This window comes from Scaptodrosophila lebanonensis, unplaced genomic scaffold (assembly GCF_003285725.1).
Source record: "Scaptodrosophila lebanonensis strain 11010-0011.00,11010-0021.00 unplaced genomic scaffold, SlebRS2 tig00000101-arrow-pilon, whole genome shotgun sequence".
Taxonomy (NCBI): Eukaryota; Metazoa; Arthropoda; class Insecta; order Diptera; family Drosophilidae; genus Scaptodrosophila; species Scaptodrosophila lebanonensis.
In genome coordinates, this window is record NW_022060569.1 from 3,438,086 (window position 1) to 3,510,174 (window position 72,089).

The 72,089-nt window shown below is 38.5% G+C and overlaps 2 protein-coding genes across 3 annotated transcripts in view; one reads left to right on the plus strand and one right to left on the minus strand.

Moving 5' to 3' along the window:
* The first annotated feature begins 5,108 nt into the window (after positions 1-5,108).
* On the plus strand, positions 5,109-48,325 carry LOC115628108 (proline-, glutamic acid- and leucine-rich protein 1). 2 transcript variants are annotated; one of them, XM_030524089.1, is made up of 8 exons: positions 5,361-5,376; positions 5,821-6,042; positions 37,668-38,187; positions 38,248-38,430; positions 38,490-38,594; positions 47,095-47,239; positions 47,306-47,440; positions 47,498-48,324. In XM_030524089.1, exons 3-8 carry the CDS (start codon positions 37,685-37,687, stop codon positions 48,218-48,220), a joined length of 1,794 nt encoding a protein of 597 aa, XP_030379949.1. In that variant the 5' UTR covers positions 5,361-5,376; positions 5,821-6,042; positions 37,668-37,684; the 3' UTR covers positions 48,221-48,324. The 2 variants fall into 2 exon arrangements, with proteins under 2 accessions (XP_030379948.1, XP_030379949.1); XM_030524088.1 differs by lacking the exon at positions 5,821-6,042 and having other exon boundaries at positions 5,109-5,376; positions 47,498-48,325.
* A 21,301-nt stretch (positions 48,326-69,626) lies between these two features.
* Positions 69,627-72,089, minus strand: part of LOC115628094 (V-type proton ATPase subunit F 1) — a 2,601-nt gene continuing 138 nt past the window's right edge. The window contains exons 2-4 of the mRNA XM_030524071.1: positions 71,933-72,014; positions 69,847-70,052; positions 69,627-69,789 (exon numbers count right to left, since the gene is read on the minus strand). Coding sequence (XP_030379931.1) covers positions 69,757-69,789; positions 69,847-70,052; positions 71,933-72,014 — 321 coding nt within the window. The 3' untranslated portion in view covers positions 69,627-69,756. The remainder of the gene's footprint in view (positions 69,790-69,846; positions 70,053-71,932; positions 72,015-72,089) is intronic.

Here is a 72,089-nt window from a genome sequence, read left to right on the forward strand (position 1 = left end):
ATGCGTTCGTGCAAGGCTTGCCTGGCCATCCCTCGATATTAAGAGGACATTAAGGCTTGTAAAGCTGAGAAGGACAGAAATCTCTATGGTGATGGTGGCCCTCACGGGCCACTGTCCGATTGTCAGACATGCATCAAGACTGAACATTCCGATCAACGACTTCCATATCGGCCATATCGGACAACTATATCCTATAGCTCCCATTGGAACGTTTGGGTCAAATTTAAAGAACATTGTTATTTTCGTTGTTAAACATTTTTATTTTATTTTAATAACAATAAAATTAATATTTTGAGGAAACGGGGCGTGGTTTCTTCTCAGTACGCCCACATAAAGTTAATAATTTGTTTAATTATATTAATATGTATAAAAAAACAAAAACAAAAAAACTTAAATAATAATAATTACATGTTATTATATATTTATGTCATCTAATAGATCAATTGCACATTAACAATGGTAGTTTTCTTTGGCCAGAAAGAAATGGATCTGAGCTTAGAATCAGTCTATTTATTAAATCCGTATTTGTTGCAATGCGCGAGATCTTTCGAGTGTGCTGCCTTCTGAACATTTTAATGTCCTTATTTTTTGACTCTGCAGCTTCTTCAGATAACTCCCCGATTGGCAAAAGTGCATAATTTATAACATCCGGAGAATGAACCAAAACTTTGTGTAGTGAAGGTGGTAGATAGTACCAGGGATATAAATTTATAAGCTCTTTAGCAGTGTCAAGTGCAAATTCGCCAAATTTGTTTACATTAATCTTGTAACCAGATGCCATACATTGCAGCAATGTTACACGACGGGTTATAACATTTTCATTAATTCCTGTTATTTCGGCTGCCATCTTCGGGTTATTGAAAAATACTCTGGCCGTATTGCCATCATTTGAAGTGCCACTTCCTCCACTTCTGGGTTTGTCCACTAAAAGACCCATTTTTATACGAAAATCTTTTTGTATTTTGGATTTCCTGTGCGACAGGACTTCTTTGCCCTCTATGGTACTAATTCGCCAACTTTTTATGTCTAGTCTGTATGAGACATGCAAAAAATATTCAAAAAATCGAATATATGAATGTAGTGGCGATAATCCAAACTCAAAACGTGCTTCATGAACCTTCTTTGTCAAGCACTTTTCCAAATTGTTCATCTCTGTCGGTTTCGCTTCACATATATAGCACTTAGAAGATGATGTGTTACTAAGAGAACTACAGATTTTGCCATCCACCATAGTTAACTGCAAACAGTCATAAAAATTATGAGACAAACAACAGGGCTGCTTGCCAAGGCTATTTTCAAGCTAATGAAGTGGTGCTCCAGCTCCAGTGGTTCTTAAAGAAGTTCCGGAAGAGGATAAGGAAACTCTAGTCAAGTTTGATGATGGCAGTAACATCACAAAAACTCTAGGACTGTCGTGGGATCCTGCAACGGACTTCTTCATGTTCACCTTTTTGCCAACATTGTCGGCTATTGCCAGATTTTATGATCCGCTTGGTCTTATTGGACTTAAATACCCCTGCAGGCGCTTTGGAGAGAAAAACTCGATTGGGATGAAAGTCTTTCAGCATCATTGACTACATCTTGGCATAATCTTATTGCAGATTTTGAGCTCACAAAGCAGCTGAAATTTCCAAGGCTTGCACTTTCTCCTGGTGGATCCATTGAAGTGCATGGTTTTAGTGACGCCAGCATAGATGCCTATGGAGCTTGTGCCTACATCGTTTCGACAACGCAAAGGCAATCTCGTGCAGAGCTGCTGTGTTCCAGATCTCGTGTGGCACCACTCAAATCGTTGACAGTGCCACGACTAGAGTTGTGCGGAGCCGTTCTGCTGCCACAACTCATAAACGAAATATCTCGCCTGGAGCTATTCGACTGCAAATTGTATTGTTGGTCTGATTCTGCCGTAGCACTATCTTGGATACGCAGCGAGCCATCCAGGTTTCATATTTTTGTTTCCAATCGCATCGCAACTATTCAAGATTTGACCGCTGGCATGGAATGACGATATACTTGTATTCCAACCGATTTGAATCCGGCGGACATACTTTCACGTGGAGCTTTACCCAGCGAATTAGTCCAGTCGAACTTATGGCTCCATGGTCCCGCATTTCTGACGAAAGGCAAATCCTCGTGGCCACAATCCTGCAATACCGTCTCGTCGCTGCCTGAGCAGTGCTCCAAAGTGCTTGTAAGCACCAGACTGTGCGAAAACATTGCACAGCAATGCAAATATGTCAACCCATTTGGAAAACTGCAGCGCGTTTATACAAGTTCCTGCATCGTGTTCGAATTCCTGGGCTATCGGTGGACTGCATCCGTCATGGAACACTGCTGTTAATGCGCTCAATTCAAATGTCCTCTCTTTGGGACGAATACAAGGCCTTGCAGGCCGGGCACGCTTCAAAATCGTCAAGTTCCTGTATTTCCCTATCACCGTTTCTTGACAGCTTTGGATCGATGCGCGTTGGTGGCCGGTTAAGCAATTCTGCGCTCAACTTCAATTCCCAGCATCCAATTATACTTCCAAGACGGCATCCAGTCACGCGTTCGGTTATTATGCACTACCATGTCCGTAACTTGCATTCTGGACCTCGTGCATTGCTGGCCTCAATTCGGCTGCAGTATTGGCCAATTGGAGGTCGAAAAATAGTCTGCAGCGTAGTCAACAAATGCACTATTTGTTTCCGAGCCAAGCCTCGTCTTGTGGAGCATGTTATGGCTGACCTGCCAAAGGATCGAGTTGGATTTTTGTGGGCCGTTTTACTATAAAAGTGAGATCCGAAATAAGGCATCAATAAAATGCTATATTTGCATTTTCATATGCTTCGCCACTAAAGCTGTACATTTGGAGCTGGTGAAAAATTTAACAACCGGAGCTTTTCTAAATGCATTACAACGGTTTATTTTGACGCGCTGTCGACCTACGAGGATCTGGTCTGACAACGCTACAAATTTCGTTGGTGCACGGAACGAGATGGCTGAGCTGAAGCGTCTTTTTGAATACAGCGACCACCTGCGTGCTGTGCAAGAATTTTGTCTTGCTGACTGTATTGATTGGCGTTTCATTCCGCCACGCTCACCTCACTTTGGTGGTCTATGGGAGGCGGCTGTGAAGACTGCAAAACATCACTTTTACGGATCCGTTGGACCATCGCGGCTCGAATTCGATGAGCTGCGCACGCTCATGTGCCATATCGGGGCAATCATTAATTCTCGCCCATTGTTATCCCTTTCAGAGCATCCAGCAGATCTTGATGTCTAGACTCCGGATCATTTCCTTGGTGCTGCTCCACTGTCAACCTACATTGCGCCAGATCTGACGAAGCTCAAATTTAATCGGCTGGATCGGTGGCAACGTGTGACGTATTACCAGCAGATATTCTGGGCTCGCTGGCGTGAAGTATATTTAACGCTTCTTCAACAGCGCTCCAAATGGCGAATGTCACAGCCTGGACTTTCCATCGACGATGTCATTTGGTCAAGGACGAGAATTTGCCATTAGCACAAGTGGTCAGCCTCATCAAGGGCGCAGATGGCGTTGCGAGGGTTGCAGAATTGAAGACTGCCACTGGAACCATTCGACGAGCCGTTCGCAAACTATGCCCGCTGCCGAAGCAGGACGTTGTTGAAGACCCTGGTTCTCCAACGAGGGTAGTATGTTTGGTCATGCAGCCGCCACATAGTTTTTAGTTATTCTCGCTAACTCTGAAAACTCTGTTTGTTTTCGCTATCGCATCTGGTACGGAGAAGCCTAGCTTTCCGTCTATCAGCCTAAACTTATAAATCGCATAAAAGCATAAAAATCGTATGCGGCGATCGCTACCTACAGCCAAATAAACATTGGGAACTCTTTTTAAATTGAACAATTTCGTTTTGCTTATTCTTGCAATATTTTCGCCAACATCATTTCGCATATTTTGAATCATAAAAAAGCTTATGATTATACACATACCCTGGTGTCCATTTGGATAGACCGGCGTAAACACATTGAAGCGAAGAAAAATCAACTGAAATTAAAAGCTTATTGTAAAGGCATATCACTTAGTTTTAAATAGTCATAGAGAATTATAATTGAAATTAACGCATTAGTCTTAAGAGAAAAATTGTTGTACACTGCAGCTGTCTGCGAGCAGCATAATTGCAATGCCACTCTCTTGTTTGTCCCTACCTCGGCGGCCTTTTTCATGTAGCGCGCTACAATTAAACACTTGCAATATTGAATTCGAACTGTGCGAACACATTCTTTAAGCCAATAAATCACGTAGAAAAACACAAGTCTTTCTTTGTACGTACATAATTTGTGAACCTTTCGTTTTTGCCATACCGGCAAGTTACCGGCTTAAAGCCGTACACTTATAATATACATTAGCTTATAAACGTCCGTTCACCATTGAAACTGGAGTAAAAAGTACTCTTGTACAATGCAGTTCACAAACCAATTTGGACAAACATACATACATATGTACATATGGCACCGAGTTATGGGGAGCCATACCCGACTGCGGAGAAGAAACATCCCCACCCAGCCCAATTAAATAAATATACATATGTATTAGATTAAGATTTGCGTACTTATTAGTCCCTAAAAGAGATGACTGGATAAAAAAAACAACAGTAAAAAATTTTTTTCTGGTAGACACAACTTTCTTGCCATGACCAGATTTGACTAATTGACTCCTCCAGACGGCCGAATTATTATGCTATGTTAATTATGTTAGGTAAATTACAGCGATGTGTCACTGCATACAGCAATAGTAATTGGTTAACAATTTTGCGTTATGTGAAAAGCGATAATAATTAATGTAGGATTACGTGGAACACCTATTATAAAAAATGCGTTTTAATTCCGCAAGGATCTTTTTTGTGACGAAAATTCTTTGCAAAAAATCATTTTAAGTATTGTGGTCCTTCTACATTAGGCCTGCCCCTTTTAAAAATTTGTCACAGTTGATACTTGTGATAAATCACATTTAATTTTTGCTGATCTTATTTAGGAATGCACTTCTCTACAAAAATTTATATCGCCGATTTTTTGACTTATCGATACAGATAAACAATTGCTTTGTGCACGTGTTTTGTGTTTACATATATGTTAAAGGATATACGCAAAAAACTATATTGAAATGGAAAACGTAACATTAAAAAATAAATCTGGAAGGGTTTTTTATAAAAGTCGCAGTCTACTGAATGTGGACTTATTGCTTTCCAAGGTATCAACCCGTGCTGTTGGTCTACGTGTTATTATTACCTTTATTGGTCAGTGTTCTACTAATCTACTGGATAAAAAATGCATTGTTTGGACTTCTCTAATACTAAAAGCTTGTAACAAAAAAGAAATATTTCTATACGGTGATATGATTTATAATGCATTGGGTGAGTTTGTAACCTCGCAAGTATATTTGTTTTTTTGTTTTGGTTTTAAGTTACCACGATGCCCTTGGGTATTGTGGAATTATTTGGCCGCCCACTTATTGGTAAAGTGGAAATTGCCACGCTTGGAAATTGTGGTGCGTTGCTTCAACTTATAGTTTCACTTTTATTTCATTAATGAAGTTTATTAGCGAATTATATTCATGAACGGGTTCTTCCTTAAAGAAAGTGTGCACATTGTTGTATCTGGCTAGCGATGGGAATCGTTGACGATTTGTGTTATGTTTTGGGCATTCAAAAATAATGTGTGATGCGTTGTCGGGAACTCCGCAGCTGTTACATGAGTTATCGTCGATAACATGCATTTTAGCGAGTGTTTCATTGTCGAAAGAGTAACCGCTAAGCAGTCTGTTAACTAATTTTACACTATTTGCTTTCAACTTGCAGTTCTTGTCCTGAAACCATGGTTTACTAAGAGTAGTCGGAAACAGCGTGCAGTAGCCTCGTTCCTTCTCAGCAACGAAACTAGCGAACTCCTGTTCCCAGTCATTGTGTATTGATCTGTACATTGTACGCACAGCGTCTTTTAGACTCTATTTTATTACCATGAAGGTGCCCTCTTTGCCGCCATGTCCACTGCGCTGTTTTGAGGAATACCCACGTGTCCCGGTATGTAGTGGATCTCCAGTGCCAAAATCCTGGAACAATTGTTAATTTTCTTTTTAATGTTGTTGGCTATGGAAATGTTTGGAGATTGCTTTATTAGGGTTTGTACGCTGCCACGGCTGTCTGTTAAGATTGCCACCCTGGGAATGCTCAGAAGGATGGCATGGTCAACCGCCTTCTCTATTGCAATCAGATCTGAAGAGAGAGATGAGAGAATTTTATCAGTGAAAAAGCTGTCCACATGCCCTGACTCCTCGTGTAGGAAGGCCGAACTGGAATGACTCGCGGAGACGGAACCGTCAGTAAAGAACAGTTTAAATCCTCTGCTTCTCAGACTTGAGGCTTTCTCGTTGAAAATCAGATGCATGCTTGATTGATCGATGGAGTGTTTGTTCCTCGCTGCGCCCTTCAGAAAATCGGTGTCTCCTTTAATTTTGTGGCAAATGAGAGGGAGCGGATTGACTACTTGAATGTGGTCAAAAATGGTGGCAAACTGTCTAGGAGGATATACCTCGCGTAACTGGTATTTACCGTACTGGCGCATGACAGCGTTTCGCATATTGGCAGGTTGAAGGCAAACGCCTTGGCCAGCTCTTTGGCTGTAAGAAATTTATACCTAAATTCGGGAGGCATCTCAGCTGCTAAGTGATATATAATAGGAACGGGCGTGCATTTTATTAGTCCTAGAGCCTTCCTGAGGTGCATATTAGTATGCCTTTGGACCTTGGCTAGGGCAGACTTGGATAAGTTGCTGAAAGAAGAGCACGAGTATTCCAGTCTGCTTCTAATAAAAGCCTTGGGCAATAGAACTCCCTGCTTAGGGCTGACGCCAAATTGGCAGCCACTGAAAAGCTTAAGGAAGGCACTGTTGGCATCCGAAATGGCCTGGTCTATGTGGGCGCCAGCCGAGTTATTTGCAGAGATGGTTCTGCCTAAGTATCTAATTTGTTCTACTTCCTTAATAAGGGTGCCTTGGTGTGACAAATTGAGTTGACTTCTGCGAGCGCTGAAATGTATTACTTTTGATTTGACTGCGTTAAAGGACAAATTGAGCCCACTACATTCCCTCTCAAATTTTTCCACTCTGTCCTTTAGAGTTAATACGGTGGAAGCAAATCAGGAAGAAGTCGTCGGTATATTGAAAGAGCAGGCAATTAGAGTTGTTAATGTTGTGCAATTTGGCTGTATACAAGTATATTTGTTTAAATATAAATAAACATGATTTTTCTTAAAGTTGTATTTGTGAATGTTTCCAACATTTCCTAGATCATGTGTAAAAATACGTCTTGTGTGTATATACATATGTACAAGTACTAGGTGGGGTGAAAAGTAACCTCCTTGGGAATGAAAAAAAATTTTTTTTTAATTTTTTTTTTTAGTTTATTCAATATAGACTCTTTTTAGGGCTATACACTTAATCCAGCGATTTTCCAATTTTTTTATCCCATCGGAAATGTAGTTTTCCGGAAGGTCTGCAAAATACCCCTCTGTAGCGTCAATGATCTCTTCGCGCGAGCTGAATTTTTTATTTATCAGCCATCTTTTGAGATTTGGGAATAGATAGTAATCAGAGGGAGCCAAATCGGGTGAATAAGGTGCATGAGGAACCACTTGGAGTCCTAAATCGGTTATTTTTGCCATGGTTGCTATGCTTTTGTGTGTCGGTGCATTGTCTTGCAAAAATACAATTTTTTTACGCATCATGTGAGGCCGTTTCGCAGCGATTTTGGCCTTTAATCGCTCCAATAATGAGCAGTAATACTCGCTGTTTATTGTTTTCCCTTTTTCGAGATAGTCCACGAAAATTATGCCACGACAATCCCAGAAAACTGACGCCATGATCTTTCCGATCCATTGAGCCTCCTTCGGCCGCTTCGGAACACTCGTGCCGGCTTCAGTCCATTGCCGGGCACTCATTCTGCTTTCTGGTGCATAGTAATGGATAAAGGTTTCATCAACTGTCACCAATCGACTCCAAAAGTCCACCCGATTCCGCTCCAGCATCACCAAACACTCTTTCGAAGTGTGCTCACGTTCATACTTTTGGTCTGAAGTCAGCTTGCGCGGCACCCAACGGCAGGATAGCTTTTTTATATGCAGAACCTCTCCCAAAAAATGGCGGGTTCACTCAGTGCCACAAGGGTGGCCTCTGCTAGCTCACGCACTTTAACTTTCCGGTCAGCCAACACCATTTCATGTATTTTTTGGACATTTTCCTGAGTAACCGCATCGGAGGGCCTGCTACTAGGCACTTCATCAGTAGTGCAGTTTCGGCCACCACGAAACTCTCGAAACCAATATTTTACAGTATAGTCTGAAGGAGCATAAGCCCCATAATATTTGTCCAACTTTTCTTTCGTTTCCTTTGCTGTTTTCTGTCTCAAAAAATAATGCTTTATCAGAGAACGAAAATCGTTTTTTTCCATGGTCGCCATTTTGCCAAAAGCATCAAAAATTATCAGCTGTAAACAAAAAACTAAGGGCTCCATCGAGCTGAATTTTACTAGAGATACCTAAATATGAATGGACTATAAGGCCCCATAATCATTTTATCGATAGTAGCGCATTTTGGTGGTCAAGGAGGTTACTTTTCACCCCACCTAGTATGTATATGATTTTACCGTGGAATATTATTATTATTATTTCCTAGTGCAACAAGAAATAAATTCTTATAAATTAATGCACTAGTCACTAGAAACATACAATTTTCATTAAACAAATTTAAGACGGTTTGATTAACCTGCTTAACCTATTTTATAAAATTGAAGTTAAATCTAATAGACTATATTATGTTGCTCTGTTGGAATATAAATACATACATATGAACGTTGGAGCACTATTGCTAAATTGTGCTTAAGTTCCACGCAGGGTTGCGACACTATGTACATACATACATATGTATGTATGTAAGTACATTCGTTATCAGCATGACAAAACGCGTCGATATAGCGATGTACGTCGGACTGTCTGTATGAAAAAGGATCTCAGAAAGTAGAAGAGCTAGAAAACAAAACTGGATATCCATATCCAGTTCAAGAAAGATGTTTGTGTTATTTTTATACCCTGTACCCAAAGGGTGAAAGAGTATAGTAGTTTTGTGGGAATGTATGTAACACACAGAGAAGGCGTGCCTTTAAGTATATACAGCGAAACCTCTCTTGGCCGGACACCCACCGTCGGCCAACTTTTGTCCGGCCAAGGGAAGTCCGCTTAGAGGATATGTATATGATAGCGATAAATAAAGGCCAGTAATTTCTAGAAATAAAAGCTGTACAATTTGGCAAAGTTATTTGGTCATCTTATGCAACTGCACAACATTTAAATGAGCATACGCACATATGTATATGCATATGTACTAATAATTATTTCTTCTACTCTTTAATGAAAAGTTACAAAAATACAACGCAGTTTATTCTGTATTCTTTCTCAGAGTAAATACATAAATCAAGTTTAAAGTTAATCGGATTTCTAATTTTCTAAAACCACTTCTTGGTGCTCACCTACACTTTAACAGCTTTTTAACGCTTCCCATTTGGGATATGCATTGATTGCACATACCTACATACCCATATACATGCATACATATGTACATTTTATTTTTTGATGCAGGGGCTATCTATCCTCATATGAATGTACATACATATCTATATGTACATACAACTATATGTAAGTGTATGCATTCAATTGTACAGTTCAACACTTATCCATATGTGTTTGTGAATATGAATATTGTGAGTGTAAAATATTCGTAAAATTCGTAAAATATTAATTTAATTTATGCAAATGTGGTTAACATCAACCTTGTTAATTTTTGGCTATGCGCTCCAAATCCCTAGCTTTTTTCAACAATAAAATACATGTATGTACAGGATGCGCCATCTTTTATGTCGGCATGTAAACATTGAATATCTTTGAAAATAAACAACCGCTTTTCAAGTATGAGATATTTTTATTTCATTAGGTTCTGTATAATTTCTTGAACTGAGGTTTTCAACACTGGTCTACTCAAGTCAATCGGTTCACTAATGACAAAGTTATTCAATATTTACATACTGACATAAAAGATGGCGCACCCTGTACATAACACAATGTTTTAAGATAGACTTTGTGAAAAAACTAGAGTATTAGAGTATTTTCTAACTTTAAATTATATAACGGTCGTGTTTTTTTTATTTTTATACCCTGTACCCAAAGGGTACAAGGGTATATTAGTTTTGTGCGAGTGCACATGGAACACACAGAAGGAGGCTTGGTAGACCCCACAAAGTATATATATTCTTGATCAGCATGACAAGCCGAGTCGATATAGCCATGTCCGTCTGTCCGTCTGTCTGTCTGTCTGTATGAACGCAAGGATCTCCGAAAGTATAAGAGCTAGAATAACCAAACTTGGAAAACAGATTCTCCTGAGACCGAGAAAGGACGAGTTTGTTCATTTTTTCTGATCCACCCCCCCACTCCCCCCCTATTACCGATTTTCTATAACTCCCGTAATTCTTTTGAACTAAAATTTGGTAGTCATATTAGGTTAGTAAATATATATCTGTATACCAAGTTTCATTATGATAGAATGATCGGAAAGAAAGTTATAGCCATATAACCAGGCCCAATGCACACATACATACATATGTACAAGTACACAAACACGCATAAGGCACGATTCTGATGTAAATGTAAATGTATGTATGCATGCATGGAATATTTTATATTTAATTTAGTTAATTAATTAAATTAATTTAGTTAATTAATTAAATTAAATTAATTAATTAATTTAATTACTTTTTTGTGGGGTGGTACAGGGTATTTAAGAGTTGAGCCTGCTCGACTTTAGCATTCCTTTCTTGTTATTTATATCGCATTTTCACGTTCGTGTCTTTTCGTGCTTTATTGAGTCAAGACGAACACGCACGTAATTGGAATATGCAGCGATGTGCGTCAAACAATAAAAAGCATCGACTTTGTCCATCTCTGTTTGTGACTGTTTGAGTGTGTCACTGTGTGTGTTTATGTGATGTCCCCAACTGTTAGATATTTTGCGTTCTTTGGTATTTATTGTTGCTGCATCTGGCAAGTAAGAAACATATTTATATACATATTTCAAAAATCGTTGAATGTCAATTTGTAGATATAGGTTTATTGATTATTCATTCAATAATAATTCAAGCCAATTCCAAGATCAAAACCGAGTATGCAGTTTTATTTGTATTCTTTTATTGATTTTAGAAACCACGTTTTAAGTCGATCGGGTGAAAAATGTGGAGCTCGTTTTCCCCCCTTTGGAGCTCGAATTTTCCAAAATCCCTTCTTAGTGCACACCTACACTATAATAGGATACTTGAGCCTGGATTTCAGCTTCCTAGCTTTTACCGTTTGGGCTGTGGAATGTTGACGCGGTTTCCTTTTGTGGCCCAAGAAAGCTCCAATAATTTAGTATCCAAGAAAAAATGTAAAAAACTGAGTATGCAGTTTTATTTGTATTCTTTTATTGAAACCACGTTTTAGGTCAATCGGTTGAAAAATGTGGATTTTTTTTTAACAAACTTTAGAGCTCGTTTTCCCCCCTTTGGAGCTCGAATTTTTAAAAATCCCTTCTTAGTGCACTTCAGAGAACTGCAATGAGTACTACATTTTCGGTCATACACGAGTATTTACACATACCCGGTATGATTATTTCATTTGGGTATAGTGACAAGCAATGACTGGTTGCGAACGAGCCCTCAACGAACACTCAGTTCGAATCAAAACTGCAAAAATTCAGAAGTGAGCGGTTATGACCGAAACTTTTTGCATGAATGCAAGCAATGACCGGTTGTGAACGAACGCTCACCAACCAGTCAGTTCGACTCACAACTGCAAAGACTCAGAATGAGCGGCGGTGACCGAAACTTTTTGCCTGCGTGCAAGAAATGATCGAACGTCGTATTTACAATCATGCCCGCATGACCGAAATGACCAATGATATCGACGGGTGCACTTGCATTTTCTATTTTTTTTCGGCTATTAGTTCAATAGTAACTCCATATACAAGTATGTATATGCATATTAATTAAAGAAGCCAACAAAACTATTAGCGAAAAGAAATACCTTCCATTTTATTTAAATTAAAAAAAGTTATGCTATTTTAATTTACATTAATTTTCTTTTTTTTAAAGATATTGGAGTGCCTTTTTTTAAGAAATAAAACCATGTTAAAAATCATAATATAAAAATATATATATACTAGCAGGTATTGCCCGTCTTAACCCGGCTCAATATAATGTTTCCAATTGTATTTATTTTGTTTGCATAACCTACCCATATGTTTTCACCTTATAAGTTACCAGTAGGAAGGCATTTAAGGTATTTAAATGAACATTTTCTGTTCGTGACAAAAAATTATTCAGTAGTCCGTTACATTTTTGTTCTTGCCAAACTATTTCGTTAAACGAACATGGCCCCTATAACTAATATTTTTTAAAGCTCGTTTTCCCCCCTTTGGAGCTAGAATTTTCCAAAAGCCTTTCTTAGTGTGCTCCTACACTATGATGGATACTATGAAAGGATACTTGAGTCCAAATTTCATCTTTTACCGTTTGGGCTGTGCGTTGATCACCAATTAGTCAGGACAAACTGTTTTATATATAGAGATAACGCAACGTTTTAAGATAGACTATGTGCAAAAAAGGGGAATAATTTTAAGGGTATATCCTAATTTTAAATTCACACATTTTTAATGCACAAACTCGGAATATGAAAAACGGCACTCGTGTCAATGCCGTGCAGCGATGAGCCACGATCAAAAAGCACTGACAATTCTCATCTCAATTTGCTAGAGTAAAACTTTCGATAGTTGAAGCCACCGATACCATCAAAATATCGAAGTTTGAATGCAATAAGCAGAATATTTAAATAATAAAATCTAATTATTTATTGAGATCAATAAGAACAAATCATATACATACATACATACATCTGCCCGCAATGCGAAGCAGAATGTGCGTAGCTTCGTTATTCGGTTTCTGCTTTACTATCGCTTACGCAGTCGTTGCCTAGCGACGGTAACTGTAAACTTTTGGCGTTTTGCCAATAATTCAAGCTCCAACAAAAAATTTTAAAAACCGAGTATGCAGTTTTCTTTGTATTCTTTTATTGATTTCAGAAACCAAGTTTTATGTCGATCGTCTAAAAATGCGGATTTTTCAAACAAACTTTGGAGCTCGTTTTCCCCCTTTGGAGCTCGAATTTTCCAAAATCCCTTCTTAGTGCGCATCTACACCATGATAGGATGCTTGAGCCCAAATTTCAGCATCCTAGCTTTTACCGTGTGGGCTGTGGGCTGTTGACGCGGTTTCAAAAAAATAAAACAAACTTGCACAGCGTACACACATAAGGCATCTTTGTGCAAAATTTGGTGTCTCTAGCTCTTATAGTCTCTGAGATCCAAGTGTTCACACGGACAGACGGACAGACAGGGCTAGAACGACTCGTAATACCCGCGCAATACTCGAGACATACTCGGGTAAAACCAGCGCAATACTCGAGTATAGCTCGCGCAATACCCAAACAATACTCGACCAATAACGGCACTATACTCGTTCGATCAAACGCTCATTCTGCAAAGTCTGGTTTGATTCGATCAGGACCCATTCATCTTAATCGAAGTGACCGATCCTGAACTGTTTGAAAGCAAACCAATCAAGGCCGGTACTCCTTGGAACCGACCACAATAAGCAGAGTGACCGAGTCTGGTGTGCTCGAAAACAAACGAATCAATGATCTGATTTGATTGAATTTTCAGCAAGGGTGGTCGAACATACTATGAAAGGATACTTGAGTCCAAATTTCAGCTTCCTAGCTCTTGGCTGTGCGTTGATCACCAATCAGTCAGTCAGTCAGGACAAACTGTTTTATATATATAGGTAACAACAAACTAAAGCAAAAATTGCATTTAACAAGTAGAGAAGCTAACGTCGGGTGTCCCGACTTTGAAACACTCTGTACATATGTATGTTTAGAATAATTATAGAAATAAAAAAAATTAAGAAAATTAAAATAAAAGTGTTGATCGATTTTACTTCTCTCGGTATTCGAACTCACGTAAGGGGTGTTTAATTGCACATTTACATAAAAATTGCGTCTATGCTATATAACTTCCAGTTAAATCGATCTGTCATAATGAAACTTGGCATACGGACACATACAGCTAGTTGTCAACAGCTGTACAATTAACAAATTAACAACGATGGTACCGGTTGAGGATTTCAACATTTTTCTCCATTTTTTTAAGTGCTCCATAAATTGTGCACATAATCTGTATGTGAGACCCATGAACTTAAAAACAAACCACAGTTGAATTTAATTTTCCAACTCAAATATTTGTAATGAGCGATTTCCTGTCCATACCTCGGGTTTGACTGGGACAACTAATTAACAACGACTAGAATTGAAGGGAATTTTCGACTCTCATAATAACTACAGTTGATCTAACGGTACCTAATCACCACTCATCTCCTCTTTAACTATTCCTTTTGAATTATTAATTTCAATTTTTAAGTTGAGTTGTGTGATTTTGCCGTGCCAGCTAATTAGCAACGATTATAAAAAAGGTTAACATTTTTGCATTTTCGGTATATTTTTATACAAATCAAGTAAGTTTTTGTAGATTTTAGTTATGAGAACGCATTTTAATCAAATTTGGCCAATAGAAAACATAATCAATCATGCGAAAAGGTAAAATATGTACCCCGGCCTTGCGTAAGGCAATTGGTGAGCTTGTGTTGTAATACACAACACATGAAAGGGTTCATGTAAAGCAAAGTTAAATCTACAAATAGGCAATCCAAGGGTACACAAAATTCACGAGTAAATCTTAAGAGAACTGCCAAGTCTACGAGGCTAAGAAGGAAAGGGGAGTCTATATCACCAGAAAGAAGTTTGTGAAGGAGGGTGACTCCTGAACTGTGCTGGTCCCAATTTAGACTCCGAAGAGCAAACAGTAAGAGCAGATTCAATCATCATTTGTTGTTCATTATATTGTGGGCTCCACACGCCAGAGCAATATTCCGTGATAAGGCGAACCAAGGTACAATGTACAATGATTTCGTAGTGTACGGATCGTCAAACTGTTTCGACCAACGTTTTGCAAAAGCTTGAAGTCTTCTTGCTTTCGTGACAATAACTGAAATATGGCTGTTAAAACATAATTTATTATCAACAAGTAGAGAAGCTAAAGTCGGGTGTCCCGACTTTGAAATACTCTGTACATATGTTTAGAATAATTATAGAAATTTAAAAAAATTAAGAAATTAAAACAAAAATTTGATCGATTTTACCTCTACCGGTATTCGAACTCACGTAAAGGGTGTATAATTGCACATTTACATAGCAATTGCGTCTATGTGAGTGTATGCATGTCTATTCGTGTCTGTGTGAGCATGTTTGCAGTCAATCAAAGCACCAACATAAACACCAGTTGCTGACAGCGCTTGGGTAGCAATTATATTTATGGTTATAACTTCCTGTTAAATCCGTCTATCATAATGAAACTTGGCATACGGACACATAATCACTAACTGGGGGTATTTGGAAAATTTTAGTTCGAGATTCCAAGAATTACGGGAATTACGATTTGCATGGGAGAGGGGGAGGGAGGGAAATTCCAAAATACATATTTACTGTGTATTCACATAAAGCATCTTAGACTAAAATTTGGTGTTCCTAGGTCCTATAGTCTCCGAGATATAGGTGATTATACGAACGGCGTTACGGAAAAAACCCCATAGAAGGAAGTGGGTGGGAAATTAAAAAAAAATATTAAAAAAAATAAAATAAAAAGAATTAAAAAAACGTATAGCGTACACACATAAGGCATCTTTGTGCAAAATTTGGTGTCTAGCTCTTATAGTCTCTGAGATCTAGGTGACCATACGGACGGACAGACAGGCAGGGCTAGGTCGACTCGTCTAGTCATGCTGATCAAAAATATATATAGTTTGTGGCCTGTTAAATTTTTCAGCTCGTGCAAACCTAATATACTATACTCTTGTAATAGTGATGTAAATCTGATATGAACATCGATGTTTTACATGGGAAACGAAAATCCCAATGACAAACATCGATGCAGCGATGTATCGAAAAACTTAACATCGATACATCGATTTTTCATAAAAATTTGTATTGTTCTGTGCATATTACAAGTATATGTCCCCGAAACTATTGTACCCTTTGGTTACGGGGCTTAAAAATAACCTAGGATCATATCTTTGCATTAATTTTAAAAACTTTTAATTCAAAAATATGTCATATTATTAAGTCTAATATTTAAAATGCATAATGCTAAAGAAATGCTAAGACACCAATCCAAAGTAAGGTGTTATTCCCAACATGTATTCACATCATGTAAAGTACGTACGTACATACACAGAAGGTTATTAGAACACCACAAATGCAATTCATTTAGGTCAGCTTGAAGATTCAGATGTGATGATAGGTCAGAGTACGACATGAAAATTTTATCGTCAATACTGTCCAAATTTCTATAAATACAAAACCGAACTTGGTATGTAGACTCTCCTAATATCCAGACAACACGAGTTAATTATCAGAGGTGCCACAGAAAATTCTTGTGGTTTCGGCTACAGTTGTTTTTGAAAACTCCCAAAAAACACGTCGGTGTCACAGAAATTCAAAAGATTTCATTTTTGCAAACTTCCCCTCCAAGCCAGCAACAGCTAACTGTCGACGCTCACATTTGACGCAGATTAATTTTGTATAGATCCTGTAAGGCACTGAGCTGCCAGCAACAGCTGACTGTCGACGAGTTCATTTGACCGACTAATTGTGTTTACATTCTGTAACGTACTACATTAAGTAGAAAACAAATATGCCATTTGCATTAATATTAGCCCGCGAGCATTTGCGGAAACGCCAATTAATTGTTGGAAAAATACAACACAAATGTTTAAGAAGCGCATCTGACCCCACAAAATAATGTTGCTTATTATAAATTAAATTTTTTTAACATCATTTGGAATTTTGCGCAAGTACTTCCATAAATTTGATGAAAATTGCGACCTGTGGTGGCGATCTATGTATTGCAAAAATTAGCATTTGAACTTGTCCAATCGGCGACACACAATTTTCGCCAAGTTTGTTTAATTAATACACAGTTATGTGGTACTTATTTGAAATAACAATTGCGTCAATTATATATTTCATTTTTAACTTTCGTTTGACTCACAATTTTAGACTTAACTCAACAAATTGTGATGTTCGAAAAATGTAATTTTCTGTTGGGCCAATGGTGCATCTCTATTGAGCGGCTGTTTTGGATGCTGTGTGTGAATGCTGGTGTTTTAAGTAAACATTTAGTAATTTGCTAATTTACTTGGTATCAATGTGCCTATAAGCCCTAGGCAGTTCAAGTTTGTTTTTTTTATTCTGATACACCCCTCCACTCCCCCGCTATTTGTATTTTTCCTTATAACTTCCGTAATTCTTGAAATTTCGAAAAATGTTTTTGTTAGTGTTTTTAATTAAAACTCCTAGCAAAGCAAACAAGATTTGAAACATCCCAAAAAGAAACATCTCTGTGGCACCGAGAATTGGTTTTGAGGCGAAACTTGGGTGGAAGAGATTTCTGTGGCACCCCTGTATATATAAGTTATTTTTCACAATGTTTATTTATTGAAAAAAATATAGTTTTTATTTCGGTCAATTAAGACCTTTCGTTTCGTGAATTATGTTAAGACTAAATTTACAAACTTAAGCTTAGCCCTAAGCTAGGTGTGTGCTAGCTGTGGCAGCAAGTGGCAGCGCAGTGATGACCGGTTGCGACGGCGTTGTTGTTGACGGCAGCAAGCGTGAGCGTAGCGATGACCGGCAATGCAAGCGAGCTTTGGCCTGGCCTGTGCAGGAAACAATGCGATTTTATGTTGCAATATTATTTGGCACGATGACCCGTGTTGGTTTCAAAATTTTCGTTCTTAACTTCTCCCCCTTTAATTGGCACTTGTCCTCACGATCCCTTAGAAGTATGGGGTATTGTTAAATTGGGAGTTTCACAATCTGGGATATTCCAGGATTGCTAGTGAGTTACATGGCGGTCTCCACGCTTGTTGGTGCTGTGGTTGGACCTAGTTAGAGTACCACCTTCTTATTCTTACGCCGAATGAAATGCAGAGCAGATGCCACCAATATGGATATGGCGAACAGGGTGGTGAACGTTATTCTGCTGGCCGAGGTGTGTGATCGGAGTGTTGCTCCGTACTGTTGATGTGAAGCCCCCTAGGGCTTCTAGCGACAGGATTCATAGCCGCTCCATCCCTGTTGGCGTTATTTGCATTAAGGGTAGAATCGGCTTAGTTATAGTGGTCTCCACGTTGCTTATTTCTTTCTGGTTTATTTGAATTGTTGAGTTACAGAAGTTGATAAGGTACTCTCTCCTATACAGAACATTGTCAATACTGTCCACATTTCGAACGCTACATAAACAAAACTTTTCACGCGGATTCTATTTACATCTATCGGTATCTAGCTTCATTTTAAATTTAATCGAAATCGATCAATTTATAGAAAAGTTATTAGCCAAATAATTTCAGTCCAGTACTATGCCTACAAATTGCAGCATCAAGTTCGCTCTTCTTCCTTTTGCTTCCGCTAGGGACGCATATAACTTAGTGCCGGAAGTTTGTCTGGGTACAGGGTATTTCACTGTCGGGATTGCTCGACTGTAGCGTTTTTAATCAATACTCAAAATGACCATAAACTTCTACAACCATGTTAAAAGCAAAACAATTCGTGTGTTTTTTTGAATTTCTATAGAGTTTCATTACAACTCGGCTTGTGGTTTTTAATATAATTGGCGAAGGCTTTTATTTTTTCCGATATCAACATAGTGTTATGTTCATCTACGATTTTTACATTAATTTTCTGCAATATATACTGCTTAAATGCGTTTTTTGAGTCTATGTTGGTGCTCTAAATGTCAATAATTTCTACGCGCCCAAACAGTAGTTTTGTTGCAATGGAAGCGATTTTTTCGAAAACGGGCAAAGGAGACTTAATAATTATGAATCTGTGTACTTTTGTTAAGACATTGACATTGTTAGCTCCACGCTCTGACGCGCTCTGCGAAAGTAATACTCCACAAAACACAATTACTTTGGTATACATTGCTGCTAAATAAACACACACAAAATACTGGATAACATGAGCACACATACAATGACGCCACGATATGGATTAGAAATTGATTCTACAAGGTGCGTTCGAAAGTAAACAGGACTGTTGGCGCTATCTATATGTCGACTGGTGCGTTAGAATCTCCTATCTTTATCGATTTTCCAGTGACATGACATTTCATGGATTGGAAGTGCAGTTATTGAATTTTAAGTGTCAGTATGTTTGTGTTATCGGTGCGAAAATGAGCTTCGAACAAAGAGCCAACATTAAATTTTGTTTTTAAATTGGTAAAACTTTTACCGAAACGAATTGATGGAACAAGTTTATGGTCGTGAGGACATAAATGACGATCAACATGTCGAAACTGTGCGTGAATTCATCAAAAATCAGCCAAAATCATCATTGAAATTGATGGAAATGGAATTGAACATCTCCAAAACATCGAATTATTGCATTTTTACCGAACATTTGGGCTTACGAAGGGTGTGTGCACGGTTTGTTCCGCACAAATTGACTGACGACCAACAATTGCTCTCATCGATCGACGCTTGTGACCGATTATTCGCCGTATTTACCTGAAATGGCACCGTGCGACTTCTACCTTTTCGGAAAAATGCATTGCCCATGAAAGGAAAGCGTTATGCAGACGTAGAGGCCATTCAAAAGGCTTGCACCGACATACTGGCGGCCATACCGGCCAACGAGCTAAAACACTCGTTCGACATGGTTTTGGATCGTGCAAAAAGCTGTATTGAAGCAGAAGGAGACTATTTTGAATAAAATAAATTGATTTTGCCGAAAAAACCATTTCGATTTTATGCCGCTGTGGGACCATAGTGCATAGTATGGCATATTTTATGTTGATAATTTCTTCCTTAATTACAAGTATTCTGACTTGATTGGTAATTTATGGCTATCTCGCTGCTCAAATAACATCTTTTTTTATTGCGTTAGCAAATTGGTTACTCAATTCTGTCATGTTATTGATTCTTTTTATACTCTGTACATGAAATGTACAAGAGTAAAATAGGTTTGCGCGAGCTGAAAAATGTAACAGGCAGAAGGAGGCGTGGCAGACCCCACAAAGTATATATATTCTTGATCAGCATGACGAGACGAGTCGATCTATGTCTGTCCGTATCAACACCTGGATCTCAGAGACTATAAGAGCTAGAGACACAAAAGTTTTTTTTATTTTTGTGATTTACCCCCCACTTTCCCCTATGGGGGTTTTCCTGATTTTCCATTCGTATAATCGCCTATATCACAGACACTATAAGAACTAGGGACACCAAATTTTAGTCCCAGGTGTCCTATGTGAATACGCAGAAAATGTGTATTTTGGAATTTCCCTCCCTCCCCCCTCTCCTACGCAATCACTGATTTTCCACAATTCGGAAAATGCCTACAGTTAGTAATTATGAGTCCGTATGCCGAGTTTAATATTGACAGGCCGATTTAAAAGGAAGTTATAGCCATATATTTATAATTATTCTTCAGATATGTACAGAGTATTTCAAAGTCGGGACTTCCGACTTTAGCTTCTCTACTTGTTTATTATGGTATTCTAAGTCCTAAGCCTGTTTTATCTGTAATTGCTTTATGTTATCTAGTCTGGACTCTTCGTATTGTTTGGGTCCATAGTCAACACTACCAAAAAATATTTCGAAGGGTTTTTTCTTGGTTACATAGCGAACTGTAGAATTGTATTCATAAACGCTTCTGTCTTATAGTTCCTGAAAGGTTGGATGTACCTTATCCTTGTTAAGGCAGGGTGGAATGAAAACGGTCCACCTGTCCTTTGACCGAGCTCTTATATGGTGGGGCTTTGAATCTCTCAATACCAAATTGGTCCCGAACCATGAATGTTATAGCTGCCGAATTGAGACCTCAAAGAAGAAATGGAGGTCATGCAGAGGAGTGCGAATGTCCTCTACTGCTTTAGACTTTATTATTTTGCCATGAGACAGTTCAGAAAATGTATCTATTGCAGTTAACACAAGATTTTTTTCTGTGATGTAAATGTTAAAGTGTGTCCTAGGAGCTTAGGTATTGAAGTTTCCTTTAACTCTGGGTTCGTTGGCTACCTGTCGTATTTGAATTTTTCCCATATCTTCAGAAGTTGTTATGCCATTTATTACGGAAAGGTTTAGATATCTTTTGAGTATGCCGAATATGTCGTCATTTGAGTAAGATGGTCGTCTTATTACGTGTCTGTGAAACGTTGGAAAGGTATTAAAAATTTGTGTCTATTGCTTTATAGGGCTTCCACCTCTTTATTCTGGCATTTCCATTCCAACTACTTATAGAATGAGTTCAAGGTTGATGATCTGTAAAGATCTTTACCTTTGCTTTACCGTGCAGGTAATTTTTGAGATGTTTGAGTTCCCAAATTATGTCAAGCATTGGTTGGTCATCATTTTGCGAGAGCACTGCTCCTATTGCAAAATGAGGGGCATCAGTAGTCAGGTGAAACTTCTTATTGAAATTCGGATAACGGAGAATTATGTCATTTCACATAATACTACTCTTTACTTTTCTAAAGGCTTATAGTGCCTCTTCGTTTAATAAAATAAGTTTTTTCGATGGCTATCTTTTGGATACATGTCCATGCTCACCTCTTAAAAGAGAGATAAGGGGCTTAGCTAATTTAGCGTAATTTTGTATAAATCTATTGTAATAGCCGGAAAGGCCCAGTAAATATTTTCAGTCTCTCAAAGTTTTAGGGCAGGGATAGTTCGCTATCGCTGTGACTTTACTTGGATTGGATTTGTGGCTAAGTTTTTTAGTGTGTATTGTCATCTTTTCCAAATATGATTATACTAGCAGGTCTTGCCCGTCTTTGCTGGGCTAAGTAAAATGTGCTTATAATTAAAAGTTTATTTACTATATGATATTCTTCTTTCGGCGCTCTCTAAAGTTTTTTAAAGAGTTCATTTTCCAAAAAACAAATATAGTACAATAAGTACTATGTATGGTTATACGTACATATGTACATATCTTCGTTACGCACCGGGCGGACTGCCAGTCCTGACTTAACTGTGTGCTCAGCACGTTGTACACACGGTCGAGTTATCCCCGAAAAGTCCGACGCGGGACATTTAATTTTGATTTATAAATCGGGACGTCCCGCTAAAATTGGAGCGTTCGGCAACGCTGATATGTTCATACATTTAAATTTTTCATGCAGGCGTTATCCGCCTATATACATACATACATAAGTCGCTGTAAATATGCGATCAGCTGAGATGCTAGAGATGGGCATGTGTCGGATGCTCTATGTGCTAGAGCATCAAAACTATCGATAGTTGAATCCATCGATACAATCAATAATTCCATTGAAGTTTGAATGCAATTAACAGAAAATTTAAATAATAACATCTTATAATTTATTAAGATCAATTAGAACAAATCATATACAAACATACATATGTATGATATTTTGTATTGTTTGTTCTGTCTGCATTTGTAAAATGCATATTTTAAAAATCCTTGAACGCAAAGTTGTAGATTTAGTTACGTAGATTACAGTCCCCAAATTTGAAATCGATCGGAAAAAATTTATAACACAAACTTTTCATTTGAAAAGGTGAATAAATATTAAAACCCCATTAATTCAAGCTCCACCACAAATTTCGATTGGTGGAAAACTGAAGATTTTTCAAACTTTAGAGCTCGTTTTCCCTCCATTGGAGCTCGAATTTTCCAAAATCCCTTCTAAGTGCGCACCTACACTATGATAGGATACTTGACCCCGAATTTCAGTTTTCTAGCTCTTGCCGTTTGGACTGTGGGCTGTTGACGCGGTTTCCTTTTGTGCCCCAACATTTTTTTTACAGGAAAACTCCCATATTTCAGGCCTCAAGAAAAAAAAACCAAGTATGCACTTTTTCTTGGAATTCTTTTGGGAGTATACAAATTAATTTTGAAGTTAATCAGATGTAAATTGTAGATTTTTCATACAAACTTTGGAGCTCGATTTCCCCCCTTTGGAGCTCGAATTTTCCATCCTACACTATGAAAGGATACTTGAGTCCAAATTTCAGCTTCCTAGCTTTTACCGTTTGGGCTGTGCGTTGATCACCAATCAGTCAGTCAGTCAGGACAAAATGTTTTATAAATGTATATAGATCGTCTATGTATATAAAACATATTTTTCAAATATGTTCTCGAAGTATATTTAGCGCACGTTGATAGATTGCAGGCGCATTTTTGAGACCGAAGAGGAGTTGTGTAAACTCGTATATATCGTTATTCACGGAAAGCGGTCTTCTCTATATCAGTTTCTTTTAATGGAATCTGCTTTTGAGGTCTAGAACACAGAATACTTTATTATTGCCTAGTTAAGTAAGTACCTCGTTTATTTCAGGGATGGGGTACTTGTCAGCCGTGATTATTTTATTTAGTTTACGATAATCGATAACAATGCGATATTTTTTCCCCTGAGGCGACTGCCTTTTTAGGTACAATCTACGCTGGTGAATTTTACCGCTCCCCGTACAAGGCTGGATTATTCCGTCTTCTAGAAGTTCTTTTATTTGTTTGTTGGCCTCGTCTTTCAGTGTCATAGGATACTGATAAAACTTAGAGTAAACCGGGGTGTCGGACGATGATGGAGTTGCTGCCTTCACATTGGTTGTGTAGGTCAGTTTTTGATTGGGGTCGACAAATAGCCCTTGAAATGACTTAAGTAATTTATTTAATTTTGTTTTCTGGGGATGTTTTCGGAAATATTGTGTCTACGGCTTCGAATCTCTTCTTTAAGAGGGATTCTGTCGCCGTTTCTAAGAATCATGATATTTTCACTCGTTTTGATGTCTGCACCTAGTTCTTTTAAACTATCATTGTATAAGATGTCATCGAAAGATTTTAATGTTGTAAGCAGAAAAAATTTTACTTCAACGCCATTGATATTAAAAGGATTTGCTACCTTATGATGTGTTACTCGGGCGCTGTCTCCTACAGAAATAGCGTTGAATGGTTTTTGATTTGGAATTATATTATTCACGAAAAGTTTCCCATTCCTCATCTTGCATATAAAATATGGTAGTGAGTAATGCTGTGTTCCGATCTCATCGTTAGAAGTCTTTATATTGAAGTTCCGCTGTCGTTTGTGACTTTCTGACATTGGACCTGGTGGTCTTTTGCCTGCCTCGAATCGAGGTTGGTTCATGTAATTCACCATTTTTGTCTGTTCACTGGAATCCACGTCCATAGGCTCTGGGCGTGGTAGTGGTTTCGGGGAATTGTGGATATTGTGGCAGTAGGCTGGTAGCCGAAATTTTTAAAAATGCGCCTTGGTGGTTGTTGTCCTTGTTGTAGGTATTGGTACTGTCTTGGTGGGTTTAAAATTTTGGTTTCTGAAATTTCCGGTTTGGCCCTCGCTCACAGCGTGCTTTGTACGAAAAGATTGATTCTCTAGCTTTCAGCACAAATGTAATGCCCCTGCAACCCAAAGGTGTCTAGAGCTTTATACCTGTACATCTTTGTCATTAATTCTGATTCTCTACCTAGTCACATGCAACCAATTTTATTTAAAATAAGGGACAGGTGCCTATAGACTGCCTGGTGGAACTCTTCCAATGATTGATTTGAGGCCTGGACCAACATGATCATTCTAACTTGTTTATGTCGCGTTTGTCCGCGTAATGAAGAGTTAGATTCTTGGATATGGCTGGCAAATTAAGGGGTGTATAATATGGTTCTAGGGCCGAATCGGCAGGTCCTATTATTTTAATACGTAGTATGTAGGATGGCATAGTACTTCGGCGCACCTTGAAAGACACTATACGCTTCTAGAATGTCATCAACTCCCTTTTTCCATGAGCTAAATTCTGATGGGTCGCCTGAAAATTCGCGTGTCGTTTTCACTATATCTGGTACCCTATCCAAGTCACCTACACTCCTGGCGTATTCTGGGGCGATGGCTTGATCTGCTACGTTAATAAATTCTTCTGGCGAATTGTACTCAACAAAACTGACAGTTGTCGTGATTTGATCTTTTTAAATAATTTTGATTTGCCAGTTACTTTTCACTTATTTTCTTGCTTACATTAAGAGTGTTGCTGTGGCCATTCTTGCCGATGATCCGGCTGTCATCCTTTTTGGTTTCTCCTGGTCCCTACAAAGTCCCCTGCGAAACGTCCCAACTGCAACGTACCCTGCGGACGGGCCTGGCAGGATGTGTGGACCACCGTTTAGAATTTTATTGGAGCAATTAAGTTCCGCACTATTGGTCGACCACGATTTTACACGGGACGACGCGAATAATTTTTGGCCATCGAATTAAACGCGACGTATAGGCTTTTTGATATATTTTCCGATCGCACGCTTAGAAGACGTTATGCTCTCTCGCGCGTCGTTGGTCCTTGCTCGGGCGCTAGTTATTTTCCACAATATTTATTTATTTAAAAAAAATATATTATTTTTATTTCGGTCAATTAAAACCCAAATTATTTTAAGACTAAATTTACAAGCGTAAGCTTAGCCCTAAGCTAGATGTGATGATGACCGGCAATGCAAGCAAGCATATCGAATATACATATCACTTGATCAGCTATATTTAATAAAAAACACGGGACGAATTCAATTAAACTTAACTTTATTGTAGCGTGTCTAGAATTGGAGCGAGAACAACACTGGCTGCAGTCAATGTTCAACTGCAGCGTTAGAAAAAAGCTCGTCTGCATATAAAAGCTCTGTCTGAAAGTGAGAGCAAGAGCAAGAGGATTGATATTTAACAGAGACAGCTAAGCAAGATAAATATAACATAATTGTTAACAAGAACTAAGCAAACATAAGCCACCAGGCATTTACATTTAATTTACATTAAATCAATTGTTCTGCTCCGAACATACTCCCCCTGTTGGAAGAGGAAGAACTCTCAAGGGGCAGAACACCAATCTTGGCAGTAGCCCTTTTGACCAAGCCAGCAGGAGTCCGAACCAGCGCGACTTTGATGATACCATCCTGACCCGGAATGACTTCTTCTATACGACCGAGACTCCACTTAAGAGGCGGCAAATTGTCATCCTTTAGCAGCACCATATTACCGACTTGAAGATTCGGGAGCGTAGCTCGCCATTTGCCCTTCTCCTGAAGGAGAGACAAGAATTCGGTGTTTCAGAAATTTTGCTTCATTTGCCAACGGCTGAGATGACTAGCGTGTAGATGCGTGATGTCCGGCTCAGCAAAAGTGGCAAAGCTAGAGCCAATCAAAAAGTGCGCAGATGTAAGCACTTCTAAGTCTTCTTGACTTTCTGAAATTGGACAAAGTGGACGAGAATTAAGCATGGCCAGGGTACGAAGTTCATCAAGAGAGAGAATACAGAAGCCGACGACACGATAGATCCTATAGTTAGCTGCCTTTACTGCAGCCTCCCACAAACCACCAAAATGTGGCGCTCGCGGTGGGATGAATTTCCAATCGATGTCATTGGACAAACAGGTAGCAGAAACAGAGACGATGTACGGCTCACTCAGGAACAGTTTTTAGCTGTAAAAGTTCATTTTTTGCACCCACAAAATTTGTGACGTTATCACTCCATAGGTACGTGGTTTCCCTCTCAGACTGATAAAACGTTTTAGAGCTGCGATGAAGGATGAAGTTGAAAGGTCTGGCACCACCTCCAAATGCGGTGGCTTGTTTCGAGCTTTAGCTTGGTGAAAGAAAAGACCGCAAAACTGAACACGTTCCGCAGGCAGGTTTCCCATAATATGTGTCATCAATGTACGCTTTGCGCGAACACATCGGATGCACTTGTTAATCACCGAAGCCATTGCATTTCGTCCCCCGACTGGCCAATACCATTGCCGTAGGGTTGCAAGAAGACTCTGAGGCCCAGAATGCATATATTTTTCATGATAATAGCGAATAACAGCTGCGGCGACCGGATGCCCTTTAGGAAGCAGCAGCGTCGTAGTCCAACTATGAGTTATGGAGTCTACCACCAACCCGAAGCAATCCATTTGAATCCATTTCAAGCCTTAGCGAAAGCAGTTTGCTTTTTGATGAAACTTTCTTATCAGCCTGCAGAGCTTTGTATTCATTAGCAAAATGCACACATTGAATACTTCGAAGCAGAAATAAAGTGCCCATTCTTATTTCCTCGACGGTTAGCGTGCCCGATCGATTCCTGGATCCGCGACACCCTGTTGGATACGAAAACGTTGAAGTTAGAAGGCTTTTCTCGAATCCATGATAAAACAATTGTCGAGTCAGACCGACAGTGCAAATCCCATGCAAGTGGATAATAAAATTGCCGCCGACAGCTCTAGTTTAGGAACAGTCAAAGTCTTTAAGGCCGCGACCTTAGACCTTGAACAAAGCAATCGCGAAGAGATGCATCCATTTGCTTCTGACCTTACGTAGATGCAAGCTCCATACGCCGTTAGACTGGCATCGCAAAAACCGTGCAGTTGTATTGAAGCTTCCGGCAGCATAACAAAACGAGGAAAACGCAAGTTTTGGACGATCGACGGCTGTGTGGTGAGCTCTGACCAGACAGTTTCCAAATGCATAGGTAGGTTAGATTTTTCTTCCATAAAGCCTGCAAAAAGATTTTCGATTTTGTTATTATAGGCGAAATTGCAATTACTAACAATACAGATCGCTTGGAGACTGGAGACGCAGTTGAAAATTCCCGAAAAATTAAAGAGCAAATTGTCCATACTGGGGTCCGATACCAAGCCCAAAGCCTTTGCAATATCTGTTCCATCATGAAGTTTCAAAAACTGCGCTTTTTGATGCTCTGGCTCGCCTTCAAGAGCGCGCGGATCGTTAGAGCACCATTTTCGTATCGGAACATGACCCTTAGACAGTAAGTCTTTGACTTGACATCGGATTTCCACAACCATTTCAAGTGAATTGCCTCCAGACATGACAGACATCAGCACCAATGAGAAAGGATGCCTCCTCATCGTACGATAATTAGTGCATAGCACGAATTGCTAAAAAAAAAAAAGCTGCAGATCTTGTCCCATACGTGACCGTTTCAAGTTTGTATACTTGTATTCATCTTTGGGGTCGTTGCGCCAGAGAATACACTGCAAATATTCGTCTGGGTGGGACACTCGTACGCATCGGTACATTTTGCAAATATCACCACATAAAGCAATCTTAAAAAATCGAAAACGCAAAAGAGTATTAAAGATTTTTGGTTGAATTGTAGGGCCCGTTAATAAGAGATCATTCAAAGAAAATCCTGTTGTTTTTGCCGAACCATCAAAAACAACGCGTAGCTTGGTGCTGGTACTATCCAACTTTTGAACGCAGGTAAAAACAATTGGGGTAATCCAGGCGTATCTAAAGCTAGAGACATGTGACTCAAATCACTGTATTCCTTAATGAACGAAGAGTACTGTGCCTTTATGACTGGGTTTTACTCCAATTTCATCTCTAAGCCTTTAAACGTCGAAGACCGCTAGAATAGAAGTCTCCAAGAACTTTAAAGTCAGAGTTTGGGAGAAGTCGAACAGAATATTGGCCGTTATCAAAAAATCGCTGATAATTCTTTTTAAATAGCAACTCGGCAAGAGTATCCTCTTTCGACATCGATGGCAATGAGTCGAAGCAGTTCTCTATCTCCCGAAAGCATTTAACCAGATCGTTGAGTGAGCTTTCCTGAGACCGACTACTTTCAGATTAGATGAGCGATGTGAGAACTGAATGTTTACAAGATGAACTCGAGTAGCCTTCAGATATAACCCAACCAAGTTTGGTCTGTTTAAGCATTGGCAAATTATTGGCCATTCGAATTTGGCCATTCCAAATCATATCAAAAAAGAGACCAACTCCAATCAAAATGTCACTACGTTGCGATTTGTAAAAAAGAGGGTCAGTCAAGGGAACGTCCTTAGGAACATTCCACTCAGTTGCATTAATATTGAAGTGTGGCTGGTGATCAGTTACAGTGCCCGTGATAATAGCTGAGAATGAAGCACGATAGCTCTATCAGAATCCAACGTTGATTCTCCAATACCAGATATTAAAATGTGTGACTGACGAGAATGAAGTTTCAACTGACCAGCAAGACGCGTTGTAATAAAATTAAGTTGCGATGCTGAGTCAAGTATGGCACAACAAGGTGTAAAAATGCCGGCTCGATTTCGCGCATGGACACTATGTCAGTTGCAAGCAACACATAATCATGATGCAATATGTTTCAGGATTTAGGTGGAGTGTGCGAAATCGGCATATTGAAACATGATACAAATGCAGATGAAACTGTATGAGCACTCTGCTCATTTATTGGCTGCGCTATATTGGCATTCGATGCAGCATGGCCTAAAGTAAGATGCAGCAAAGTATGATCCTCCATGCGACAATGCTTGCAATGGCTCGATTTGCATTGCTGTAGATCATGGCCTTTGCGTGGACAATTAAGGCAGAGATGCAACTTCTTGGCTTCCTTATATCTTAGAGCGGGGCTAGGATTAAGAAGCCGATTACATTTGGACTAATAATGATCTTTCCCTTCACAAAAAATAGATAGCGGAGAGCTTATAGTATTGATTGAGGTAATTAACACATTTTGAGAAGATCCACGTAAGTTTTTTCCCACCTGGTGGCTAGGTAGTTCTGTTATCATAGCACATCCCAAATTTTCCAAAGTGCGGCATCTATTTTCCAAAAATGAAGCCATTGCTTCCCAAGTAGGCAGCTTATCTATGGGTAAGTCTTCGTCCCATTTTTCGCGAGTTTTCTGGTCCACTTTATGGTTCACAATATGCATCAGCAAGCCGTCCAGTATCTCCTCAGAGGTCGCCAGCTTTCTCAATGCCCTTAAGTGCGAATTTACTTTGTCGCTTAGTTCTCGCAGACTCTACGCAGCTCCCTTCTCGACACCTTTCAACCCAAATATTGCTCTTATGTGTGCCTGGAAATGCAAAAGCTTGTTATCAAAGCGATTTTTAAGCAGCTCCATAGCCTTTTTGTAGTTCGCGTCAGATGGTTCGAGGGAACGAATTGTTTCAAGCGCAGCGTTATCCAAAGTGGCTCGGAGGTACTGAAACTTTTCAATATTACTTAGCTCATGATCGTTGTCGACGATTGTAGAAAACATGGCAAAGAAATCCGGCCAATCTGAATATGCACCCGCAAAACGAGGTAGTTGCAGATTTGGCAACCTTGTTTTCCGCGATGTTGCGCTGCTTGTTGACTCCTCTGCAAAGTTTTGAGCAACAGAAGTAGAATGCGCATCTTGTTGCCTCCTGTGCATAGCCAGCTCCCGAGACAACTTAGCTTTGACCACGAGATATGCGTTGGCAAAATTCATACGCGCATCGCCTGCCAATTCCATTAAGTCAAGCCTTTCCAATGTTGTCTGCGTTGCCCACATTAATGCTTTCCAGAAACTCTACTCGAGCCGTTAAATCAACTTCATCAAAGCTGCTTAATACTTCAGCGTGCAAGTCTGAATTTAATGAAGCAACTTGCCGATCTATTGCCTCCACTTTGGCTTTACAAAAGTCAACTGAAACGTCCATATTTATTTGATTGTCTACCATTTCGAAAGTTAATTTTCACCACAGAAAATATAACCGTAATTATGACACATGCAAAGCACACGACAAAGCACCCTTTATGAAGAAGCGCGAATGAAGAGAATGCAAAGAAATATTTGCGCGAGCGAGTGTGCCTATGCACGAATGTAGGCACAAGTATGTATGCGTATAAGTGTTCACGCAGCGGCACTTATTTCAACTACCAAACTGCACGCCGACAAGTGCTGTGGTATTGTTTTGTGTGTTTGTATGTATTCCGTAAAGCGACCGAAAATTATGTGTTTTGCATCGAATTATGCACAAGCAGCTAAATTGTTACAACGGATTGATATTTAACAGAGACAGCTAAGCAAGATAAATATAGCATAATTGTTAACAAGAACTAAGCAACCATAAGCCAACAGGCATTTACATTTAATTTACATTAAATCAATTGTCCTGCTCCGAACAGGACGAATTTTTCGAATTTTGTAAGCAGATTAATGGTAATTACATTCGGTTAGTGATTTTGTGTCCGTATGCCAAGATTCATTACGATACGTGGCGAAGCGCTGCCCGGAGCTGTTGTTGAGTTGGTGCTTTGGTTGACTGCAAACATGCTCACACAGACACAAATAGACGCGCATAGACATACATACACTCACATAGACGCAATTGTTTTGTAAATGTGCAATTATACACCCATTACGTGAGTTCGAATACCGAGAGAGGTAAAATCGATCACAATTTTTATTATAATTTTCATAATTTTTTTTTAATTTCTTTAATTATTCGAAACATATGTACAGAGTATTTCAAAGTCGGGACATCCGACTTTTTTACTTGTTTATTTATTTAAATTAGCTAAAATATTTTTTTGTTTTTAATAAATTTTGTTTTGATTTTCTGTTACTGTGGGGCTTGTTCGACTCTAGCGTTCTCTCTTTTGGCTTTTATTTTCGTCCCCTCTCCTCTCCCTGCTACAGAATTTCGTCATCCATATTTCGAAAGCTACATAAACAAAACTTTGCACACATCATCTGTATATAATTATCTACTGTTTTAAATTGCATGCAAATCGGTCAATTCACTCCAATACTACGCCCTTAAGCTGCAGCATCAAGTTCACTTTTCTTCTTTTTGGTTATTCTAGGGACGCATATAAATCTTCCCTATTTAACAAGACGTTAAGCGCTGCCCGCACTTGTTGTTGCTGCTTTGTTTCAACATTGTACTTCATACATGCTCACACACAGGCACGCATAGACCCACATAGACACAATTCCTATATAAATGTGTAGTTATACGCTCTTTATACGCTGTTCGAATAACAAAAGAGGTAAAATCGAAGAAAACCTTGCTTCTTAATTTTTTTGCAAATTTTTTTAAAGTTCTATAATTACTTTTGTAAAGAATGTTTTTTCAAAACCCGACGTCTCTTCTGTATTGTCTTTATTCATACTGATACGTTACATTTTTGCTTAAAGTCAGCTTAGCTAGGGCCGCGTAGCTGCGCTGTCGGTGACGCCGGCAGCGGAGCGGCCGCATTATATATTAGCCTATATATTCAGCGCTGTTGGCAGCGAGAGCGCGAGAGAGAATAACATGCACACATGTAGTGATTATGATAAAGACGCCGACGCTGCACTTATGCCGCTTAGGGCGCATAAGTGCGATCATGTTACGTCGCGTATGTATTATGCTTGGTTTTCATAAATACACTGCGTACAGTGTGTACTCAGTATGTGTGCATACTACATCTCCCTCCTTTTGAAAAATAACGTAATACAATGAAGTTATTTTATTATTGTAAAGACGTGTTTTTGTGTCTTATTTTATAAGTGTATAAAATGTGTTATCTCTTTATATTAAAATATTTGTGTTTATTGATAAAATTTTTTATTTGTTTTAATATATTTGAAGTTTTTACTGTAACTTCACTCAACTTTTAATTGACATTGGACTTTTTATAAGAATTTTAATTTTCTTTATTTTATTCCCATTTGCAAAACTTATTTTAAAAAAATTAATTTTTTTTTTATTATTATTATTAGGTTGATCAGACCTGTTGGTTTTTTTTTTTCTCTTCTATATATGGTCCTAAATATACTGGGTCTAATTTGTGCCCTGTTTCGTTCTTTATAAGTGCTTTATCTCCTACCTTTAAATCAAAATTCTTAGTATTTTTGTCGTATACTAATTTCCTATAAGTCTTGGCTTTTTCTAACATAATTCTAGCTCTTTTGTATGCTATTTCTAATCTAAACTTTATTTCCTTAGAATAGTCATCTAAATTGTAAATAGGATCTACGTAATTAGTTTTGTTTAAGTCTATGAACTGTTTTGGTAGTCTGCCAAATACTAGTTCGTATGGACAATACTCATGCGTTGCCGATGGTGTCGTGTTGAAGCAATAAGTGAAATATTGAATCCAGACATCCCAATCAGTTTTGTCTGCAGAGATATATGAACGAATGTATTCATTAAATGTTCGATGACTTCGTTCTATTGTCCCTAATGTTTGATGATGATATGCAGTAGAGGTGAGATTCTTGATCTTCATATACTTGCATAAATCAGTTAAAATCTGGTTTTTATACTCTGTTCCCATGTCCGAAATGAACGTCTTCATTGGACCAAACTTGAGTATACAATTTTCGAATATGGCTTTTGCGACATTATTTGCGCTTTTTCTTTTTATCGGAATGGCTACTAAATATTTTGTAAGGTCACATATTAATGTGACTATGTATTCATTGCCCTTTTCCGATTTAGGTAGCGGACCAACTGTATCCACTATCACTATATCGAAAGCATTCACAGGTGTTTCTGTGAGAGTCAAAGGAGTTTTTGTGTGTGTCCTTGTTTTAGACGTTTGGCATTTTTGACATCTACGTACGTACTCTTTTATATGACGTGTCATGTTTTTCCAGTAGTAGTGTCTTTTTATTTTCGCTAGCGTTCTTGTTATGCCACTATGACCTCCTTGAATTGGGTCGTCATGGTATGTAGACAGTATTTGTTGTATCTCTTTTTCATTTTTTATTTGGGTCACCGGCTGGTGTAGCGCTACTCTTAAAGATTTTAATATTTTATTGCCCATATTTTTAAAAGAATCTATTGAAACTGATTCAAAGATCTTTTCGCTCGGTGCCACTTTAAGTTGGCAGATTTTTAATATACCGGCTTCTGTTTCAAGCCTTTGGAATAACTGACCTAAGTCGAGGATTCCATTAGTATATAAATCGCTAACTTCAATTCCTGCGATAACTTTATTTCCATGCTTAAGTAAACAGTTGGATTGTGTCATTCGCAAGGTCACTACTTTTCGTACTTCATCATTTGTAATGACTTCATGTACGTTGGGCTTAGATACATTTTTATGACTTTGCCTTGGCAGAAGTTCATAATTTTCTACTGTACAGTTTTTATTCTGTCTACTTTGTCGCCTGGTAGTGACTTTCAGGACTTTATGTTGCATATCTTTGAGTTCTTTTATATTAATACGCGAAAGTGCGTCTGCTACAAAATTATCTTTTCCCTTTAGGTATTCTACTGTGAAGTCGTATTCTTCAAGCTCTAGCCGCATGCGAGTTAATTTCGAACTGGGATTAGTCATAGAGAAAAGATATGTCAATGGTCTGTGATCCGTTTTAATAGTAAAGTGTTTTCCATAAATATATGGCCTAAAATGGATAATTGCCCAATGAATTGCCGCTAACTCCTGTTCTGTTGTACTCTTATTGCTTTCCCCTTTTGTAAATGAACGAGATGCATAAGCTATTGGGAGTTGAATTCCGTTATGGTTCTGAGTTAGAACCGCTCCGCAAGCTTGTTTACTAGCATCTGTTATTATGCAAAATTCTTTGCGAAAATCAGGATATTGTAATAATGTGGGTTGCATAAGCTTTTCTTTAAGGTATTGGAATGCGTTTTGGCATTCACTTGACCATTCAAAAGGTAGTAGGAATTCTTTTTACATAATCTAGTTATGTGCCATGAATAATCGGCGAAGTTTTTTATAAATCAACGATAATAATTGCAGAATGCTACAAATCGTCTCGCTCTGTCTGCATCAATAGGGACAGGATAGTTTTTGATGACGTCAAATTTCTTGTCATCTGGCAATACTCCTTTGTCAGTGCATTTGTGACCTAAGAATGTCACTTCATGCATAAAAAATGAACATTTTTCTGGATGCAACTTTAGGCTACACACATTAAAAACATCAGTTAAGTTCTTCATCATGTGTTTTTCGGAACATCCTATCACCATTAAGTCATCCATATAAAGGAATGCCTGAGAGGGTTCTAAACCCGAGAATGCTATAGTCATCATTCTCTGAAACGAATTTGGTGCTATTTTAAGACCAAATGGTAATCGCGATATGAGCCATTGCTCGTTGAAAAAGATGTTATATTTCTTGAACTTTCTTCAAGTTCAATTTGGTGGAAACCTGACATTAAGTCAAGGCATGAAAAGTATTATTTATTTTCATAACTATTCACTAAGGTAACTATATTATTGTATTCCCTTACTAATATTTCTACATGGTTTTTTAATGTTTCCGCCTTTATAACTGCATCTTTATTGATGCATTTGTAAGATTTATCAAATTTGTAACGAAATGCGTCTATATTTTTCGCAATTTCGTTCCATTCCATTCTTTTACTGGAATTTTCTTACTTTTGGCAAGCGTACTAACCATGTAGTTGCTATACCTAAATATGGGTCTTCTTTTCCTGTTAATTTTACCCAAATGCGAAAATTTTGAAAGCTTTCGTAAACGTGACCTATTTTCTCCTTATTCATTTTTAGATCTTATCTAAGTCATTTGCCCTACTCATGTATCTTTTCTTAATAATTTTATTATGCTTAACATAGATTGTAAGCAGAAATTGTAAAACTGAGACTATCGTGATAATTAACAATAGGATCCACAACGATTTTATATCGTCTGTGTGATCAATTATCTTCACGTTGTTTACAACGTTGGCAGTATTGCCTTTTGACTCACTAGAATCACTAAACCATCCCATTATGTTTTCTAATTCTATTTCTGTCTATTCAAAAAAAAAATTTCCTTTTTTTTTCTAAAAAACGTTCATGAAAGACAAATTAATTTTATTTTCATTAATCAATTATTTTCATAATATTGGTTAATTTTATATGGGATTTATAAAGAAAATTAAAGAAAATATATTTCCTTTTAGGAAATCGAAAACAAAATTTGAGTTCATTAAAAGGTTTATCAATTTTCACAAAAATTCTAATCGCAGCTGAGTATAAATACTTAGCGGCAGAGACGTGGAAAAAGTTAGTTATTTACTTTGTGTGGTAGGCTCACAATTCAATGTTACAATTCATAAAAAAAAAAAAAAATTCTCCTACATGTTAGTAATAAAAGCCTAACAGGTTTTAGTGTTTGCAAATTGCACTGACGTGCATCAATTCGCATGTAGGCTTAAATCTATGGCAAGTTAAGGCTTACGCATATTTGCGGCCCCCTTGCGTGGCTTCGCCCGGTTGCGAAGTTTTAATTCGGCCTTCAATTCATTGATGCGCTCTATGTAGCGCTGTCGGTCTTCTTGTATCGTAGCTGCCGCAAGCAAATCCTGTTGCAAGCGTTTTTGCTGGAGTAGCTTCCTTACTTGTCCTCCACGTTTCGTCTTTGGTTTGGCTGTAGATTTTTTTCCTGACGTGCCCGGTACTCAGCTATTGTGAGTGGGCGTGGTCCAACGTTTGGATCCAGGTACTCCTGGATGGAAGGTGCTTCCCTTTGCTCAATAGGAGCAGAATCTACGGAGTCGTCGCTCATGGAGGCTTAACTGGGCGCGTTAAGCGTTGCCGGCGCTGGTCATCGCACAGGCTATTTCCGTGTTTGTGTAAGAGAGTTATGCTGTTGCAGTTGTTGTAGTATATTGCATGCACCACAAACGCGCCAAGTTTATATAATTTTATCTAGGTGCCGAATTTGATCATCATCAGCATCACCGCCGTCATATAATTAGTGTTGTTATCATCAGCATCAATATCAAAGCGCTGGCTCGAAACAAAAAATCAAGCACTAATAGTTGCAACCAACTTCCAAGCCAATTGCGGGCCTACTTTGGCTCCGTAAACTTGCTGATCTGTGGATATTTGCCGGGCTTGTAGTCAACATCCTTTTTGAGGCGCTGACATACAGAGCCTAGTTTAGTCACTGATGAATCCTTGATGGAGACTCTGCTGGGAAAGTATTTGTTGCTATTGAGCAGACAAGCAGCACCGTCCTGTCACGGTCGCCATGTAAAGAATGTTTTTTCAAAACCCGACGTCTCTTCTGTATTGTCTTTATTCATACTGATACGTTACATTTTTGCTTAAAGTCAGCTTAGCTAGGGCCGCGTAGCTGCGCTGTCGGTGACGCCGGCAGCGGAGCGGCCGCATTATATATTAGCCTATATACTCAGCGCTGTTGGCAGCGAGAGCGCGAGAGAGAATAACATGCACACATGAAGTGATTATGATAAAGACGCCGACGCTGCACTTATGCCGCTTAGGGCGCATAAGTGCGATCATGTTACGTCGCGTATGTATTATGCTTGGTTTTCATCAATACACTGCGTACAGTGTGTACTCAGTATGTGTGCATACTACACTTTAGCTTTTCCCTGTCTGTACAAATTTCATTATTAGTCAATGAAGTATCACCATTCTAGGCCCATACTGCTCTTCTTATTTTTACTTCTGCTGGATCATGGATCATTCGTATTCGAAAATCGCCATAAATCTATTAGTGGGCCAATGATTCTGATGTCGTTAACGTCCATGCTTCAACGCCGCAAATCAGCACGGCAAGACAAGGAACATGTAGATGGTTTATTTAGTGGTAGGAGGTGGAGATATTACTCATCTGCTATTTACTAAGCCCATAGTAGTACATTTGCCCAATGCCAATACTTATATAAGAATGTAACTACTTCATTTAAAACTCTTTTTAGCACTACTCGTAAATCAAATGCAGGTAGTTCCAGAGCGGTCGAAAACCTTTGCCAGTGTTCATATCTTAAAGCTACTTCAGAGCTTTAGTCTTATAGAAAAAAATGGAAACAATCGAAGCATTGTCCCTGCTCTGAAAGCATTAAAACAATGCTTAAAGCAATACCCAGCCACCAGTAAAACACACAGAACTCTCGTCGCGTGCTTCCTTAAATCATTGTTGGACAACAATGATATCAATGTTATTTATGAAAGTGGGTTGTGCTGGGCTTTGCTTCATCATCAGCGCGGAGGTAGAACTGGAAAAATACTTTGGCAGCAATATCATTTTGGCCTGCTGGACAGTCTCCATAACCTTTTAGACCAAGCGTTTCCAAAATATAGCGATTTCTACAAAGGTCAAACTACAAACGAATATTTCGATTATTTTGCGTTGAAAGTGGAGGCAGATCCTATTCGGGGTACTACTCAGATGTGCCGCCGCTTTAGTAATCTAACAGAGTTTCTTAAGATTTCATTGAGGTAAGTTAGATATCGGTATCAGACTATATCATTCAATTTTTAATATTCTGTTTTTTACAGTGAACCTTTTTCATCAAAAAAACAAATATATCCAAGAAAAATTCTTAGCATAGTCGAACGTGGCCTGGGACTCACGAGCATCACTCTTAAAGCCAATCTAAACACTGAAAACTTATTTTTGGAAGCTGTTTTGCCACACATGTGTATTAAAGTTCTGGAGTTATTAGAAATTTTTATGAAAATGTAAGTTAAGAGTTCTTCACTTGGAAATTGTATGAATTGAGTCTTTTTTTCTTAACTAGTAGCCACACGCACATCCGAATGCATTTTCGTTTAATATTATTTCATCTTTTGGAATTGCTTAAATGGACCAGATCTCCGTTATCAGGAAATCAAAAATTAATTGTGTAAGTAACAGACATTCCTATATGTATTTATTTATTTTATTTTGCAATGGGAAGTAAAACATATGGGCATTTCCACCGCAAGGTCCACCGAGACCCAAAAATTAAAAGTTATTGAATTAACTTTTTTATACTCTGTACATGAAATGTACAGGAGTATATTAGGTTTGCGCGATCTGAAAAATGTAACAGGCAGAAGGATGAGTGACAGACCCCACAAAGTATCCTTGATCAGCATGACAAAATGAGTCGATCTAGCCCTGTCTGTCTGTCTGTCCGTCCTTCTGTCCTTATGAACACCTAGATCTCAGAGACTACAAGTATAAGAGCTAGAGACACCTAATTTTGCACAAAGATGGCTTATGTGTGTACGCCGTGCAAGTTTGTTTTATTTTGTTGATGCCTTACGCAGAAAATGTGTATTTTGGAATTTCCCTCCCTCCCCCCTTTCCCACGCAAATCGTAACTCCCGTAATTCTTGGAATTTCGAACTCAAACTGGGCAAATACCCCCATTTAGTTATTTAATCTAAGTCCAAATGCCAAGTTTCATCATGATAGGCCGATTTAACAGGAAGTTATAGCCATATATATACATAAGGCCAAGCAGTGCCCGCAGCTGTTGTTGTTGTTACTGCTTTGCTCAGGCACACGAGACATACACAGACACACACAAATACACGCATAACTATTCTACACATATGTACAGAGTATTTCAAAGTCGGGATACCCGGCTTTAGATTCTCTACTTGTTTTATCATATTCTTATAGAGAAACAATCGAATTTAACTAATTTAAATAATAATTCAAATTTTGAATAGCCCGTTTCGAGATATTCGAATGCAAAGGCCCGAAGGCGCAAATTTTCTCGTTAAGATATTTATATTACACTTTTGTTTAGAGAGAAATATTTTTCATTGACTTTTGCTAGTTAAAATGTTCCTGGAATCACAGAGTCAAAAAAGAATGCATAAGAGACCACGCAATACAGATAACTGTAAATATTGACTTTACATTGTCAAATATTTTGATGTCCCTTGCGACATTAAAAAACATCATTTGTCATCAAATAATAATTATCAATACAATTAATTAAAAAAAAAAAATGATAAAAAATAAGAAGATTTGCGATCGTGAGGCAAATATAGTAAGTTTGTCCCGTGCGGCATAGTAAGTGTGAAATTTATTTAAATTTATTTTTTTAATGTTTAATGTTTTTTAATGTTTATGAAATGTACAAGAGTATATTAGGTTTGCGGGAAGTGAAAAATGTAACAGGCAGAAGGAGGCGTGGCAGACCCCACAAAGTATATATGTTTTTGATCAGCATGACGAGACGAGTCGATCTAGCCCTGTCTGTCTGTCTGTCCGTCCGTATGAACACCTGGATCTCAGAGGCTATAAGAGATAGAGACATCAAAAAGATGCCTTATGTGAGTACGCTATACGAGTTTGTTTTATTTTTTTGATTCCCTCCCCCCCACTTCCTCCCTATCGGGGTTTTCCCGATTTGCCATTCGTATAATCGCCTATATCTCGGAGACTATAAGACCTGGGGACACAAAATTTTAGTCCAAGATGCCTTATGTGAATACGCAGAAAATTTATATTTTGGAATTTCGCTCCCTCCCCCCTCTCCCCCACAAATCGTAACTCCCGTAATTCTTCGAATTTCGAACTAAAATTTTGCAAATACCCCCAGTTAGTGCTTATGTGTCCGTATGCCATAGTTTCACTATTATAGACCGATTTAACAGGAAGTTATAGCCATAAATATATTTGCTGCTGAAGCGCTGCCCAATCGCTGCCCGCGGCTGTTGTTGATGTTGCTGTTTGGTTGACTCTAACATGTTTACACAGACACGAATAGATGCGCATAGGCATACATACACTCACACAGACGCAATTGCTATGTAAATGTGCAATTATACACCCTTTACGTGAGTTTGAATACCGAGAAAGGTAAAATAAATCAAAATTTTTTTTTTTAATTTATTAATTTTTTTTATTTTCTATAATTTTTGTAAACATATGTACAGAGTATTTCAAAGTCGGGACACCCGACTTTAGCTTTTTTACTTGTTTTTTTCTGCATATATACAAAATTTTAAATTATTAAAATGTACAGAATCATAGACAAAAGAGCAAAGTGTTGCGTTTTACTTAGCTTTTTTCATATATATTTTTGTAAAAAAGACATGTCCCGTGCGAATCCGCCTCAAATTTAATTGCAAAAAATTTACAAATAATTTTTGGGTAAAATCAAAACTATTTTTAAGAGACATCAATGCACAACCTTTTAAAACTGGTCACACTGACAAATTGCCTCAGGTTTCGCTGAAATCTTGGTTTAAACTGGTGGCTGCGAAAAATACTTCTGAATTAGTCCCGTGCGAATACTGTGGTTTTTTGCAATTATCTTGAAAACGAATAGTTGCCCAAAATCAACCTTAGCACCAATTATAGGGCTACTTAAGAGGTATAAGTTAACCCCATTAACAAAAAAAAGTTCATTTCCATTCGACTTTTTTCACTTTAAATGTGTACGACTGACCGTGCGACATCATGGAAATGCTCATATGTATTTTCTTTTTGGTATGTAACACTTATAAGGAAGAATGATAGGTCAGCAGATCAGATAAAAAGAATCGAAATCGCTATATCCATCAGTTTGCTTAAATCACAAATCCCTCTGTTCTAGAGCTGAAGCGATAAATTTCTGCATCGGGAGCGCACCCAGATAATATGAATAATTATATCATTTAAAATAAATAAAAGAGTAATCAAGTTAAAGTGCTAATCTATATATATAAAACAGTTTGTCCTGACTGACTGATTGGCAATCAACGCACAGCCCAAACGGCAAGAGCTAGGAAGCTGAAATTTGGATACAAGATCTCTCTCACAGTGAGAGTGAGCACTAAGGAGGGATTTTCGGAAAGTTCGAGCTCCAAATGGTGGAAAACGGGCTCCAACGTTTGTATGAAAAATCTACAATTTTTCCGATTCACTTCAAACTTAGTTTGTATACTCTCATAGAGAATACAAGAAAAACTGTATACTTGTTTTTTATTTTTCCTGGGGCCAGAATTATAGGGATTTTCCGGTGTGCGTTGACAGCCCAAACGGTAAGAGGTAGGAAGCTCAAATTTGGCCAAAAGTTGTCTTTTATGGTATAGGTGAGCACTAAGAAAATTCAAACGCCAAAGGGGGGAAAACGGGATCCAAAGATTGTATGAATCTGCAATTTTCATTTAATTGGCTTCAAACTGGGTTTGTGTAATCTATAAAAGAATTTAAAAAACACTGCATGCTTGGTTTTTCACCATTTTTCCTGGGGCATGAAAAAGGGGGGTTAACCCGTAGAAAAATTGAAATACAATCAACACCCCACAGCCCAAACGGTAAGAGCTAGTGTTCGGAGCAGAACAATTGATTTAATGTAAAGTAAATGTAAATGCCTGTTGGCTTTTGTTTGTTTAGTTCTTGTTAGAAAATTATGTTATCTTCATCTTGCTTAGCTGTCTCTGTTAAAGATCAATCCGCTCTGGCTCTCACTTGCAGACAGAGCTTTTATATGCAGACGACCTTTTTTCTAACGCTGCAGACGCACATTGACTGCAGCCAGGTTCTTGTTCAAACACTCCAATTCTAGACACGCTACAATAAAGTTAAGTTTAATTGAATTCGTCCCGTGTTTTTTATCATATGTAACTGATTAGGTGATATATTCGATATCTCCTCTAAACAGCTAGGAAACTGATATTTCAGCTCAAGTATCCCATCGTGTAGATGAGCGCTAAGAGGGGATTTTTGTAAATTCGAGCTCCAAGTGGGGAAAATAAGCTCCAAAATTTGTTTTAAAAATCCGTATTTTGTTAGAATCAACTTAAAATTGGGATTTTAAAATCTATAAAAGAATGCAAAAAAGAACTGCATACTCGATTTTTTGAAATTGGTCTTGGAGCTTGAATTAGTGGGGCTTTAATATTTATTCACTTTTTCAAATGATAATTTAGTGTTATAAATTTTGTCCGATCGATTTCAAATTTGGGTAATGTAATCTAAGTAACTAAATCTACAACTTTGTATTCAAGGGTTTTAAAAATTTAGAAATACTGTTGTAGCTTTACAAATGCAGGCAGAACAAACAACATAAAATGGATATCTCATTGTTGGGGACAATGTATGTATACTAAACACATACACACACACATACAAGCAGCTGTTCGTGTAGTTGCGCGCAAACGATTGAAATAGCCAAAGCAAAATGTGTGAACGAATGTACACATGTTAAGAAATATTAATTAATTAAAAACGATTTAACATTTTCAAAAGTAATTGTTTTTTGCTTAGTAAATTTGGCATTATTTATTTATTATTTAAACGCTTCGTGCATTATTTAATCAAAATTATAATTTTTTGGACCCCCATTGGCGGACTATACATACACGGTTCTCTACGTACGGTTCAAACAGTAAAGAGAAACAAAACAAAACCCATGGATTCATATGTACACATGTATGTACAATGTACATGTATGTACATTGGCACGCTCGTATTCTTTCGTTCACATTTTTTGATCATCTTCGCCTTTTTATTGCACATTCAAAATGCCAAAAATTTACAGTTACCGTCGCTAGGCAACGACTGAGTAACCGATAGTAAAGCAGAAAACAAATAACGGATCTACGCATATTCTGCTTTGCATTGCGGGCATGTATGTATGTGTGTACATACAAAAATCATATGTATATGATTTGTTCTAATTGATCTCAATAAATTATAATATGTTATTATTTAGATATTCTGTTTATTGCATTCAAACTTCGATGTATCGATATCGATAGTATCGGTGGATTGAGCTATCGAAAGTTTTACTCTAACAAATTGAGATGGGCATTGTCAGTGATTTTTTATCGTGGCTCATGGCTGCACGATTGACACAAGAGTCGTGTTTCATATTCCGAGTTCAAAAAATTTCAAAAAATCGAGTATGCAGTTTTTTTTGCATTCTTTTATAGATTTGAAAATCCAAATTTGAAGTTGATTGTTAGAAAAATGCGGATTTTTCAAAAAAAATTTGGAGCTCGAATTTACAAAAATCGCTTCTTAGTGCTCACCTACACTTTGATGGGATACTTGAGCTGAAATTTCAGCTTCCTAGCTCTTAGCGTTTGGGCTGTGGGGTGTTGATTGTATTTCAATTTTTCCCCGGGAAAACTCCCCTTTTTCATGCCCCAGGAAAAATGGTGAAAAACCAAGTATGCAGTGTTTTTTTAATTCTTTTATAGATTACACAAACCCAGTTTGAAGCCAATTAAATGAAAATTGTAGATTCATACAATCTTTGGATCCCGTTTTCCCCCCTTTGGCGTTCGAATTTTCTTAGTGCTCACCTATACCATAAAAGACAACTTTTGGCCAAATTTGAGCTTTCTAGCTCTTACCATTTGGGCTGTGCGTTGATTGATTTCCAGGAAAAAAAAATATACAGTTTTTCTTGTATTCTCTATGAGAATATACAAGTTAAGTTTGAAGTGAATCGTTCTATGTTTACGAACAAGCACCGGACTTGATTGGTTTGCTTTCGAGCAGACCAGGCTCGATCACTTTGCTTATTGCGGTCGGTTCCAACGAATACCGGCCTTGATTGGTTTGCTTTCGAGCACACCAGGCTCGGTCACTTTGCTTATTGCGGTCGGTTCCAGCGAGTACCGGCCTTGATTGGTTTGCTTTCAAACAGTTCAGGCTCGGTCACTTCGTTTAAGATGACTGGGTCCTGATCGAAACAAACCAGACTTTGCAGAATGAGCGTTTGATTGAACGAATATAGTGCCGTTATTGCTCGAGTATTGTTTGGGTATTGCGCGAGCTATACTCGGGTATTACTCGAGTATTGCGCAGGTTTTACCCGAGTATGACCGTATAAAAAATGCATGTATGTACATATTTATGTATTTGTGCGTGCAAACAAAACATATGTATACATATATTTATTTTTATATTATGATATTTAGCATGATTTTATTTCTTAAAAAATGAACTCAAATATCTTAAAATAAACAAATTAATATAAATTAAAATAGCATAACTATTTTTAATTTAAATAAAAAGGAAGGTATTTCTTTTCGCTAATAGTTTTTTGGATTCTTTAATTTATATGCCTATACATACTTGTATATGAAGTTGCTATTGAACCAATAGCCGAAAAAACATTAGAAAATGCAAGTGCACGTGCACGCGTCGATATCATTGCTCGGTTGCCATGATTCGAGAATTACCCAAACTCTACCGAACATTTCGGACATGCGGGCATGATTGTAAATACGACGTTCGATCATTGCTTGCACGCAGGCAAAAAGTTTCGGTCACCGTCGCTCATTCTGAGTCTTTGCAGTTGTGAGTCGAACTGACTGGTTGGTATGCGTTCGTTCACAACCGGCCATTGCTCGCATTCATGCAAGAAGTTTCGGTCACAACCGCCCATTTCTGTTTTTGCAGTTTTGATTCGAACTGAGTGTTCGTTGAGGGCTCGTTCACAAACCATCATTGATTGTCACCAGTGCTGCCATTTTTTTAATTAAAAAAAAGCTGTTTCTAACTGGAAGAAAGGGCAAAAAAAAGCTGAAAATGTATAGAAAAAAAACTAAAAAAGAGCGGTTATGGTTTTACCAATTTATTTGTTGTAAGGTGATATTTACATTAAATAATTCAGTTCTGCGAGGTTTGCATTTGTTCGACATGGTCGTACCAATCATGCGTAAATAAATATTAGGCAGTTGCATGAGTGCGCAAATCACTAAGCTTTTCTGTGATAGTTATCTTGCAATAGATGCAGTAAACCCTATGCCCGTCCGAGTCATCTTTGCAAAGCAAAGCCTTGAATTCTTCGCTTTTTAGCCAAGCATCTCGGCAGCTTGGTAGTACATAATTCTGTTTTTACACGTAGATTTGTTCCAGAACAAAACCGTGTAAAAAAAGTCATTGTTCATATGCAAAAATGACAAAACTTATTAAAATCAGTGAAAAAACAAGAATATATGTTTATTTTATTAAAACACATATAATGTGCATAACGACCCACATAAGAATGGTTTTTAGCTGTTCGTCAGCTGTGTGTGTTTTTATACTCTGTACATGAAATGTACAAGAGTATATTAGGTTTGCGGGAGCTGAAGAATGTAACAGGCAGAAGGAGGCGTGGCAGACCTTACAAAGTATATATATTCTTGATCAGAGTTACAAGGCGAGTCGATCTAGCCCTGTCTGTCTGTCCATCTGTCCGTGCGTATGAACATCTGGATCTCAGAGACTATAAGTGCTAGAGACACCAAATTTTGCACAAAGATGCCTTATGTGTGTACGCTATACGAGTTTGTTTTATTTTTTTTTTATTCCCCCCCCCCCCCCCCCAATTCCTTCCTTTGTCGCCTATATCTCGGAGACTATAAGACCTACGGACACCAAATTTTAGTCCCAGGTGCCTTATGTGAATACGCAGAAAATCTATATTTTGGAATTTTCCGTGTAACACTATAAACAATTTTAATTTTCACACCGTGTTAAATCAGAACCGTGTAAAAACAGAATTAGGTGTATTCTTTTGTCATTTTACAATTTAAAATTTAACTATTGGCGCGCACTATTGGTATTGAGATGATAATTTGCCTTAAACTAGTGGGGGTATTGGCAAATATCGATAAAAAATAATGATGAACCGCCAGTTTTTTATAGTTTTCATCAGGGTTCGTAAAATGCCGGCAAAACCCGTTCGGGCCCGCGAGAAATTCTGCTGCGGGTCGCCGCGGGTCGCTGCCGACAGCAGCAGAGGGTCGTCTGGCAGAGGTCACGGGTCGTGCGGGTACGCCGTGCTTCGCCGCGGGTCGCTGACGACAGCAGCAGTGTCGTACGAGCCGGTCTGCAGTAGCAGAGCGCTCGTTCGTGCTGAGGCTATAAGGGATGAAATGCATCGCGCACATTTTGCCTTGAAATATATACACACAAGCATACCATCATACAAATTTAACACATATGTACGACCCGATCGGACCCGCGGCCTCTGTCGGCAGCGACCCGAAAAAACCCGCGGCAGCATTTCTTAAGGGTTGCAGCGGGTTGCGAGCACATTTTACGAACCCTGGGTTTTATGTGACTGGGACAAAATTAAAAAAACGGGAAAAAAGCCAAACACATTTCTAAAAATCCAGAATTCCCGCTTTCCGCAATTCTAAATTTTTTCCCGCAACAGGCCTTACAAAACAGCCAGATTTGACGGGAGAAAATGGTACAATCGAGCAGGCCCCGTACATAGCATACCCTTCAGGTGTAACGAGTAAAGAGTTATATTAAACGCATTTAAGCTAAGCTTCTTTAAATTAAATATTAAATACTATGTAAACATTTCTGTAAAAATATATAGAAAATTACTTATAATTTAATGTCATGATGTCAAACAGTCGTGTGCTTATATATGTATGTATTTTTATATGCTTCTATTCTAGGGCTTTACGTTCTAAAACTTACATAGTGATATCGTTATGGTGTTCTATTTTACAAGATGGCAGCCATTGTGATATCCTCTCTGAGCATCTATTACAAGAGATATACGATGATATTGTTCCTCGTGAAATTCATATTTCTTTATCTGTAAGTAGTATTTGCGAATTGTTTTACACGTCTATATTTAATAGCTTTTATAATTCGACACCAAAGGCTTCAACAAAAGGGGGAAATAAAAATCAAAATAAATGTACTCAAAATAACAGTATTTTATGTGAACAAGCTCTACGATGCCTGCAAAATTTTTTTGTTGCGGCGAGGCATACAATAAATCATTCAATTATAAAGGTAAGATTTTACCTAACAATTTTTATTGCCTTATTAAAAACGCATTTTTTGTTACAGAATGTTCACAGTAAAATATTAACGATTTGCGTTCAAATGTATGGACTGAAAGACGATCATCTTTATAACAACTGGCGTTGTCGGCTGGAAATATACAACATGGTATATGTATTAATGATGCATTTTAACCAACACTGTACTCCAACAAATGAAGTGGCTTTACATGTTTTTGCAACAGCATGGGTAAACGACAAAAATATTCATATTAGAAATATTTGTCAAAGTATTACCCAAACACTGGATAAAAGATTGCATCCTGATAAAGATTGCTTCACTTTCCCAAAAGGTCACAAAGATTTTGAAATATATAATGACTTAAATTCAAACATTAACAATTCAACCATATCTGAAGTCAAAATCAATCCTGGGAATACTGGTAAAAATATTGAAATCATAGAATATACAAATTATATCGAAACAAATACGAGAGGACAAATAGAACACTTAGACAATCACAATGAAAATAGTAATAATATCAAGCAAACTTCTGAAGTGAGTGATATTCAACATATTTCAAAAGATATTTTATCGCCTCGTAAGAACACAAGTCTGAAAGAACTAGACCAGATTATAAATCCTGATCATCAGTCGAAATGCATGGTCAGAAGTAAATTTGCTGATAGAGATGAATCTGGATCAATATTCACGGAGCAAAGGATATGTAATAATGACATCGACTTTATTGGTCAATTGGAAGCAGCTTTTAATGATCAACTCAAATAAATGGCATGTTGCAGTTTTAATTCATTAATATTCGGCTTCAGAAATAAAACAATAGTTCTTAATACTGTGCTGGGTTATAACCACCCATCTAAATTCACAAAATCTAAAAAATAAACAATTTAAGAAAAATGTTATTTCTCTAATTTCAATTTTAAAAATTAAATATTTTTTAAATAAAGGTATATTACAGATAATTAAGCAAACAATATAAAACAAATACTCCTTCTCAGATTATCGATGAGGACTTGTAGGTCTTAACGATGACGATTCCTTTTGCGCCTCTGGTGCCCTTTTAAAGCCACGCAGAGAATCATAAAGGCGGCAACTGTAAACCCTGACTAACAGGCTTCTCTTGATCCCACCGATGTATCGTAGGTTCTCTATTCTCAGCCTCATCAACAGCGGCTTAAGCTGGTTGAAGTGAGTGATACAGTGCGCCACGGCACCAGAATGCAATTGTTAAGGGTATGTGGAGTGGAATTGCAATTTTAGCTAAGCTGACAGAGAGAATTAAAGTTTCTACTTCCAAAATTTTTCTATGTCTTGCAAATAAAGTTTAAAGTTATAATATATATTTCGGTTATAATATACATTTCGCGAATAGCAAATTTTAACAAATATTTTTAAATGAAAAGGCTTGTGTTTTTCAAATATTCACCATGACCATCAATGCATAATTTCATTCGTTCAAACCATTTGTCATAGCGGTTTTTCCATTTCTCTTAACATAGTTTTTGAACGCTTCAAATGCTTCTTCGGCGCTCGTAAATCGTTGACTGCGTTGATATACGAAAACATGAAGAAGTCATTGAGTGGGACAAATCAGGAATAATTCGTTTTACGAACGATTCGGTGGCAATTGTGCTTCTATTTAGTTCTATTTTACAACTAACTTTAAAATTCGGCTTACATGCTAAACTAAGCCTAAGGCGGCGAAAAAAGGGCGTGAGGCGACGTCCGCAAACGGCCGCTCTCGCGCTCTCTTTTCGCCCTAAACTAAAATTCAAATATTTCTCTTAAACTATCCTAATCTAAAACAGCATCTGCGCCAACACCGGCCCCCTTGGAGGGACATCGTCCTTCAACGGGCAATGGCGACAGCCGGTGAATCGCCCTTCGGAGATTGCCGCTACTCGTGGCGACGTCGGCCACCCGCACCTTCCCGTCTGTCCCGGCGTGAGTTGTGGTGACACTGCCAAGTACCCACTTTTGTGGCGGCACGTTGTCTTCGGCCACCACGACGAGTTGTCCCACGACGACGTTGGGTTCCTCCTGGAACCACTTCGCTCGCACCTGGAGGCTCGAAATGTACTCCCGGGACCATAGCTGCCAAAACCTGTGCTTGAGACACGAGGCATTGCGCCATCGCCTTAAGCAGGTTTGGCTGTCGATGTCCGGGAGCGGTGGAGCTGGAGTCGCCAGAAGAGGCCGCCCGATTAGAAAGTGGCCCGGGGTTAGCGCCTCGCCGTCGCTGGGGTCCGCGCTGAGTGGTCCCAGTGGCCGAGAGTTCAGCACCGCCTCGACGCTCGCCATGAGTGTTCCGAGCTCTTCTGCGGTCAGGAGCGCATTGCCCACCGTCCGTAGGAACAGGTGCTTTGCAGACTTGACACCTGCCTCCCATAGACCGCCGAAGTGAGGCGCTCTGGGTGGTATGTACGCAAACTCGCATCCTTTTCTTGATGCGAATTCGCGTACGCCTTCCGCCTCCTTCTCCCATCTCGCTCGGAACTCCTGCAGCTTCCTGTCGGCTCCCACGAAGTTCGTTGCGTTGTCGCAGTAAACTTTGCGAGGGACGCCTCTCCTGCCGACGAACCTTTCAAAAGCCAAGAGAAAAGCATCAGTGGTTAGATCTGACACAAGCTCTAAGTGAACCGCTTTCGAGGCAAAACAAACGAAAAGAGCCACGTACGACTTGTACGGTGGCTTGCCACGGATGCGGAGCGTTGTGCTTATAGGGCCATAAAAATCAACACCACATACTTCGAACGGGTGGAACGGCTGGAGCCTGTCTGCCGGAAGATTTCCCATTACTTGGGAGGCCAACCGAGGCTTCCATTTGAAGCAGAGGATGCACGAACGTACTGTTCGGCGACACACTTCCTAAGCGTTAACCAGCCAAACTCGCTCACGAAGCAGGCTCACCAGCGATCTAGGGCCAGCATGGCAATTTGACACATGCAAATAAGATACGTACGATCTTATAAATTGCGACTTTTTAGAAAGCAACAACGGAAACTTGGCTTCGTACGGGATAGGAGCATTTAATAATCTTCCCCCCACTCTCAGCAAGGAAAACAAGAAACCGTCTTCTCTAAACTCATGTAGAAATGGACTCAGACGCTGTAAGTTAGCGTTAAGTGTTCTCTTTTTTCGAACCTTGTCGATTTCGTCACCGAACTCATTGTTCTGGATGACTTGAACAATTTTGTTGAATACCAAATTGAGTTCGCTTGGCTTGGCTATAGGATCAAAGGGCTTCGAGACCTTTCTGCACCTTTGTATAAATCGAAAAACCCAAACGAGTAGCTTTCGATAACTTCGAGAATATAATTGGCTTGCCGATCTGCGAGTAAAACTACAGCAGACTTACGAATTTCTAGGGCAGCTGAATTTTTAGGCGGCTCGAAGTGAGCATTCACAGCCCAATTTTCTTCCGATTCCATGAGGAAGGGCCAGCCTTCCTGTAAACCAAATGGAGCTACGCAACTCGTCTACATTACATCCTCTGGACACGATGTCTGCTGGGTTGGATTTAGTTGGGACATGTCGCCACGTTGCATTCTCGGACCACTCTTGGATTTGAGAAACCCTTTTTGAAACGAAAACTGACCATGCCGACGGATGTGACTTGATCCAGTGGAGCGTTATTTCCGAGTCAGTCCACATAACTATCTTGTCTATTGGAAAATTAAGCAACGGGCGGACTTGACGAAAAAGATCTGCGAGAAGGTGAGCTGCACACAGCTCAAGACGAGGCAAAGTTTTCGTCTTGAGTGGAGCTACTTTGGATTTTGAGGTCAAAAGTGACACTTTCCAAACATTCGTAGTCGAAACACGAACATAAATACAGGCACCATAAGCTCGCATTGAGGCATCGGCGAACGCATGTATTTGAATGGGTGACTGCGTATCTGTATGGACGAATCTAGGGACTTGAATACCGCTGAGGTTCAACAAATTCTGCTTAAATGAGTCCCAAACTGTATGAAGATTCTCAGGGATGGATTCGTCCCAATGTAGTTTTTGTAGCCACAAATCTTGCAGCAACATTTTTGCTTTGGTGATCAGCGGGCAAAGAAGGCCCAGAGGATCGAAAAGCCTGGCAATCACCGATAATATGTTCCGTTTTGTCGAGCGGAGATCTAGGAAGGAATTTTCCAACTGGAACTGAAATACATCTTCCTTCGGCAACCACATAACGCCGAGCGTTTTGGTTGGGTCTGAGTCGACTGTGGCTACTGGAATAACTGTGCTATCAAATGCGGACAGTTCCGAGCAGTTCGAAAACCACTTTGCCAATTCGAAGCCTGCACTTTGAAGAACGTGCGACACTTCTGCTCGAAGCTTTTTTAGCTGTTCAACGCTTTCAGCACCAGTTAACATATCGTCGACATAAAAGTCGCTCCGAATAACTTCAGCAGCTGTTGGATGTGAGGAACGGACCATTTCACTCAGCCTTGTTAAACACCGCACCGCCAAGAACGGAGCTGGCGACATGCCATATGTTACAGTGTTTAACCTGAAGATTTTCAAAGACTCAGACGGATCTCTTCGCAACACTATGAGCTGATAGTTTCTATTTGCTTCGTGCACCATCACCTGACGGTACATTTTTTTAATGTCTGCCGCTAAGGCGAACTTTCGCAAACGAAAACGAAGCAGCGTAGAATAAAGCTCCTCCTGAATTGTTGGACCGACCATTAAGGTATCATTCAACGCAATCTGAGTGGACGTGCGGCAAGAGTCATCGAAAACGACACGCAACTTGGTCGATGTGCTTTGAGGCCGCAGGACACACTGATGCGGAATAAAATAGTGTGGAGTATCTGGAATTTTGTTGTCCGTTGAGGACATGTGACCGAGCGAAACATACTCGTCCACAAATTCCAGATACATGCTTTTCATTTGAGGGTCTTTTGACAACCTCCTTTCAAGCGACAAAAAACGACGTTTCGCAATTTCATACGACGAGCCAAGATTTTTTGGGTCAGATTTAAAAGGTAACCGTACCTGAAATCGACCAGACGACAAGATTTTTGTATTATCAAGAAAGTGTTGTTCACAAAGCTGTTGCTCAGGTGAGAGAACTTTCGAATTATTAGGCAAGTCCACAATGGACCAAAACTTTTGTATCGTTGAGTCTATCGAATGTAATTGTTCTTCTTGGCAACTTAAATTCACTGCTCCTTCTATACTCGTTGTAGATTGAGTAGAGCATCTGCCTGACACTATGTGGTAATGTGGGAGACTCAGGGCCTTGCTTTATTTGGCCTACCGACAATAACTCGAAGAATGACTCTACTCCAATTAGCATATCAATTTTTTGCGGTTTATGGAATTGAGGATCGGCCAATTGAATATTTTTGGGGACCCTCCATCCGCTGGTGTTCACCGCTTGATCGGGATGATAACCAGAAATCGATCCCAAGATCCAAAAATCTGCGGAAAACTCGCTACAATTGACACGCGACTTCACCACTGTATGAATTCTTTTCTTGGCACGCGCATTGGTGTCTCCAATGCCGCGCAAGACCATACACGTATCCTCTCGTCTGAGCTGTAGCTTTTGAGCTAGATCCTCAGTCACAAAGTTGACTTGTGACCCAGAATCTAACAATGCTCTTGCTAAAACGAAATCGCCACTTTTCTTTTTAACGCTCACGACTGCTGTTGCAAGAACCACTCTATCCGAAGCAGTCGCATGCATGGCATGCGATGTGGAAGAGCTATCTTGAAGATGTGGTGGCTGAGAGGGTGGTGCTAACGCAAGATTTGTGCTAGCAGTATAAATATGTAGCAGTGTGTGATGAGAACGTTGGCACACGCTACATTTCTTTGCCTTACACTTCGCTACCGTGTGGCCTCGTCGAAGACAGTTTATGCACAAACGCGCACCTTTAGCGAAGTCAAACCTTTGCTGCACTGACAAGGCAATATATGCCTGGCAATTGCCAATCGAATGGTCAGCTGAATTGCAAAACTGACAAAGGTTATTCTGTTCGTTTTTGGCAGCAACGAACGAATGATTTATCCTGCTAGCATTTTTGAGTCTGAGTGTTATTGCTCGACTGGCTGCCCTTCGCTTGAGCTTTACTAGCTTCTTCAGCAACAATATGCTGGTAGCCTCTGTTAAGAGCAGTCTCACAATCTCGTCATAGTGGGAGCTTTGTGTAGTCGAGGTGCTCTTCCCACTTCTTTTTTGTGGTAGGATCGACTTTGCCCATAACTAAATAAATTAAAATGGCATTAGCGATTTTCTTGTCGTCACCAATTGACAGAAGTGAGTCATAGGTGGCCGACACTGTGTCGATCAGGTGACGCAGATTGCTGGGAAATCTTTTGCAGATTGAAAAGTGTCGATATGTTATCGAAAAATATTAGGCAGTCATTATCGTACACCCGTTTTAGACTTTCAATGGCTTTGCTATAATTGTCTTCCGTCACTTGGAAGGCGCGAACTGTGCCTAAAGCGTCACCAGCCAAACATGATATTAGGTGATTGAATTTTTCAATATCATGCAATGTGTCATCATTGTGAACAAAAGTTTCAAAAAGACTCATGAAATTTTTAAATTCAGAATGCTTGCCGCTAAAAGTTGGAAGAGCGACCGCTGGCAATCGACACCTTGGCTTTTTTGAAGTAGACGGTGCAATACCGTTTGCCGAACTTGAATTGTCGATGCTTTTTCTTCTTAGTTTTTCCAGCTGGCCTTTTAATAAGGATTTGGTCATAATGCAAGTTTCTTCCAACTCTTCACGGTAGTCATCTTCTGTATCGTTTGCTTCAATTTTGCTTTGCAATATATTTGCAGTTTCTATATGAGTTGTTAGAAGCTCTAACCTGCATTCTAACTCGATTACCTCTAACGAAATCGAGCCTTCTTTTAATTGCCGTTGCATACGACATATACTCCTCATACAGCCCTCGCGCTTCCTTTTAAGTTCTTCGATCAAGTCCTTACTCATATTGATTTAAGGTTTTAAACTTTGATTGAACGAAAATTGTCGAGTGACAAACGAGAAATCGAAAATAATATGCTGTTCTCAGCAAGTGTAGGGGAGCGCAACAGATGGTCATCTACCAGTGCGAACGAAAACGAGAATAACTGCAGTTGACTGACCGTCGAAGGCAATACTTTGAAGCAGCAGCGAAAGTGGCGACAAACGAAAAGAATAATTCTAATACCAATGCCTTGTGTGCGTTAGCAGAACAGCTAATTCTTATGCATGTATTATGCGAAGCGCAGGCAAACAAAAAATGCAGCAGCTTAAGCGCGAACACGACAGCAATGTATTAGCTAAGATATGTATGCGAGTATGTCGATATACACAGGTACTGTGCTAAAGTTTGAAAGTGGAATTTAACCAGCGAATTGCTTATTTCGGCCTTCAACTTTCAACCTTTGGCACATACGTGACCATAATATAATACGGTAGATAGTTGAGCATAATTAACACAAATATAAATCGCATGTCGTACTAATATTAAATAAAAGTGAACCGCTATAGGCAATTATTTAAAGTGCCAATTGTCGTTTGATTTGTTATACATACATACATACATAAATATACATAGCCATTTTTACATACGGCATCCCCCCCCCACGTCAATCTCAGCCAACCGTCGGCAGTTTTCGTTTGTTGCTTGCTCTCGTTGTTCTCATCAAATTCGCCGTTGTCGTTGTTACATATGTACATGTATACCGACATACTCGCATACATATCTTAGCTAATACATTGCTGTCGTGTTCGCGCTTAAGCTGCTGCATTTTTTGTTTGCCTGCGCTTCGCATAATACATGCATAAGAATTAGCTGTTCTGCTAACGCACACAAGGCATTGGTATTAGAATTATTCTTTTCGTTTGTCGCCACTTTCGCTGCTGCTTCAAAGTATTGCCTTCGACGGTCAGTCAACTGCAGTTATTCTCGTTTTCGTTCGCACTGGTAGATGACCATCTGTTGCGCTCCCCTACACTTGCTGAGAACAGCATATTATTTTCGATTTCTCGTTTGTCACTCGACAATTTTCGTTCAATCAAAGTTTAAAACCTTAAATCAATATGAGTAAGGACTTGATCGAAGAACTTAAAAGGAAGCGCGAGGGCTGTATGAGGAGTATATGTCGTATGCAACGGCAATTAAAAGAAGGATCGATTTCGTTAGAGGCAATCGAGTTAGAATGCAGGTTAGAGCTTCTAACAACTCATATAGAAACTGCAAATATATTGCAAAGCAAAATTGAAGCAAACGATACAGAAGATGACTACCGTGAAGAGTTGGAAGAAACTTGCATTATGACCAAATCCTTATTAAAAGGCCAGCTGGAAAAACTAAGAAGAAAAAGCATCGACAATTCAAGTTCGGCAAACGGTATTGCACCGTCTACTTCAAAAAAGCCAAGGTGTCGATTGCCAGCGGTCGCTCTTCCAACTTTTAGCGGCAAGCATTCTGAATTTAAAAATTTCATGAGTCTTTTTGAAACTTTTGTTCACAATGATGACACATTGCATGATATTGAAAAATTCAATCACCTAATATCATGTTTGGCTGGTGACGCTTTAGGCACAGTTCGCGCCTTCCAAGTGACGGAAGACAATTATAGCAAAGCCATTGAAAGTCTAAAACGGGTGTACGATAATGACTGCCTAATATTTTTCGATAACATATCGACACTTTTCAATCTGCAAAAGATTTCCCAGCAATCTGCGTCACCTGATCGACACAGTGTCGGCCACCTATGACTCACTTCTGTCAATTGGTGACGACAAGAAAATCGCTAATGCCATTTTAATTTATTTAGTTATGGGCAAAGTCGATCCTACCACAAAAAAGAAGTGGGAAGAGCACCTCGACTACACAAAGCTCCCACTATGACGAGATTGTGAGACTGCTCTTAACAGAGGCTACCAGCATATTGTTGCTGAAGAAGCTAGTAAAGCTCAAGCGAAGGGCAGCCAGTCGAGCAATAACACTCAGACTCAAAAATGCTAGCAGGATAAATCATTCGTTCGTTGCTGCCAAAAACGAACAGAATAACCTTTGTCAGTTTTGCAATTCAGCTGACCATTCGATTGGCAATTGCCAGGCATATATTGCCTTGTCAGTGCAGCAAAGGTTTGACTTCGCTAAAGGTGCGCGTTTGTGCATAAACTGTCTTCGACGAGGCCACACGGTAGCGAAGTGTAAGGCAAAGAAATGTAGCGTGTGCCAACGTTCTCATCACACACTGCTACATATTTATACTGCTAGCACAAATCTTGCGTTAGCACCACCCTCTCAGCCACCACATCTTCAAGATAGCTCTTCCACATCGCATGCCATGCATGCGACTGCTTCGGATAGAGTGGTTCTTGCAACAGCAGTCGTGAGCGTTAAAAAGAAAAGTGGCGATTTCGTTTTAGCAAGAGCATTGTTAGATTCTGGGTCACAAGTCAACTTTGTGACTGAGGATCTAGCTCAAAAGCTACATCTCAGACAAGAACCACAAATATTTACATGGTTACATGGTCGCAATAAAACGGTCTTTGGTTTCATAAGGCATACATTGCAGGGATTTGATAACACGAATTCATTATTAGATAGCTGGATTAAATTAGAATCGTCCGACGAAAGCGATGATGTCGGTGACTTCATTTCAGGCGACATTCCAGACAAATTTGTCTCACTGTCGAGCAAGTCCTCTTTTGAAAATCGATCGTTAAGGGAAATAGTACGTGTTAAAATTCCCTGTATGTCGATTTTTCCCTTATCAAAGAGTTCCATAGCGTCCATGATTTTACGAGCGTGGTCCTGAGTATAATAATAATTGTTTTAATCTCTATATATATAAAACAGTTTGTCCTGACTGACTGATTGGCAATCAACGCACAGCCCAAACGGTAAGAGCTAGGAAGCTGAAATTTGGACACAAGATCCCTCTTATAGTGAAAGTGAGCACTAAGAAGGGGTTTCGGAAAATTCGAGCTCCAAGGGGGGGAAGACGAGCTCCAACGTTTGTATGAAAAATCTACAATTTTTATCCGGTTAACTTCAAACTTAGTTTGTATACTCTCAAAAAGAATACAAGAAAAACTGTATACTTGGTTTTTCACCATTTTTCCTGGGGCATGAAAAAGGGAGGCTTTTCCGTGGAAAAATTGAAACACAATCAACACCCCACAGCCCAAACGGTAAAAGTAAGGAAACTGAAATTTAGGCTCAAGTATCCCGTCATAATGTAGGTGCTCACTAAGAAGGGTTTTTGGAAAATTCGAGCTCCAAAGGGGGGAAGTCGAGGTCCAAAGTTGGTTTGAAAATTCTGCATTTCTCAATCGATCAACTTTAAATTTGGTTTTTATAATCTATAAAAGAATACAAACAAAACTGCATACTCGGTTTTTCGAAATTTGTGTTGGAGCTTGAATTATTGGGGTTTTAATATTTATTCATTTTTTCAAATGAAAAGTTTGTGTTATAAATTTTGTCCGATCGATTTCAAATTTGGGTAATATAATCTACGTAACTAAAATTACAACTTTGCATTTGAAAATTTTTAAAATATGCATTTTACAAATGCAGGCAGAACAAACAATACAAAATATCAAACAGTTGGGGACAACTAAGTATACATACACACACACACATACATACATACAAGCAGCTGTTCGTGTAGTTGCGTGCAAACGATTGAAATAGCCAAAGCAAAATGTGAGACACTAATGTGTGAATGTCCATACATATGTATGTATGTACATTCGTCTTGCACTGACAGAGCAAAAAATTTTAATTAATTGAAAATTATATAACATTTTAAAAGTAATTTTTTCTTTGTTTAGTGCATTTGGCATTAGGGTTTTCATTAATAACTTTATGCAGCAACAACAAATATCAAATAGTTGGGGACATCACATACACACACTCACACACACAACAAGCAACAGTTCGTGTCTATGTGTGCGGTTCTCTACGTACGGTTGAAAAAGAAAAGAGAAACATACATATGTATGTATGCCTGTGTATGAATATAGTATAGCATGTACATTCGTATTAATGTATACATTGGGCAATCGGACATAGTTGTTTGATTGTAAAAAAAAATAATGCTCTAAAAACAACAACAACTGCAAGTCATTGGCTCGCTCTTCTTCTTTCGTTTTGACCATTTAATGTTAATTGCAAAGGCAAAACGCCAAAAGTTTACAGTTACCGTCGCTAGGCAACGACTGCGTAAGCGATAGTAAAGCAGAAACCGAATAACGGAGCTACGCACATTCTGCTTCGCATTGCGGGCAGATTTATGTATGTATGTATATGATTTGTTCTTATTGATCTCAATAAATAATTAGATTTTATTATTTAAATATTCTGCTTATTGCATTCAAACTTCGATATTTTGATGGTATCGGTGGCTTCAACTATCGAAAGTTTTACTCTAGCAAATTGAGATGAGAATTGCCAGGGTTTTTGATCATGGCTCATCGCTGCACGGCATTGACACGAGTGCCGTGTTTCATATTCCGAGTTTGTGCGTGAATTTAAAATTAGGATATACCCTTATAATTATTCCCCTTTTTTGCACATAGTCTATCTTAAAACGTTGCGTTATCTCTATATATAAAACAGTTTGTCCTGACTAATTGGTGATCAACGCACAGCCCAAACGGTAAAAGATGAAATTTGGACTCTAGTATCCTTTCATAGTATCCATCATAGTGAAGGAGCACACTAAGAAAGGCTTTTGGAAAATTCTAGCTCCAAAGGGGGGAAAACGAGCTTTAACAAGATAGAACGCTATAGTCGAGCAAGCCCGACAGTAAAATAGCCTGTACTCTCCACAAAAAGGAAAAATTAAAAAAAAAAAAAATTAAAAACAAATTAAATTATTAAAAAAAATGAATGAATTAATTAATTAAAATCATTATTTAAATTAAATTAGAATACATGTTTATGTTCAGTTTAAACAGCATACATTTACATCACGTACCTATGCGTATATATATGCGTGTATGTATGCAGCACAAAGTTGAACCAAAGCAGCAACAACAACAACAGCTGCGTGCAGCGCTGCCGACAGAGCTGCAGGCAGCGCATGAGCAGCGATTTTACTTATGGCTATAACTTTCTTCAGAATTGACCTATCATGATGAAATTTGGCACACGGACACATTAGTACTAACTGGATGTACCTACCAAAATTGATTTTTAAATTCCGAGAATTACGGAAGTTATAAGAAAAAATACGAATTGCGGGGGAGTGGGGAGGTGTATCAGAAAAAATAAACAAACTCGTTCTGCCTAGGGCTTATAGGAACCTTGATACCAATTTTGGTTATCCTAGCTCTTGTACTTACTGAGATCCTTGCGCTCATACAGACAGACGGACAGACGGACATGGCTATATCGACTCGTCTTCTCATCCTGATCAAGAATATATATACTTTGTGGGGTCTGCCACGCCTCCTTCTGTGTGTTACATACATGCGCACAAAACTAGTATAGCCTTTCACCCTTTGGGTACAGGCTATAAAAAATATTAGTTATAGTGGTCATGTTCGTTTAACGATATAGTTTGGCAAAAACAAAAATGTAACGGACTACTGAACAATTTTTTGTCAAGAACAGAAAATGTTCATTTAAATACCTTAAATGCCTTCCTACTGGTAACTTATAAGGTGAAAACATATGGGTAGGTTATGCACACACAAAATAAATACAATTGGAAACATTATATTGGGCCGGGTTTAGACGGGTAATACCTGCTAGTATTTCATATAAATAAATTGAATTTTCAATTATCTTACCCGTATTTTTTTCGACTATGGTTGGTATCCAACACCACCGTTTTGAAACAGCAGAGCAAATTCGCGACTTTTTTCATATTCGGCATCTATAAGACATTGGACAAATTTAAAAAAATGCCCTTTTGCCCGAATTTTATTTCACAAATTCAAATTATATGCCTCAACAGAGCTCGTGGTTCTTGTTGAACGTTTAAACACAGATATGTTTTTAGGTCCTTCCTACATAAATAATTGAAAAATATGCTATTTAAAACACAAATTAAAAGTAAATGATTTAAAAGTAATACAAACATAAAATAAAAACATACCTTTTTAAGCCATTGCTTTTTAAAATATGTCATCTATAGCAGTTGCTTGGCATTTCAAAAGATTAAAACCTTCGACAATTTTGTTGGCTGGCAAGAGCGGTGAATGCAGGAATTTCATAAAAACCATATATGCTAGTTTGTTGCTTTTTAGCATATGCTCAAAACCAATCGTTTTTTTTTTGCATTTTTCTTGCATGCTTGGGTAAAATGAAACCAGCAAGCATAGAAATCCATGTTGGGATGTACGGTTTTCAAAGCGTTACGCATTGCCTTTTCATAATCCGAAATGAAAGATGCCCCATTTAGACAGCAACGATTGGAGTCAATGTATGTGAACAAATGCTGATAACAAAGCTCCGTTTTTCGCGTCATCAAAACAAATATAAATGGAATTATCTAAAAAGGAGTTGTTAATTATTAAATATTATTTGAAAAAAAAACTTACCTTTTGCATATGTTTGATATAAATAATTATAAGTTGCTTGAAGTCTCCAAAAGGGCATATTTTAAATGTAGCATCAATTAAAAAATTTCGATCTTGCTCCTGAATATTGGCTTGCATCAAGGCGATTATCTTGTCTGATGCAAAAATGCAGTATGCAAATGAGCTTGAAGAATATACTTTTTTGAAAAAACGTTTCTGAGGATTTCCTTTCGTCATGCCAAAAAGCCTCATTATATTTTCATCATCAAATGCCACGCGTACATTTTCTGGAGTAGTTGGAGATTTTGGCAGGAAAGGCTGTCTCTTTGCAGGGTGCGTTTGACAGTGTCGTAGTTTATTTCAATCTCCGATTCTCCCTTTGTTTTCCTGAAGAATTAGAAAAACAAACAATATAGAAAATAAAAGTGAATTGTTAATGCGTGTTTCTATGCACATATCAATGCATGTACATATGTATGTACATTTTATATTTGCACACATGCACGTACGTATGTATGGACATGTACACAACTGAATAAAACAACAATTTGAGGCGCGCACACTGTACATATAAAATAGTCTCCCTATACATCTATGTACATACATACATACATGCAATGAGCATATAGTATGTATGTACATATATTTATATGTACTTGTACATACATATGTATATTTATATGTACATATGTATGCATACGTGCGCCTAAAATTGCGTTATGTACATATGTACTTACTCTTTTTCAGTTGCGCACAAGTCCATGCATATGCAAATACATACATATGTATGTACGTGTACTTCAATTGTGTATGGCTACTTACTCAGCAAGTACATCATTGAATATTTGTTTAGCGTCGGTGTTTTCATTATTTTGGCACTTTTTTTTCATTTCACTTAAGGCAATTAACTTTTCCATTTCAACAATCTGGGAACCATGGCTATGCATTATGTTTTCTGGTTTTGAATAGGCTTCAGCTTGGTCTGAGCTCAATACACTCTGGCTTTACAACCGGCCATACGGCATACATATGCCGTATGACCACATTTAAGTTCTTTATTAAACCCTGTACCCAAAGGGTACAAGGGTATATTAGTTTTGTGCGAGTGCACATGGAACACACAGAAGGAAGCTTGGTAGACCCCACAAAGTATATATATTCTTGATCAGCATGACAAGCCGAGTCGATATAGCCATGTCCGTCTGTCTGTCTGTATGAACGCAAGGATCTCCGAAAGTATAAGAGCTAGAATAACCAAACTTGGTATACAGATTCTCCTGAGCCCGAGAAAGGACGAGTTTGTTCATTTTTTCTGATCCACACCCCCACTCCCCCCCTATTAACGATTTTCTATAACTCTATAACTTAGAATTTTGAACTAAAATTTAAACCTAATGTGAGTTAGTGGGTTAGGGTTATATATCCGTATACCAAGTTTCATTATGATAGGTTGATCAGAAAGAAAGTTATAGCCATATAACCAGGCCCAATGCACACATACATACATATGTACAAGTACACAAACACGCATAAATGTAAATGTATGTATGCATGCATGGAATATTTTATATTTAATTTAGTTAATTAATTAAATTAATTTAGTTAATTAATTTAATTTAATTAATTAATTAATTTAATTTTTTTTTTGTGGGGTGGTACAGGGTATTTAAGAGTTGAGCCTGCTCGACTTTCGCATTCCTTTCTTGTTATACTCTGTACATGAAATGTACAAGAGTATATTAGGTTTGCGGGAGCTGAAAAATGTAACAGGCAGAAGGAGGCGTGGCAGACCCCACAAAGTATATATATTATTGATCAGCGTGACAAGACGAGTCGATCTAGCCCTGTCTGTCTGTCTGTCCGTCTGTCCGTCCGTATGAACACCTGGATCTCAGAGACTATAAGAGATAGAGACACCAAATTTTCCACAAAGATGCGTTATGTGTGTATTCTATACGAGTTTGTTTTATTTTTTTGATTTCCTCTCCCCCACTTCCCCCCTATGGGGGTTTTCCCGATTTTCCATTCGTATAATCGCCTATATCTCGGAGACTATAAGACCTAGGCACACCAAATTTTAGTCCAAGATGCCTTGTGTGAATACGCAGAAAATGTATATTTTGGAATTCCCCTCCCTCCCCCCTCTCTCCTGCAAATGCGATTTTCTCTAACTCCCGTAATTCTTGGAATTTCGAACTAAAATTTTGCAAATACCCCCAGTTAGTAATTATGTGTCCGTATGCCAAGTTTCACTATGATAGACCGATTTACCAAGAAGTTATAGCCATAAATATATTTGCTGCTGCAGCGCTGCTCAAGCGCTGCCCGCGGCTGTTGTTGATGTTGCTGTTTGGTTGACTGCGAAAATGCTTACACAGACACGAATCTAATCGATCCAATTTTTTTTTATTTTTTTTTTATTTTCTATAATTATTGTAAACATATGTACAGAGTATTTCAAAGTCGGGACACCCGACTTTAGCTTTTTTACTTGTTTTTTAAATAAATTTGTTGCTCGCTTAGTGAAAATAGCAGGAGTGAGCGACCGGCGCGACTGCCTTCTCTTAACTCAAATTCTATCTTTTCCATTCTTTAAATTTAAGCTAAACCAACTGGGCACTTTGAGGTCTCGAAATCAAATGATAATTGCTATGCAGAACTAAAGATCAGTTCATTGCATCACATACATACATATTTGGCGCGCGAATGTCAGCTATTCGCCAAATACACAGTAAAAATTTTATATTTATATGTATGTTAGAGAAAGCAACATGACAAAAGCCTGATTAAATCAATGTGCAAGAAAGGTAAACAAATGAACTATGTAGTTTATCTGCTAGGATCTGTGAAACCATGATTTATACTAGAGCCCTATTTTACAACTTTCCTAGATAGACAAGCGTTACAGTCCTCATTTGTAAGCACTCAAGTTGATGCTCTGAATAAATAAAGAAATGGATCCAAATAGATTTTATACATTTTTCTCACAGTGTATTTACAATTTATGAGGCGCCGAAAACAAAGAATGAGGTGACGAAAAAAGGAATAAGGGAAATACCAAAGAAGCGCACTTTTGGCGCGTGTCAGTGCAGCAACTTCTTTAATGCAGTGGGACGAAACAATTGTAAGGGATTGGGGTTTTGTCAAGTTTAAATATTAAACACTAATTTAACAAATTAGTATGTATAAATATACAATGACGCACATGAATAATGAAAGGCTATACTATATGTTTGCTTATGCATGAAATTTTTGAAATTTTTTTCAAACCCTGGGTAGTGACCCAATGTTCAACAAATTTATACATATGTACAAGTATATATTATGTCTCTACTTACAGCATTCTCTTTTGTCTTTGACACCAAATTTGTTGAATATATATATATATATATATATCTCCGCGCGGAGATATGACGCTTTGAAACGACATATCTCCGCGCGGAGATATGTCGCTTTCAGTTCGGCGGAGATATGACGCTATGCCGTCCAATTATTGGGTGCCTTCAGTAGAGCATGAATTTTTGGATTACCTGTTGGACCTCTCTTTGTTTCAAATTCATTCTATACCTAATCACCTAAGCAAAATGCTTGATCTCCTTATTCCTACACTTCATTCTAATAAAACACGTCGTTGCTTTTGCAAAGGAAATTTTTCTTTGCTTAACGAACTTATTTTATAATTGGTCCTCTTTATACTCTGTACATGAAATGTACAAGAGCCCTGTCTGTCACAGGCACACGAGACATACACAGACACACACATGCACGCATAATTATTCTACACATATGTAGAGAGTATTTCACTGTCGAGATACCCGGGTATCCCGACTTTATCTTATCTACTTGTTATATAATGCGGTTGATATTAATATAGCCGTCAAGTTTTTTTATGACACTATTAATTCTTTTTTTGATGTATGTATCCCCAATAGTGTCATAACGTCTGCTTCATCAAAACCTCCGTGGTTTTCACCAAGGCTGTCAAAATTAAGTATAAGCAGTCGGGCCCAACTTTACATTTTTCTAAATACTCCACAGCCAAATAAAATTTTTTTGTTCTTAATTTTCAATGTTATAACTATTTATATATATATACTTATATATATTACTTTGCCCGATGCATGTTACAATTCGCTCAGGCCCTGATCGAGCTCAACTCTTAAATACCCTGTACCACCCCACAAGAAAAAAAACAAACAAAAATTAATTAAAACAATTTAATTAATTTAATAAAATAAAAATAATTCATCACATGCATACACACATAAGTGTTTATGTACAATTTCAACAGCATACATTTACATCAGTGCTTGTATGCAGTAATGAAATAAATCAAAGCAGTAACAACAGTTGCAGGCAGAGCTTCGGCAGAGATTATATTTATGGCTATAACTTTCTTCGTAATTGACCTATCATGATGAAACTTGGCATACGGACACTTATGTGTCCGTTAGTGCTTATGCACTAACTGGATGTAACTACCAAGAATTATGGAAGTTATAAAAAACACCAATACCCGGGGGTGGGGGTGGTGTATCAGAATAAAATAAGTAAAAAAGCTAAAGTCGGGTGCCGACTTTGAAATACTCTGTACATATGTTTAGAATTCTACCTTTTCGGAAAAATGCATTTGCCCATGAAAGGAAAGCGTTATGCAGACGTAGAGGCCATTCAAAAGGCACCGGCATACTGGCGGCCATACCGGCCAACGAGCTAAAACACTCGTTCGACATGCTTTTGGGTCGTACAAAAAGCTGTATTGAAGCAGAAGGAGACTATTTTGAATAAAATAAATTGATTTTGCCGAAAAAACCATTTGTTCTGTTTGTTTTTTTTTAAAAGCCCTGTTTACTTTGGAACACACCTTGTAGTGTCAGATATAACCAATAAAAACGAGCAGTTGGAGCTGCTCAGGAAAACGTCAAACAGGTCCTTCGTGACTATTTTTTTCCCCAAAAATGAGCAAATTGGCCAGCGAAAATGTCACAAACTATAGAGTTTGCCCTCAGGTGAAATACGACAGACATCCAAAAAAGCAAGAGCTGGTGAAAACCCCAATTCAAACATATGCAGGCGAAATGCTGCATATCGACATGTTTTCAACAGATAATAAACTGTTTTTGACCGGCCTTGACAAATTTTCGAAATTCGCCATCGTGCAGCCGATAGCGTCAATGGCAATAGTGGATTTAGGGTACCCATAATTCAGTTGGTGAATTTTTTCCCAAATATCAGAACGATACATTGTGACAACGAGGCTGCGTTCAATTCGGAGACAATCACGTCTTTGCTTAAAAATAGCTACGGCATAGATGTCGTGAACGCGCCTCTCCTACACAGCTCCTCAAATGGTCGGGTGAAGCGTTTCCACAGCACAGACAGAGATTGCGCGATGCCTTCGAATTGGCAAGAAAATCAACGAAACGGTAGAGTTGATCTTGAGGGCAGCAGTGGAGTCCAACAAAACACTCAGTCACTGATAAAACTCCCATTGAAGTCATACATGCGGCGTCGGTCCGCAGGGCCATACAAGAAAGAATAGCAAGAGCTCAACAGGTTAACATGGACTGATGCAAGTTGGCAAGACAAAATAGAGTCTTTGATGTGAAAGAGTGTTTCTGAAAAATAATAAAATTGTGCTCTGAGGAAAAAATACAGGTCGGTTCTCATTAAGGGGAGGGTGGTCCATAAGGACAACCTCAGATAATCTTTCCTCAGTTCGGAGACATTCAAAAGTTTAGGTATAAAATAGGTTAATCACAAAACATTCACTGGGTTAACGATAGAACTAGGAAGAACAAGAGCCTCACAGCACATTTTCTCTCTTGCAGGTTTGTGGGCGCGATCCTCTCCATCATAACAATAGGGAACGCTCGGATTACCGACTATTCACATTCCAGCTACATACCCTTAGTAGACAGGAATGCTCTGGTGTGGGAGCAGCGGGACTACTTGGGGCACTCCAGTAATTTGACGGACTTTGAGAACATCGCCGATGATACAAGAAAGTTTCCAGAGTAATTTTCGCAATCGCACATGTGAAAGTTATTTGACGTCGATACAGATCACATTAGAAGCCTTTTGTCCGTATTAAAAATACACCACAGAATTTCCAGAAGTTTAGATTTTCTGGGCACAGCCCTTAAGGTTATAGCAGGTACCACGGATGCCTCTGATTTGGAGAAAATAAGCATGTCCGAGTCACAACTGATCGAATCAAACAATAGTGATAAACTCAGAGACGCAGAAACGAATAAATCAGCTCACAGACACCATTAATCAGATAATTAAAGCAAAAATGAATAATTTGGTTGACACTCCATATTTTTACGAAGCACTGCTGGCGAGAAATAGAATGTTAATAACGGAAATTCAAAATTTTATGCTCACAATCACACTCGCCAAGTCTAACATAGTAGATCCCACTGTTTTTGATCACAATGATTTGAAATCTCTGGTTGAGCATGCCATAGACGTACCCATAGTTAGCTTAATGGAGGCATCCAACATAAAGGTCTTTCCGTCCGAAAATATTGTTCACATATTGATTGCGTACCCCAGGGTTAAGTCTGTTTGCAAAAAGGTCACCATATTCCCCGTGTCCCATCATCACACTGTGCGGCAGCTACAAGATGACACCGTGGCTGAGTGCGCTGGGGATACCTTGACAGTCACGGAGTGCACCGCAACAACTTATACTACCATCACACTTGCACGCTGGAGGTACAGCTCTCTGCCATTCGCAGTCATCTGAAGCAAATCGTGCTCGTGGATGACGGCGCCATAATCGTCACGGCCCGGATTATTACAGACGACGGCCCTGAGATATCAACAAAGGACACAGACCTCGTCACCTTTGAGCGCTCGGCTGTCATCAATGGCATCAAATATTTGAATCAATTGTAAAATCAACAAGCCCTAAGCAAAACGCCGGGCATAGCGGCATCACCACTGTTAAGCATCATCAGCCACGATCCGGTTTTGAGCATGCCGCTCCTCTATAGGATGAGTAACCAAAACTTGCATACCATCCGCGAGTTCAGGGATGCGATTGCGTCAGCCGGGCCACTTAAGGTCTGGTTTGCGGCTGTAGTGGCACTTAGCCTCATCTGCAGCGGCTCTCTGCTCCTTTACCTAGTGCTGAGGCGAAGGCGAGATTCGCGGGAGATGCAGAGAGCCATTGATAAGTTCAACATGACTGAGGACGGTCGTGGTCTTGAGGGGGGAGTAGTTAACAAATAACCCTCGCACCTAATTATTAAGCGGCCCTTGCACGCGCTGACACATAAAATTCTTGAGTTCAGCGCCCTAGCTTCAACAGTCAGCGGCGGTAACCTGATGCTCTTGCTGTGTCGCAAGAGTATTGGTTATCGCCTGCAACTATGCTGAGTCGGCTCGCCGACTATGGCGTTTGCAGCGTTTTATTTAGAATTAAGCTTTTCAATTATTGTCTTCAGCTTAAGCTGCACCAAATTTGTATTCTTGTATTCAGTTCTGTATTAGCGTTAAGTAGATAACACCTATTTACCTTAAAAATACATTGCACCGGCATCGCCGTAAACTACAAGTATACCGTTTGTTTTATTGCTGCGCCACAAGGCCAGACATTGGAAAGCTTTGGCTATCCCAACGTATTATTTAAACGTGAACCGGCATCGTACCGCTTCCGGTATCTTCGGCATCCACTACATCTGCAAGCGCTTCATCAAGAAGACGTTGGTCATCGGGATGGCGTTTTGCATAACTTATATGTATATGTTTGTATATATACAGTGGACCATCGAACACTGTTGTTAAATTGTAATAAATAGTGTTCTACGGTTTTAAATCATAAATTAAATTTTTAAAACGAAAAGTAAGAACGGCAACTGTACGTCTACGCCTTTTAATTGCAAACGCAAAATGCCAAAAGAGTACAGTTACCGTCGCTAGGCAACGATATTCTGTTTATTGCATTCAAACTTCGATGTATCGATATCGATAGTATCGGTGGATTCAACTATCGAAAGTTTTACTCTAACAAATTGAGATGGGCATTGTTAGTGATTCTTGATCGTAGCTCATCGCTGATCCGATGATTCCGAGATGACTCAATAACGCACGAAAAGACACAAATGTGATTTAAAATTACGATATACTCTTAAAATTATTCCCCTTTTTTGCACATAGTCTATCTTACAACGTTGCGTTATCTCTATATACATTAAACAGTTTGTCCTGACTGATTGGTGATCAACGCACAGCCAAAACGGTAAAAACTAGGAAGCTCATATTTGGACTCAAGTATCCTTTCATAGTATCCATCATAGTTTAGGTGCGCACTAAGAAAGGCATTTGGAAAATTCGAGCTCCAAATATTTTGGCAAGAACAAAAAATGTTCATTTAAATACCTTTAATGCCTTCCTACTGGTAACTCATTGTAATAAGGTGAAAAGATATGGACACACAAAATAAATACAATTTGCAACATAATAATGAGCCGGATTAAGACGGGCAATACCTGCTAGTTAAACAATAAAACAAAGTTCGGTTAACTTTTTTTGTTGGTCGTGAATGGGGTTATTTTGTCTTATGTTTTTCCAGAGTTTTCTTTAGGTAATTCCTATCCTTTTTGGATCAAATATTCATTTATTATTATTACTTCAACCGGCTCAAAAGTTAAAAAAAAGCAAACACACTTTACGGTATATAATTAAACGCACAATATTTTGTATACATTTGAATGAAAACAATAAAATATATTATATTTTTATTTAAGAGTGGATTTATAAGAGAATATTACCAACTCGTTTCCTCGATTTAGTTAACGTACCAAATCTTCTGGATTGAACATGCCCTAAAATCATAATATAAATTAATTTGTATCGATTATTTTCGTTAGGTTAGTACTTACACGAGCACGTCTCAAAATAGAGTCCTTACTGGCATCGTAAGGATGGTCTTTAGAAGGTATTTCTAGCACAGCTGGTACCGGCGAGGTATGGGCATCAATTACATGTCGAATAAGCTCGGCATAATTTTGATTTATAAGAATTATATCGATGTCGTCCCGTTTAAGGAATCTTTTAAAGCAATCTTCAATTTCACTCACGGCCGTATCTAAAAATGTTTATACAATTTCCATATTTACTATTCAGGTACATTCACAAAATTTGGTGAAAATACATTTTCATAGCATACAATTGTTAAAATAACTCTTTGGATTTAAAAGCAAAAAACTTATCGAATCGAGATATTTAAAAAAACAACCACTAGATTTGGATTCGCTATCTTTCCTTTGCATGCATATTTTATGACAGTCAAACGTATGGCTAAACAAGAGAGAACGCTACAGTCGAGCAAGCTCGACAGTGTAATACCCTGTACCCAGGTAAACTTCCGTCACTGAGTTATATGCGCCCATAGCAGCAGCAAAAAGAGGAAGAAGAAGAGCGAACTTGTTGCTGCAGTTTGTGGGGGTTGTACTGGCGAGAATTTGTTTCGCTAATAACTTTTCTTAGAATTGACCGAATTAAATAAAATTGTATACAACAGTAGACAATTATATATAAATTATGTGTGCAAAGTTTGGTTTAGGTAGCATTTGAAATGTGGACGCTATTGACGAAATTCTGTAGCGGGGGAAGGGGGGGAAAATTAAAAAAAATAAAATAAACTCGTCCTTACTCGGACCTAGGAGAATCTGGATGCCAACTTTGGTTATTCTAGCTTTTATAGTTTCTGAGATCCTTGCGTTCATCCAGACGGACGGACATGTCTAGATCGATTTCTCTCGTCATGCTGATTCAGAATATATATACTTTATGGGGTCGGAGATGCTTCTTCTGTATGTTACATACTTTGTACGAACCTAATATACCCTTTTTACCCTACGGGTACAGGGTATAACAAGAGAGAACGCTACAAGCCCGACAGTGTAATACCCTGTACCCAGGTAAACTTCCGTCACTGAGTTATATGCGCCCAAAGCAGCAGCAAAAAGAGGAAGAAGAAGAGCGAACTTGTTGCTGCAGTTTGTGGGGGTTGTACTGGCGAGAATTTGTTTCGCTAACAACTTTTCTTAGAATTGACCAAATTGAATAAAATTTTAAACTACAGTAGATAATTATTTATAAATTATGTGTGCAAAGTTTGGTTTAGGTAGCAATTGAAATGTTGACGCTATTGACGAAATTCTGTAGCGGGGGAAGGGGGGGAAAATTAAAAAAAAATAAACTCGTCCTTTCTCGGACCTAGGAGAATCTGGATACCAACTTTGGTTATTCCAGCTTTTATAGTTTCTGAGATCCTTGCGTTCATGCTGATTCAGAATATATATACTTTATGGGGTCGGAGATGCTTCCTTCTGCATGTTACATACTTTGCACAAACCTAATATACCCTGTACCCTACGGGTACAGGGTATAATAAACCTATTAACAAAATGTGCAATTTTTTTAACACCAAGGATGAAGAATACTTGTAATAGACGCCATGCTATCTTCACATGTACGTATATACAATAGTTTGACTTAGTGAGTGATTAGTAAATTACCCCCAGTCCAAACGGTAGGACAAAAATTGTAATTAACACAAGAGTCAGTGTTTGAAAAAAAAATCGAACTTGCACACCTTACAAGGGATCTTTGTGCAAAATTTGGTGGTTCTTTTAGTCTTTGAGATCGAGGTGTTCATACAGACAGACAGATCGATTACGGAAAAACGCCCATAGGGGGAAAATAAAAAAAATTAAATAAACTCGTATAGCGTACACACATAAGGTATCTTTGTGCAAAATTTCATTTTACTTTAATTAATTCAAGCGCCAATTGTAGCTAGACGGTGTAATATATTAGACAATTTTCAATGCAATTTCACGCATAGTTGATTTCCGTCCCCGGTGGACGATTTAAAATTTTGCTGTATAACTGATTTTAACCGACTTAAAAAATCTAGTTCCATAGGTAAAAAATGCTACCCAAAGGAACACAAGTACTCACTTTTATCTACTACCATAAAGTTAGGATGGCGATTCTTATTTATTTCACCAACTCCGCCTAGAAGGAATCCAACACATGTGTCCTAGAAATTGATAACAGAAGTAATTTGGCATTCGTAAAACAATGTATGCATATACTACCAACTTCATTAATTTAC

Bases quoted from the DNA above. Each gene is read 5' to 3' on its own strand.
- LOC115628108 (XM_030524088.1), top strand. From the start codon at position 5,127: ATGGAAAACGTAACATTAAAAAATAAATCTGGAAGGGTTTTTTATAAA. The intron at 38,431-38,489 runs GTAAGTTAAGAG...TTTCTTAACTAG, and splicing joins TTAGAAATTTTTATGAAAAT to TAGCCACACGCACATCCGAA. The intron at 47,240-47,305 runs GTAAGTAGTATT...TCGACACCAAAG, and splicing joins AAATTCATATTTCTTTATCT to GCTTCAACAAAAGGGGGAAA.